Source organism: Pan troglodytes, chromosome 17 (genome assembly GCF_028858775.2).
Source record: "Pan troglodytes isolate AG18354 chromosome 17, NHGRI_mPanTro3-v2.0_pri, whole genome shotgun sequence".
NCBI lineage: Eukaryota > Metazoa > Chordata > Mammalia > Primates > Hominidae > Pan > Pan troglodytes.
The window spans coordinates 65,129,400-65,201,488 of NC_072415.2; the positions used below are offsets into that span (position 1 = coordinate 65,129,400).

General features: G+C 40.3%; 1 long non-coding RNA gene across 1 annotated transcript; it reads right to left on the reverse strand.

Annotated features, from left to right (window-relative positions):
• Nucleotides 1-34,492: 34,492 nt before the first annotated feature.
• On the reverse strand, nucleotides 34,493-52,896 carry LOC104003162 (uncharacterized). The gene is made up of 3 exons (XR_675707.4): nucleotides 52,710-52,896; nucleotides 45,552-45,681; nucleotides 34,493-37,249 (listed from the first exon to the last, which is right to left on the reverse strand). It is a non-coding gene; the product is annotated as an uncharacterized LOC104003162 (long non-coding RNA).
• Between the last annotated feature and the right edge of the window lie 19,193 nt (nucleotides 52,897-72,089).

Sequence of the window (72,089 nt, forward strand, 5' to 3'; positions counted from 1 at the left end):
GCAAAGCACAAACAACATTTATTATAGCACCAGTGGAATCTTTGCGTGGAATAAGACACCCAGCTTTATCCATTCACATTTGGTCTAGCACTTCTTTTCGAATATGACCAATATTATTTCTAGGTGCCTCACACTGACCTTTCAGTGAAGCACTTGTATGTGTATAAAATACCTATGAAGTGATAAAAAGAAATTGATGGTTACTTCCAGGGAAAGAAAGAAGGTGGCTTTGAAAAATGGGTGGGTGAGATGTCTTCCTGTATTCCCATTTGTAAGCACTGAGGTATGAACCTTTACCAAGAAAAAATAAATTTAAAGTAGAAATCGAATCGAAAATGATCCCATCTCTTAATTATCCTACTCAGAGACATTTGCCAGCTCTCATTCCTCCTGCATGGTTGTGAATGTTTTTGTTGGTAAATCAACCGTGCTTGTATGTCCCCGAGCTCTGGATGCAGAGCCATACATTTGTGTATCGATTAAAAGCTGCATTCTTGGAGGTGAAAAGAGAAGAAATTTGAGGGTGGAGAAAAAGGAAAGAAAAAAGAAATAGCATATACGACAACACAAAGATTTAACCTAGAAAAAACTAGAAGCTTAGGGGAAATTGGAAATTGTATGATAGGCTTCTCTACTTGTCCCCTTCTAGCTTTATTTATTTTGTTCCAAAAATCATGACATGCTGCTAACAGAAGCTGAAGTGTCTAGGGTCACCTGAAGCTCATCTTCCTTGAATGGCTTCCCAAATGTTGCCCCAAATCACTGTTATGCATCCTGGGATCCATGGAAATGACAATAAGACCTCCAGTTACCATTTTGCACAAATATTGAATGATGTGGGATATAGGACAGGAAAAGGGTAAAAATAAAGTTACTTTCTGGACCTTCTTGGAAGAAGTCCCAAGCTCATGACTTCATTTTGAAATGGCAGGAAAAACAAAACACATTGAAATAGGGTTTCAGTAGCAGCCCCAACTTAGACGAATGCACAGAGAACTGCTGAAGTGTTCAAAATACTGCCAACTGGCACTTACATATGCAAATGAGTTACAAATGTGAGGGTCCAAATTTTGGGTTATGTGTGCCAGGACTGAGGGGACAGAGAGAGCATGTGTCTATTTCCAGACTGCACCTTTTTTAGAAGCTTATTTCTACATTGTCAGCTTCCCTGAAACCTTTATCTCACATTTTGAATGATAAACATATTTTTAATTCTATAACCTGATAGACATTTCAAAGAGACTATTCTGTGTATCTGGAGGTGGTATCTTGGTTTAAAGAACCACAGTGTTGAACAACATGTCTCTCATCAATAGCATCACTTTTTTTTTTTTTTTAAGATCATCAAGGTCTGATCTGCTGGCAAAATGCTTTTGCTGAAAAATAAAAATGTCACTAGGACCCAGGGTTTAATGAAGATGCACTAAAAAAGATGCACTACATTTTTATTCTCCTCCAAGAAAATCTATTATAGTGTTTCAAAAGTGAGATGTCATCCTCAAAATGTCTTTTTCTTCTTGGCTTCATGTACAGGAGTTAAGCCAGAGCTAACTCACAAAGCGCTTCCTTGGTTTCCTCACTCCCAAATTGCTGCTGCTCGCATCCCTGATCTAGTCACACACTGGGCCTGGCTTTGCCCTGGGAAAGACAGCGCATCGACCCTCCTGCTGGGTGGATACTCACCCCAGTGACCAAGGTCCTTCCCAACTGCTGGGTCTCCTTGTGGTTCTCTGTTCATCTTGCTCTGTACCTGTCTTGCCCTTCCAGGTCTCCTGGCTCTCGCCTATTTACAAAGCACTGGGTTTTGCATCTAGTCTTATCGCCTGACATTTATATCCTGGTTTTTATCTGTACACCTGGCCTCTGACCTGCCCCTTGCTCTAAATATCATGCTTCACAGGTGCCTCGTCTGGCCTGCTGACTCCTTGGTGACTCAACGCCCTCTCAAAGCTCTATCATGCCAAGTTCTTGCATTAGAACAATTGTTTCTGATTCCCCTGGCTGCATCCAATTGGTGGGCATGCATAACCTCTGATTCAGTTTAATCCAGTCCAGAGTTATTAAAAAAGCAGATTTAACCAAAGCAGTACCTTTTTGCTAGTTACTGTACTGAAGTCACAAACACAACAGAGACAAATAAAGAGCAACAAAATCCTCAAATAAACATACATCTAATAAAAAATTACAAATAATTAATATGTGCCATCATACTTGAGCCATGAATAAAAAAGTATTTCATTTGGGGAAAAGGGAAGAGAGAAGCTGCAATGTCCACTTTCTGCAAGTCTCCACAACAGAGTGTACATGAGAGGGAAATGAATTCCAGGCTCTTCTTGCCAGAAATGCAACCTGTCTTCCCAAATTGAAGTCCCACGCTTCTCTTACCAAGAACTGTGCAGGGACTGGGATTTTACCCTACTTAAAATAAACTAGATTGTTATTGTTTCATGCATATCAGCAGAGGAAACAAGACTCCAGGGTCAGAGACAAAGGACTTTATTACTCACAGCAAAAGCTATAGCTAGTTGTTCATTTTCTTACAGGCTCCCCAGTCTCCTAGTCCCATGCAGGCAATGCAAGTGCCCATCATGGTTGCCTGCATATGCAGTAGGTTGCATCATAAGAGAAGCACACTGAGCTTAAGGGACTCACCATTAGCATGCAGAAGCAAACCTGCTTTCGGGGGAAAGACATTACCTCATCCTTCAAGGTTGCTCATTGCTAATACTCTGAGAAACATAAGTGTCAAGTATCTTGATCAGAAGTTATTGGGGCTTTGTACTCTTGGCATACTAAGCAAGAATGTGCAGGACTTTCAGGGCCCATGGTGGACTGCTTCTCTCACTGCTCTCAGCTCTACTCTACAGAGGCCCTGCATACACCTGTGCCCGGCCGTGGCTCATGGTCATGCTATTCCTCCTCTGTGAAATGCTGTCTGCTGAATCTCCACCCAAGGAGTGTGATCATTCTTCAAGGATCTCTGCAGAGATCTCTTTCCCCTATGAAGGCTTTCCTGAATCCTCTTCTTCCTCTGAGAAGATGCTTCTCCTGCATCCAAGAATGTGCATAGCATTTGCCACGTTCTTTCTTTTCTGAACATTAACTGTATACATGCCTGACTCTCCTCCAGAGTGGAAGGGCCCCATGCAGCCTTATGCCACGTACAAGGCCATGAACATATTAGACAAACAAAACTGACCATGAGAGAGACACATGGGAGGGAAAAATGTTAAAACCTAAAGAAAAAAATTATAGATATATGCCTTTCCAATTTTGCTTTCTAAATACTATTCCCTAACAAAAAGAACCAGGACTATAAAAATTTAATTTTAGAAAAAGAAAAACCAGGGCTCCTTGGAGAAGTGGTTGATTCTAAGTTCGAGGCAGGGAAAACACAAGATAAGCCTAGAACATCTTGTGGTGCCATAAAAAGAGGGTCTCAGAAAGAATGGGGGCATGCGGAAAGAACTCAGGAGGCAGCTTGCAGGATTTCCCAATGGCCAATGCTGGAACAATTTCAGCAACTAAATAAATAACAATAATATTGTATTACTAGCATGAGGATACCCAAAGAATAAAAGAAATATTCATGAGTCCATACTGATATAAATAAATGATAGAATAAATAAATAAAAGGAAAAAAAGGACAACTCTTTCCTACAAGATAATTCCAATTAATAAATGTAGAAGATATGATGAAAATAGAAAACCCCTATCAGAACACTATAGTTATCATCGCTGTAGGCAAGATTCACCCATGAACGCTTATACTAGCAGGCAAAAGTTTAAAGAGGAACAAATTTTGGCATAGTCTCAAAGTATCTTCCCAAAAACAAAAGGGAAAGTGATTATTTACAGTGGCGAGACCTAGCAGACATCACCTAACCCAAGCGATCAATGATAACATCACTGACGTTGTGAAAGGCACATCCTCCCTGTGGCTTTTGTTCCCGAAATATGTGACCTAAATCTACTCATGAGAAAAAAGTCAGACAAGCAAACTGAGGAATATTTTACCAAAAAAATCACCAGTTCTCCTGAGAAATGTCAAGGTTGTAAATGACAAAAAGGACTGAGGAACTGTCACAGATCAGTGAAGACTAAAAAGACACAACAGTTAAACAGCAATGAGATTTTGTGCACATCTTCCGTTCCAAGGGGGCTGCATTTACTGAGCTCTAGCCTGAAGTGGTCAAGCAGGAATGTGAGCCTGGTGTAGCCAAACCTTCCATTTTTTCAAAGAAGTTGGGAATCCATTTTTAGATGTTTTATTGAATACTGGCGGCTGGGGGGGGGAAAAGATGTGCATGAAAAAAACTGGTGAAATTCTAATGAAGTCTATAGTGAGTGTTGCACCAATATAAGTGTCTTAGTCTTGGTAATTGTGCCATGATTTTGTAAGATGTTAGCATTAAATGTGGCTGGGGGAAGTGTATATGGCAAGTCTCTGCAACATGTTTGCAACTGCTCTATATGTCTAAAATTATTTCAAAATTTTAAAAAAGTTTTAGAAAAACAATATAGTGAGAATTTACGGATAATATTGCTAAGCACTTTATATATATTGACTGTCTAATTTACACAATAACTCTATGATGAAGATTATCGGGTACCTCCATTGTACCCATTTTATAACGGATGAAACTGAGGCACAGGGAGGTTAAGTAACTTGTCTAAATTACCCAGTTAATAAGGAGGGAGGCCGAGATTGAATCCAGGTGTTCTGACTCCAGAACCTGTGCTCTTAGCCATGTTGCCTTATTGGACAAGGGCACTGTGGTTCTTAGGAATAGTGTTTTGTTTTTTCCTGAGTTTTCCAAGCTCCAGAGTAGAAGTCATTGATAACTGGGAAGCTACTATGTCCCAAGCACATATATAATCTCCACGATCATTTCAGGAGGTCTGTCATCTTATTCTGATTTTACAAATGAAGAAACTAAGGCCCAGAGAAGTATGCCAGATGCTATTTTTATTTTATTTATTTATTTATTTTAGAGTCAGGGTCTCACTCTGTCGCCCAGGCTGGAGTGCAGTGGCATGATTACAGCTCACTGCAACTTTGAGCTCCTGGGCTCAAGTAATCCTCATGCCTCAGCCTCCCAAGCAGCTAGGACTACAGGCACACACCACCACGCCCAGCTGATCTTTAAATTTTTTGTAGAGATGGAATATCACCATGTTGCCCAGGCTGGTCTCAAACTCCTGACCTCAAGAGATCCTCCAGCCTTAGCTTCCAAAGTACTGGGATTACAGGAGTCAGCCACCATGCCTGGCCCAGACATTGTTTTTGATAGTACAGTCTTTGTTTTTCTACTGTCTTCCCAAAAGCCAGGGTTACAAAGTCTGAAAACTTAATTTTCCAGAGTCCAGGGTCAGTGGGTCCGTGGTTGGATTCCACCCAGGAGAGCCCTTGTGTGGGATTGGCTGCCCTGTGGCTGCAGCCAAGCCGAAGCACAGACTGCAGGCTGCAGATGGAAGGTTCTGCCTGTGGTTTCCAGGAGGCTTCCAAAGAATGACCTCGTTGGCTGAGACCAACGGAGTCAGCTTCCCTACAATCCTTGTGTTTCCAGAAATCTTGATATTTACTTTCCCAGACTCTATTTCTGCTTCAAACCTGATAGGCATTTCCCAACTGAGGATGTTAAGTTCCCCTGGCCTGTGAGCATCACTATGACCGAAACTCACCTATCAGGTTGGACACCTTCAGTTACTCCAGCCTGAACTGAGCTGACTTTTATTACCGACCTCCCTGACAGTTTTACACATTGTGATTCTCCTGCTCCCCAGCAAGGACAGAATTAGAAGCATATAATTCCACGGATTCTCCCAATTCCCTTTTTCTACTGCTGTGGTTCCAATGCACATCATCCTCAAAGCCAAGTTGATGGCGACAGGCAGCCAACATCAAGTTCAATACTCACACGAAGGAACTTTGTAAACTTTACAAACTGCAAAGTGCTAGTAAAAATTAACCCTTCTCTTTGATTGCATGAACCACTGTCCAATTTTGTCCCTAGAAACCTGGCTCATAAAATGAAATTTAAAAGGATATATTTACTTAGTAATTAATGTTAGGAAAGTATCAAACACAAGCTCAATACATTAATAGGTGTGGATCTCTAGCGATTCTATTTAAACAATACTAATGTTGCAGATTTCGGTTTACTCTGCCAAATTTGATATAAGCAGCCATTTCTGGCAAACGTTGCTGATATTCAGTTAATATAAACACTAACCAGGTCTTCTCTTCAACAGGAAGAGTTTTAGATTGAGTTTGATGGGTACAATACTATGTGGAAAATAATAAGAAGACGAGGAGAAAGCAGAGTTGGAACAAAGAGCAACTTCAAAAGCAGGGAGTGATACCTACTGTCGCAGGTCATGGCAGAGCCATAATGTCCAGAGGGAAAGAGACAGATGGTACACAGAAAGATGGAAGGGTGCACATCTTCCATCTGAGGGGGCTGTGTTCATTGAGCTCCAGCCAGAAGTGGCCAAACAGGAATGCGGGCCTAGTGTAGCTGGACATTCCAATTTTCTCAGAGAAGTTATATACACACATATATATACATTTATATATTTGTATATCACATATATAAATTATATATCACATTTATATAAATATATATTTGAATATCACTTATATAAATGTGTTTATCTATATATACACACACATATAAATTTATATCACTCTTAAAATATTGGCAACTAAATAAATTATTTTATTAATAAATTTAATAAACAAACTTTATTAAATAAAATAGGGCCTACAATGCAAAATACATCTGCAATTTCTGACTTTATGAATATCTTAAGGTTTGAGATATATTTATTTAAAGAAGATATAATAAAAGGACCATTAGGAGACAGGAAACCGTGGATGAAAAGAATTATCCTTTCTTAAACAAATATTTGCTAAGCATTGTATTAGGCTCAAGGCATGCATTATTTCACTTAAAGGAAGAATGCTATTAAGAGTCGGGGTGGAAAGCAAATAAAAGAAGGAGGAAAGAAAAAAAGTGAAAGGTCCTGACAGAGCGTTCTGGAATGTCACATTCATCACTGCAAGGGTCAGCCTACAAGGGAAGCTCAGGCCTGACTGAGGAAGCGATTTCTAGGGCAGGAAAAGCAGCAGCCTTCTAATGAAAACTTGGCTAGTGTGTTTATTAATTTATTTCCTTCACATGTTTACTTTTATTTTTAGAATAACTGATATACTTGGAATCCTAATATATCATCCCTTAGGGAATTAAAGTCTGTAGCTTCCTGTCTTCAAGGCTCTGATTAAATTTAAACGGAGTTCATTGTCATGTCTTGTCTATGTGTCTGCGACCTGGAGTCCTGGCCCCTTAGTCTCTCTCCCCATTACTGCTGCCCTGAAGGGCTCCTTCAGCATGCAGCAGGGAAGCGGGGCTTGGTAAAAACAGTCCAGGGCCACTGGTGGGGTCAGGTCCATGGAGGGAGTAGGATGTATGCCAGCCACCCTAGCCTCTCCATGGCAACCCCACTGTGGAGAAGTGGATGGGACCCCCAGCCCACTCTTCACCCCTAGTGCCTCCTGTCTGATTTCATATTTAATGCTGGGGAGTGCATCCGTTTCCTAGGACCACTATAACAAAGTACCAAATACTAGTGGCTTCAACAATAAAATGTTTTATTGCAACAGAGGCTAGAGCCTGAGATCAAGGTTCGGCTGGGTTGGTTCCTCCTGAGGCCTGAGAAGGAATCGGTTCCATGTTTCTTCCCCTCGTTTCTGGTGCTTTGCTGCCAGTCACTGGCCTTCCTAGGCTTGGAGAATCATCACTCCAACCACTACCTTCTTCCTCACATAGCCTTCTCCCTCTGCGCATGTCTGTGTCCGGATTTCCCTGTTTTATAAAGACACCACTCATAACTGGATTGGGACCTACCCTCCCTAATGACCTTAACTTAACTAATTACACCTACAATGACCTTATTTCCATATTGGGCATCATTCAAAGGTACTGGAACTTCAACCTATGATTTTCGGGGGACTCATTCAACCCATAACAGGGAAGAAAGAAGTCACTTGTAGATGCTAGAGACAAAATAGAAGTTGCAACCCTGAGAAGAGTGACTAGGGTTGAGGTTCACCGCAGTTCTGAATTATTCCAGGAGAAAAATACCAATATCTGGGAGTGAGAAACAATTCAGAAGCTCCCCGGAGCTCCTGCACAGTCCAGGGGCATTGGGAGAGCCTTCCAGGACTGAGCACTGTCTCACCGCGCAGCCACAGGGCTGTCTCTGGTGCTGAAATGCCCTGGCCTCCCTTGCCTAGCCCACCTTCCCCTAAGAAGGCACGACAGCCACCATTCCTGCACCCAGAACAAACTCATGAAGGGGCTGAGTGCTGCTCTTCTGAGAGCTGATACGGCAATTCCTCCACCCCACGTGGTTGTCAGCTGGGAGGAGGCATCGCCAACAGCCTGCTTCATGTTTATTTTGGCCAGCTCTGTAACACATCTCTTACTTCTAGCTATTTGTCTTAAAGGAATGGATAGGCTCTTCCACATCAAGCCACAAAAAAATTCGTCTCTAGTCATTACGTATTTATTTTTAGGCCTTTTGAAGTGAACTCTCTTCTCCATCAGATGCCCCTAACTAGTCGGAAACTGGGTCCCTGCCTGCACTCTGTGAATTCCTTCCGCAGCACTCCTTTTGGTTGCTTCCAAGCAGAGCTGAGGGAGGCGCCTGGGCAGTAAGACAAACAGACCTGGGTGGGCTCCAAGCCCTCTGGCAGCGCTCTCCCAGCCTCCCTGCTTTCTGAGCTATCACAAACTCTTCCAAAATCATCCCAGCCTGCTGTCATAACACAGACCCAGCTCGCTACTCACTCAAAAGTACAGCATCTAGACATGCTTCGTGCAGCCCAGAGAATCCGTAGCAGCCAGGAGAACCACATGGGATATTCTTACATCTCACTCCTGACTTTGGGCCAGAACGTGCCTATATTAATATTTCAATTACTACATGCAGTTATCCTACTGCACATCTATAGCTATGCCCAGGGCAGAGAGTGTTTGACCTACAAACCTAGTTCATGGGTTCCCATTCACATTTCTAAGCCAGACTGTCTTAATTTTGAATTTGAGAGCGTTCAATAGGGAACAGGGCCAAAGTTTATCTTTCAGATCCTACCTAAAACTTTAGTAATACAAATTGATAATGCCAACAAGATGTAAACTGTTTGTATTCATTTCTTAAGATTTTCGAAACAAAGTACCATATACTGGGTGACTTAAAACAACAGAAATTTAGTCTGTCACAGATCTAGAGACTGAAAGTCCAAAATCAAGGTGATGGTAGGGCCGTGCTCCCTCTCATCTGGAGTGGGGAAGACTTCCTTGCCTCCCTCACTTCTGGTGGTGGCTGTAGAGCCTCAGTGTTCCTTGGCTGGAAGCTGCACTGCTCCAGTCTCTGCCTTTGCTGTCACATGGCATGCCCCACTCTCTGTTTCTGGGCCCAAATTTCCCTCTTCTTATAAGGACACCAGTTATATTGAATTAGGGCACACCCTAATGGCCTATCTTAACTCAATTACATTTACAAAGATCCTACTTCCAAATAAGATTATATTTATAGGTACTAGGGTTTAAGACTTAATACATCCATTGGGTGGACACAATTCAACCCATAACACTATTTGTCAGTAAGAAGATGATCACGTACTTCCAAAAACACACATTTAAATACTGACAATAGGCATGCAAACTAAAAACAACTGGGCTCAGATGACCCCAATGGCTTCCTGTTATCTACATAATATAGACATAGCAGTGTCTATGCACCTCATCATTCTCATCTTCTGGATCTAGCTGATGTGAAATCTTATCATTTTTGTGAGCACCTATTAGGCTTTTCTACCTCTGAGACCCATTCCTTGGAAGGTGTTTTTGTTTTTGTTTTTGTTTTTCTGTTTTGTTTTCACACACCAACATCTTTTGAGATCTCATTCAAATAATATTTCTCAGCTCACACCTGTAATCCTAGCACTTTGGGAGGTTGAGGCAGGTGGATTGCCTGAGTTCAGGAGTTCAAGACTGGCCTGGCCAACATGGTGAAACCCTGTCTCTACTTAAAATAGAAAAATAAACAAATAAATAAGTTAGCCAGGCAAGGTGGTGCACATCTGTAGTCCCAACTACTCAGGAGACTGAGGCACAAGAATCCCTTGAACCCAGGACACGGAGGTTGCAGTGAGCCAAGATCACATCACTGCACTGTAGCCTGAGTGACACAGCAAGACTCTGTCTCAAAAAAAAAAAAAGAAAGAAAAGAAATATTATTTCAGCTTAAGCAGTTAGAGTGTCTTTACGTATGCTGAACCTCAGTTATCCAGGTATTACTCTAGAGCACAACCCAAAATAAGAAGGGGAAAAGACCATTTAGTAAAAACCACTCTAGGTATTAAAAAAAAACCTCCATTTTTATGAGCTGTTCTAATAAGTTTGGGCAACTGGTTTTCTATATCTCAACAAAATGAAAGAATCAAATTTAAAAAGGCCATGGTGATGTTGGAACAAATGGATATCCATATGCGAAAAAAAAATGAATCTCAAACTACAACCTTTACATCTTATACAGAAATTAACTCAAAATAGATCATAGATCTAAATGTAAAACATGAAATTATAAACATTTTAGGAGAAAACATAAAAGAAAATTTTTGTGGTATTGACTTAAGCAAAAAGTTCTTAGCTACAACACCAAAATCACCATCTATAAAAGAGGAAATTGAGAAACTGGACTTCCACAAAATTAAAACCATTTGCTCTGCAAAGGATAATGTATAGAGAGTGAGAAGAGAGGCTTTAGACTGAGGGAAAATATTTGCAAATCATACATCCAACAAAGGACTTATATGCAGAATATATAAAGAACACTTAAAACTCAACAATAAATAAACAAGCCACCTATTTTTTTAAATGGGCAAATAATTTGAAGAGACACTTCACCAAAGAAGATACATGGTTGGCAAATAAGCACTTGAAAAGATACTCAACATCATTACTCATTGGGGAAAATGAAAATTCAAACCACAGTGAAATATTCCATCACACCCATCAGAATGGCTAAAATTTTAAAGTACTCCCAACACCAAGTGATGCTGAAGATGATCTCTCATATATTGCTGGTGAAAATGTGAAATGGGGGCCAGGCATGGTGGCTCACGCCTGTAATCCCAGCACTTTAGAAGGCCAAGGTGGGTGGATCACTTGAGGTTAGGAGTTCGAGACCAGCTTGGCCAACATGGTAAAACCCTGTCTCTACTAAAAATACAAAAATTAGCTGGGCATGGTGGTGCATGCCTGTAGTTCTAGCTACTGGGGAGGCTGAGGTGGGAGAATCACTTGAACCCGGGAGGCGGATGTTGCAGTGAACCGAGATCATGCCACTGTGCTCCAGTCTGGGCAACAGAGTGAGACGCTGTCTCAAAAAAAAAAAAAAAGAAAAAGAAAAAGAAAAAAGAAAATGTAAAATGGCATAGAAGCTCTAGAAAACAACAATTCCTTAAAAAGTTAAAGCATACATGCATTTACCATGTGACCCAGCAAGCATACTCCTGGGTATTATTCTACAGAAATGCAAAACTTCACATAAAAACCTACACAAATAGCAACTCTACGTATAATTACCCAAACTAGAAACAACCCAGATGTCCTTCAGTGGAGAATGATAAGCAAAGTGTTGTATATCCCTGTAATGGAATACTACTCAGTAGTAAAAAGGAATGACTTCTTTATATATACAACGATGTGTACAAATCTCCAAAGGTATTATGCTAAGTGACAGGAGTCAGTCTCAAAAAGTTACATACCGTGTGATTCCATTGATATGACATCCTCTAAAAGACAAAATTGTAGTGACCGAGAAGAGTTCTGAGAGTATCAGAGTTTAGGGGGAGGGGGAGGGTGTGACTTCAAAGGGATGGTACAAGGGATATTTTCGGCAGCAATGGAACTGCTCAGAGTCCTGACAGTGGCAGTGGTTGCCCAACTCTACACACATCTTAAAATTTATAGGCTTGTATACCCCAAAAAGTCAATTTTGTGTATGCTATTTTAACAAATAAAATTTTAGGAAACTGCACTGAGCAGCTAGAGATATGACTTTCCTGGTGGTTGTTGATAGCTGATAGGCTAAATGAGAAAGAGGATACTACAGCCATCCTGGACTGCAAAGTGAAAAATTAAGCAGCCCAACACATCTCCACAATCCTGTGGTCATCCTTGCATTCCCGCACAGTGAAGACATGCTGCATGCTAATTCAGTAGTAATGGTAGCTACATTGTTTCAGCATGGAATTTTTATTTTCTGAAAAATAAATGTATGTATGTGTGCATGTGTATGTTTCAGGATTTCATTGATTCACTTATGTGCCTTTAGAGCCAGAATTTCCATAGGACAATTTGTGACAATAGATCCTTAGGCCAAGATGTCAAGGTACTAACTCAGTGTGATTTATACCACCAATCTGGGAGAAAGGAAGCCATAAGCCAAAGAAAACTCTAGGTCACAGGCAGGATACTCTGGTCACCTGAATTGATTGCATGGACTCAAGGGTGAAGCACACAAAAGGCTGTAAGAAAAGTGTCCCAAATGGGAGCACATGAAACCAGAGGATGTGCAGCCATGGCCAGAGTCAGTCCTGGAGCAACTCTTTCCTCCTTCCCTGAGCCACCTGGTTTGCTCTCACTAGACTGACAATGGGATTGGTTTTTTTTTTTGTTTTTTGATTTTTTAATAAATGGCAGTCTCCTGCCAGACTGGCCTGGAGGAACACAGTAAATGTTTTTTTTTAGCCAATTTCTATGCCAAATGACTAATATTAATATTTTTAACTCATAATAGGATACACTTCATTTCTTGACAAAACTACTTATGAGGAATAGCTCAGTTACTGAGAAAGCCAGATAATTGATATGTTTCTGTCTCTGCCTTGTCATTTCTATAATGGCAGGATAATGAAGTATTATTTAGCTTAACACAATCACTTGAGCTTCTCTATGGTCTTGGAAGGAATAGACACAAGCTAGGAACCTTTTTAAAGTATAATCAGTTTCTTATACAAGATTATATAAATAAAAAGTGGAATTAATTTAAATGACAAGTGACCCATTATTTATCTTCATTATGTCCTAGGACTGGTGGTTCCATGGAAATAAGTCAACCAAGAACATTTTGTTATTATAGAGACTGAGAGAATTTAGAGTAGATCTATATAAAATAATCTTTTAAATAAGATTAGGGTTAAAGTGCATTATGAAGTTTTATATATTTCATAAGACAGTAAAACTCAGTTAAGTGGGAGAAAAAAATAAAAGTAAATAACATTTAATAGGACAAGAATAGTAAGTCAGAGTGGACTTTTCATTGACTCACATGAGGTCTCTGTTTCAACTCCACCATCTGGCATTTTGCATTTGTCTCTCTGCAACATACTTTCTAAAGGAGTGGACTGATTTTTAACCAAATTCAATACCCTCCCTAAGGAAGAGTAATGAGATACAACTCCAATCCCTTTTGCAGCTTAGTTCTTTTCTTGCAACAGCTGATAAAATCCTGTAAAACAATCTTATAAAGAAATTGTACCAATTTGTTTTGCAAATAACTGCTTAATATTAATATTAACAATATTAATATGTGTGAAATATTATGTGTATGACTGTGGCTTATTTGCAAATTAGGTTTACTACTGTATCTGTGAACTGGGAATCTCACTTGGAGTAAGTACATTCTGTATTTTAGCAGCCCTTTCCACATGATTAGGGACAAATCTGTTGAAACAAACAAAGAAATAACAACTTTAAAACTTGCCAGACAATTGGAGGAATGTAGATTTCAGCTATGAGACAGGATTCCCAAAGGGTTAGTGATTTCTCCATAACTAGATGATTCTTTATAACTAATGGTTGGGAGAACTAGTGAAAATTAAAGCAGAAAAAGTGAGTTGTACCTATTTGAAAATCAGAGTTTCAAGAAGATAAATAAATGAATGAAAGTACTGGTGATTAATCTATACCAACAACAATGAAGCAATTGATAATGAAACATTTCAGGCTCTTTAACCAAGTTATCAAATAAAATCCTTCTCCAAGAGGTCCATTAGTTAGGATGGAGCCTTCATGTGGTCCAGTGGGATTGTTGAGTGGGAGCATAACTTGTGTTCTCTACAGAGATAGAAATAGTTACGCTTTTCAGGTCCAGGGTCATGGCAAAGGAAAGAAATAGTCATCAAACATGTCTTCAAAATGAATGTAAATTCCAGGGAGTGTAAGCTACAAATTGTGAGGCATGAAATTGCAAAGGGAAAGTTACTGCAAGGGAAGAAAGGTGTTGATTGTTCGAGACTATAAACTGCGGTGCAGTCATGTTAATTAGGGGTTTCCACTAAATTTTCTGGGTTATTTTGAAAATGTGCGAATGTGGCACAGTATACCAGTTTGATCTTTTAAACTGAATCCTAGGATTAGAATAGTAAACCCAGTGAACATAATGCATCTGAATTTAATAAAACACCCAAAAGTAAAGTGTTTCCCTAAGATGTGATTCGAAGAATTGGATTGAATTGGGTGGGATGGAGGCCAGTCACAGAAGTGGAACTTTGGCCAGCGGTCCACATGCAGTGGGGAATGTAACCACCCACTGTGAGGAAGTGGGGAACAGCAGAATAGGGTGAAGGGCTGTTTACACCCAAATATTCAGGAGTGGTTTTGAAAGGTTCCAAAAGTATATATATGTAAAATAATTACCCATAGAATGCAAAATGGGAACAGAAAGCTGTTAGTTCCTTAGGGATGGCAACAAATTTACACATTCCTTCTGGACAGGGCTATGGAAAAGATGCAAATTCTATATTTTAACTTAATCTATCCTTAGCCACATCACCCCAGTTCTGTATTCTTTGAGTGCTTCCAACAGCCTATCTTATTGTTTATACTTTGAACCATGCCAGTTTACATTTAATATTATTATCTCATATGTATTGAGTGCTTACACATACAGGGCATTTTAAACTTATTTAATACTTACTATAGCACTATGAACTAGGGATTATTATACTTAACTGGTTGAGGAACAGGGGCTTCAAGACATGAACTGTCCACAATCACACAACAGGTACTACTCAAACCCCAGCAGTTAGCCTCCAGAGGCAAGACCCTTACCCAAAACTTCCCCTCATTCTATTATCTCATTATTCCATGTATCTAGTGTTTTTTTTTAACATTTAGATAGTAGTAAAATTGTTATCTATCTTGTCCCTGTCCTCTTTCATGTAGGACAAGCCACAGATATTTCAAAAGAACCCAGCATTGACAAGGAGCCCTCAGGCAGAATGTATTCTCTTATTAAATGAATGTGAGGGATCTGCCTGCTCTTGAAACCACAGTTCTGGGGTAAGGGGGAGGAAGCAGGCTTGAAGAAGCACCTAACGCTTTCTTAAGCACTGTTGGACTCATCTGTGAAGGGCAAATACCTTCCAGGGATATTGGAAATCCTGTGGGCTTGAAGGGCCGAAAGAGCCAAAGAGGGGATGTGGACTTAAAAGAGCCTTTGGAATAAAGCTCTTCTCTTCAATAAAACCAACATGACATAAATTGGTTCTTTGGATCAAACTTCAAAATGGAGCATTCAGCAATGTCTCTGATCTTTGTAACATGTTTGAGTTTTCAGCTGTCACTCCGTGTTCAGCTGCTGAGGTCTCCAAATGTGATTGGGTTTTTGCCAGAAAATAATTGTGCAGGTCCATTCATAGCTTCTTTCCAAGTGAGCTCTCTGTTCACAGGAGAGGCATGTTGTTTCTAAATAAAGTCTCCATCTTATTAAATTCTTTAGCCTATGGTTGTTGGTTTTGGGAGGGTTCTTTTTCCTAAGTGGAAAACAAAAAACAAAAAACAAAAAAACTCAAGATTTCTAATTCCTAGAAAAAAAATCCTTGCTCCTGACTATCCAGGATTCTGTGCCCATGTTTTCTAGTTGAGACCATGAGGGGAGTTGAAAACCCCCAGATGAGGCTGTTAGCTGTAATAGCATTGAATACCTTATTGGCTTTAAATTCCTTTTGGAACCAGCTCTAATCAACTTTCCGAGGATAGGCTTTCCTATATTCCTGAAGTTTAAGAACATGTTATTTTACCTAATTTAAGCAAGAATCCCATAAAAGCCAATATGGCAATATGCTCTCCAAATGGTTTGTTGACCTCAGCAACTTTGGGATTATCTACATGTTCCAAGAGCCAATAAAATACTGAATAGAGAATATTAAAGTAAACTGATTAGAGAGACAGTGAAATTTTCTTCTACACCCCAAATTATTTCTTTTACAAGTCAACTCCAGAATGTATGAACAGAGATTTATTTCTTCAAAGAAAAAGAATTTTCTAAGTGCAGCTCCCCCCAGGAGGGATTAAAAGGCTTTTAATTGTTATTAATAATAACTTAATGTGAACGAATTGTGGGCAATGGAGAAAGTTCGCGTAGGAAAGAAAAAGAGAAAAGATCCTAATGCATTTCCCTAGCAGTTATGGCAGAGTAGATTATAGGTCTCTTGGAAGATGTGTTTAAGTGGTGTTTAAGATGAAAGATAGTAAAAGGTACCACTAAAGGAAAAGCACCAGTAAAATAGGCAATTTGCCTATTGCACAATTTTAGGTCACTCTTCAAACAAGACCATTGGTGTCATTCACTTAACTACCAGGAAGCCTGTATACGTCTACAGTTTCAGTGATGACAACTGCAGAATTTGAAAGTGACCAAAGGAGTTAGGCTATACTTGCTGGTTAATTTGCAAATACTTGAGTGCCCTGCAACACCACAAATTCTAAAGGTGAGTCACAGAGGCTCTGAAGTCAAATCTTGAATAGCCTTGCAATTGCCCATGCAGTGCCAGGCTGGAGTTTCTCCACTAATCAAGGGAGTTGAATGGGAACAGAGCACACTAACGTTTGGCCAAGGTACAAGCATGTTTACTTTATGATCTTATCCACCTCATAGAAAACCTTCCTGAATTTATAAAGGACAGACAGAAGACTTACTGGTAATATCTTCCCTTCCTCATAAATCCATGGATAATCTCCAATTCTATTTTCTTTGGGATGGAGTTCCTGGGTCAAGGGTAATGAATGCAATTAAGGAAATATTCCAACTTCTGAAGCATCCGGAAGAAATAAAAAAGAGCTGAAGAGTCGTTTGTTGATTATGTATTTTCTATTTCAATCTTTCTCACATATCCGCCTCTTAGCTCACTCCCTGCCGCTTTAGTGTGGTTATCAAAAGCAGAGTTTGCAGGATTCAAGCCCAGCCAAAGCAAACAGACCAAAAATTTAGGAAATGATTTATCTTAATCCAAGGGTGGTAATCCAATTTATTTGACTCAAGTGCTTTAAATTTCATCAGCTAAACCAGCAGCATTAGAGTTTGTCAAAATGATATTTAGTGAAAGCAGTCCCTGCAGTGTTGGCCACTTGTGAACAGAATGATTTTCGTCTTTGAAATACACATGCTGTTCTACCTTTTCATGCTTGTGGCTAGCAAGCAAGGCTGGTGATAAAGAGGTTGAAGCCAACTGGGAGAGTTGTCTTTCACTGTAATGTTCTGCATCCCCAGCCCCAACCAGTCACCTCATAAATGTAGTCACTAATGAAAAGGGAGTGAGGAATGGTGGGTGAATTGATGCATGTCTATCTTCAGAAGTAGAAAACTCCCAGGCCCGGGTGCAATGCACTTTCCACAAAGATAGTATAATATTTAAATGGAAGGGGAGATTGCTTGGTCCTTGTCCCTGATATTAAGCAATACGGAATCTATTAAGTATCTTACTTCTCATCCACAATACAGAAAAAAAATTGAGATCGTGTCCCAGATCTTACAGATTGTTCATCTGTTTGTACTTATGGAAAACTACTTTCATGGCTTTGAAAAGTAACAACATAAATAAAGTAGCATCAAATAGGGCAAAACAGCTGTAATTTAGGAATCCATTGACCTGAGTTCTAATACAGCTCTGCCTCTAATTATAGATAGCTTCCATGATTAAGCCCCCTTACTTCTCAGAGTCCAGGTATCAAATAAAGAGATTCCTGAAGTCCTCATAATGACACTTCCAGCGTTAATTAAAGCAACTTCTTTATGTTCAATGCATACCACTAGATTTCTATTACTATCATGTTTAAGAAGTCAAATTAATTTCTATGGTGGTCAAAAATACAGAATTTAAGCATCCCCTAGCCCACAATGGCATGGCCAATGGTGCCAGAGCAGTGGTGAATTAATTTGGCTTTATTATTTACCCCCATTCTTCTACACCTTGGCCCATTGGCCAAACCGGTCCACTTCCTGTTTTACTCAATAAAGTTTTATTGGAACACAGCCATGCTCATTCTTTATGGATTGTCTATGGCTGCATTCCCATAACAACAGCAGAGTTAAGTAGTTGCGACAGAGACTGTATGGCCGCAAAGCCAAAAATATTTACCATCTGGTTCTTTGCAGAAAATGTTGGCTGGACCTGTTCTACACTTTTAAATCTATGTTCACTATCTTTCCATTGGAATATATGCTGCTCCTCTTATTTTTACTTAGACTTTTGGTTTCTTATCTAACCAAAATATTTGACCTCACCAATGTTTTCAACTCTTTCTAGCATTTTTATCCTAGTTCTCCTTGTTTTCATATTCATTATAGGGTCATCCTTTATTTGTTCATACAATCCTTTTTTTTCAGCCGAGACTCATTTGTCAATTTAATATCAAGCAATGTTCCTCTCTTTTAAACCTTTAAAACCCTCTTGGAAAGTTGGTCCTGATGAAGGATTTTAATGACAATGACTGCTAGTTTAATGCATCCTTAATCTGTGCTGCATTACTTCCTAGGGCATTTGTGATGATAGATTGAAAATTGTTCAGGGTCAGAGACTAGGTCCTTTGTTTGTTACATTACAATACAGAACAGCCTAGAATCCACAGTATTCACAATGATCTGTAAATTACTTTTGCTTTCTGTCGTGAACAATTCTCCATGAGTTCTCTTACTGGTCCCCAAACTTGGCCTATCCAAAAACATTTTCAGTTCTAAGCAAACACAGTCTTAACACAAGTTTGAATGTGTTGCCTCAAAAATTTGGTAGACTTCTTTTACAGAGCTTTACAGAATAATCATTGTACACAAGTCTATGAAAGAGTCTTGTTCTCAGTTGACAAATGAGGAAACTTTAAAAGTTTTGGTCTTCACTAGGACACTTGGTAACCTCTAGTTTATCAGATGTAATTTGGTCATAAAGCATGACTCATAGCAGCTTTCAATTTGATAAAAGAAGATAACCAAGATTGACTTGAAACATTGCAGAAGAATGCAAATGTAGTTGGAAACATAATCTACCATTGCATCATTCATCGCTGTTGTTAGTCTGACTGTCTTGATGCCAAAGATACACATAGTAGTTCCCCCTTATCTGCAGGGGATATGTTCCAAGACCCCCTAGTAAATGCCTGAAACTAAAGATAGTACCAAATCTTATATATACTATGTTTCTTCGATCTGGTAACTGAGACAGCTACTAAGTGGCTAATGAGCAGATAGGATACACAGCATGGATCTGCTAAACAAAGGGATGATTCACATCCCAGGCAGAATGGAGTGGGACAGCTCGGGATTTCATCATGCACAATTTAAAACCTATGAATTGCTTATTTCTGGAATTTTCTATTTCATATATGGAGATCGTGTTTGACTGTGGGTAATTGAAACAGTGGAAAGCAAAATCACAGATAAGGGGAGACCACTTGAAAAGAAACAACTTGCTTTTTCTCCAGCATGTTTGAATTTGGTCCTTATGAAATTAGCTTTGGAGCTGTAGACACACTTGAAGTTTTACAAATATTCATTAAAATAGATAGACATATACAAATACCACTGACTCTACAGCTGGAGTTGTATTTCAATCATGGAGATGTTCTTCACAGGTACCTACTTTTTCTCACCTAGTGACAGAAAGGCATGCTTGTTGATGGCGGGAGGTAGTAATTATCTTTGGGAGCAGCACTGATGTATAGGAGGATTGATTCTGTAACTTTGGCCACTGTGACCCAAGGAGCTCAACAGACGATGTGACCAGACTGACTCCAGGGTTTAATAATCAAAGAAAAGATATATTTGATATCTGATATTTTGGGCATTCTCTCACAAAAACAAAAGTTCCTTTTTTTTTTTTTTTTTTTTTTTTTTTGAGACAAAGTCTAGCTCTGTTGCCCAGGCTGAAGAATAGTGGCATGATCTCGGCTCACTGCAACCTCTCCACCTCCTGGGCTCAAGCAATTCTCCTGCCTCAGCCTCCTAAGTAGCTGGGACTACAGGTGTGTGCCACCACACTCAGCTAATTTTTGTATTTTTAGTAGAGACAGGGTTTCACCATTTTGGCCAGTCCGGTCTCAAACTCCCGAGCTCAGATGATCTGCCTGCCTTGGCCTTCCAAAGTGCTGAGATTACAGGCATGAGCCACCGTGCCCAACCACAAAAGTTCTTAAAAGTAGAAGTGTAATAGTCACTCCACAGTAGACATAACAAAATTCATTACAAACATCTGAGTGGGGAAAAAGGGGTAAGTAGAGATTAAAAAAAAGAATAGGGACTGCTGATATTGTAGAAATATCACAGAGTCTATTACTTGTGAGATATTTTTGCTGTATCTTATCCAACAAAGCAGTTACTGTATAAGTTTGAGAGATAAGAAATTCGAGAATATATTCAATCCCAATGCCAATCTCTCCTCTACGGAGTCAAAGTGGAGAGTGAGGTAACTCATCTTTATGTGAGCATCCAGAGGCAGCATTGGATATTTGTTTATTAGAAAGTTGTTAGATTTTTCTTTCTCCTTGGTCCAAGTTCCACCATTTATAACTATACACACACACACCCCCACACACACTCACACACACACACACACACAAACACACACACAAAACCCTCCCAATGTTTATGAGTCAGAGGTTTTAGTGAACCTCTGACTTCATGCAGAGGATGGTCATTCATGATACATTGTTTCCACTTCTACTCTGAGCCACGGACTGTGCCAGGTGCTGAGGATATGAAGAAGAATATAGCATAATGCTGATTTCCAAGAGTTCGACACTAATTGCAGAGAAAGCGAACACCTAATTGCAATCAATGGAAGTGCATGCAAAGTGCTATGGGTGTATAGAAAGCAGAAAAGATTTCCTGGAAGGTGTCTCAGATAAGCTGCACCTTGAAAGATAATTAGGAATGTACTCACTGGAGAATGCAGTGAAAAGCATTTCTGGACATAAGGAACAGTATGTGCAAGGGCATGGAGACCTAGGAGATGACAGCACAAGGTGGAAGGTCAGCAGATGGCTTGAGCTGAAGTATGTGATTAGGAAGACTAAAAGCTAGAACCAACCTCAAGTAAACTGGAATGAATCAGAAAAATAAAAGTCTTTGTGCTTCTCCAAAGAAGTTTTTAATTTTGTCCACCAGACAATAGAGGTCCTTAAGCAGGGATTTACCTTGAACAACTTTACATTTTAGAAAACATTTTTAGGATAAGTAAAGAATATAACTAGAATGTAGAAAACCTAGAGAATGAGTCCAATGAGAAGACAGACTAGTACAGATGAAGATTGATAGACTAGATTGGTGGTGGGCACCAAGCTAGTAAGGAAAGAAGAGAAAAGATTCAAGAGATATTTAGGTAATAGGATCTACTGCAGCTGGGGAAGCACTGGGTGCTGGGTGGTAAGGCAGACAGTGAAGCTGAGGATGACCATAGTTTCTATCTGGGGTTACTAAGTCATAGTATAATAAAAATGGGCAATAGAAGAAAGAGGAATGAGGAAAACATTAATTGGTTTGAGGTGTTTTGAGTGAGTTGCCACTTAAGGATGTCCAGTTACAGCTGTCTAGAGTGAGTTGGAAATATGGGTCTATAACCAGCAGAGAAAAGGGTGAATATATTTATTTGAGAATTGACATTGTTTAGTGGTAGTTGAAGTTATCAGAGCAAGTAAGATCCTCAAGGAGCATGTGCAGAGAAAGAATGAGAACAAGGACTGAAAATTACAAAAAAATCCCTGAGGACTATGAGCTATTGAGGAAGTGGAAAAAAAAAAAAAAAGAAAAAACAGAAAAAGAGAAGAGAAACATAGGGAACTTTGAAGTAACATATACTGAAGTTAGAGAGGAGAATTTTAGGATAATGTCATCCGTTGTCAAGCTGTAAATGATTATATAGTTTAAATGAGACAAATACTGTAAGAAGAAAATTAAGAAGCCATTGGTTTCCACCCACAAAAATTCAGAGCAGATGATAGTGGTGTTGAAATAGGATGGGGATTTGGCAGGTGGGGGGCAAGAGCCAGATTGCAGTGAATTGAAGAGGGCAGGAAATATGGGGAAATAGAGACAGGATCTGAATGCTCTTACATGATTTCCAGGAAGCATGTGTTTTGAGCCATGAATTCAAACACCAAACACACTACCACAAAAGGATGAAACAACAGGTACCAAGTGAAAAGAAAAAGGTCACATAGGAGTTGAGGGCTAGAGGGTAAGCTCTGTGCATCTAGAGGCCATGATTTATGTGGCCTTTGCAAGGCAAGCCTCATGGGTGTGCAACCTGTGCAGTCACACAGGACCATATGTTTAGAAGGGCTCCATGCTTGGTTTAATGTTCTGCTGTCAGTCACCATCTTGAAATTCTTAATGATTTTTGAACAAGACATTCCCATTTTTATTGTGCATGGGGACCTGCAAATTATGTAGCCAGTCCTGGGCCTCTGAATCTCCTGCTTGGTCCAAAGCAAAACTGATTGGTATATAACTTAGGTGATCTACTGATCCATGGATATGAATATGTTCAAAAATTGAGCTCATTGTCTCTTTTTTATTTGTTACGCTAAGAGTACCCAGACCCAATTTTTCCTTTAACAATGACATAATAATTCATAACATGTCTTGACCAATTACTACATGCAAGACATTGTTCTATGTACTTTATACCTGTTAATTTGTGTAATCATTGCAACAATCCCATGAGTAGGGATTATTGTCTCTATAATAGTAGTAGTGGTTTTTATTGTCATAAAACACCTACTCATTTAAAGATGAACAAATGGAGGCAGAGCATAGTTAAACAACTTATACAATTCAGAAGGGGTCAATCTGGAGTTCAAACCCACACATCTAACTTCCAAGTCTGTGCACTTCACCAAACACTTTCAGTCTTTATTCCCAACTTTTCATTCATAGTGTTAGATATGTTTTTGTCACCTTTGTCCCTATTTACTTAACATAGTCCACCACCTGAAACCTGCCCTGTAGAGAGCTGCTGCAATGCTGCAGGAAGAAGACACCCTTCTCCACATGAAGCGTCAAAGACATCCTGTGTGTGGGCTTAGGGATCCATAACCTATTTAAATGTCAGTGGTCAGTGCATACATCTCTCCCACAGGGGAAATAATAAGAGTGTTGTGACGTGGGCACGGAACAAACATGGTCCCATCCTATGGTCTTTTTCCTGTCCCCTTTCCCTTCCCACTACTCACATAGTTGAGTATCACCAGAACCTTTACTCCTCTTCCAGAAGGGTTGAGTTGAGGTTTGCATTTAGCCCATTCCTCATGCATCTGGTTGAACATTTGGTCACTGTTCAGAGAGAGTTGTACAGTGACTTCTCTCTCCCAGCCCTCCTGTTTCCTCAGATGGTTTAAGTAAGTGAGATCACCAGTAAGATTTGCAGCCTGAGTTCTGCTAAGAGGGTCTATCAGCGTGTGTCTTTGACACAAATCACTGCAGATATAAAAGAATAGAGATGGGAGAGTGGACTTTCAACTTTTCTTATCACTGGAAGTTTTTGAGGAAATGAATCTTTGGCAAAACCCAAATATGCAAAACAATAGAGCAGTATTATAGTAAAATAAATTTATTCCTTCAAAGCTTTGTCACTATTTACTCCCTATGAAGTCAGCCAAAGTGGCAATGGGAGAATGTCTAGAAACATAAACACTGTTAGTGTTTGAGTGAAGTTTGTAGATAGCAACGTAAGACTTATTCAGCATCCATGTGATGCTAATCAAGTATTTTTAAAAATTCTGGAGCAGCAATTCAAATTTTAAAATGTGGACTTTAGACTATAACAAAAGATCTCAAGTCCATGCGGAGGAGAAAAATGACAAAGTTCCATACTTACAGCTGTCTTTCCGGGAAAGGTAAAAGAACCAAAATGTATTGGACTTGACAAAGTGCTAGGTAAACAAAGCCATGAGGATTAAGGTTTAGGCTCCAGTGATTAGTAGGGAAGTACAGGATAATAAGCACAGCAGGGTGTCCCTCAAGGTGCTTCAGACTCCGGCTGTGTTTATTATCCCATATCAGTATGGAAATCTATGCCTGACTACATTTATGGTGTCATTTAGAACTTTAAAATAGGCACTTATTCTCAGAAAAGGGTTACTAAATTATTCACCCTGTAAGGTTTTCTTGATTAGCATAATTCCACCCATTATCTGCCTTATCAAGAATACCTTTCCACTGTAGGGCATGTGCTCCAGAGAGACGTTCAGGGGTACAATTTCATGGCGTCACGTCAATCCTGAGATACCCACCTTTCGCTAACTTGAAAATAAAATCCCCTTTTATAATTTGCAAAGTAAACTTCTCCAGGTTGACACTTTTCCTGTTGAGGAACACAGTGAGGGATAATCTGTATATTCTTCCCCTGGTTTTCTGCCAAATAGTTTACTTTTTTTATGACCTTTGATGTTAACTTTTTACTTTTCAAAAGGAGAATGCATGACTATCAATGGGCAGAGCCTTCATGTGGAATTTGGGATTTTTTTCATAAGTGCTAAGAAGGCTACGTAGAGAAGCAAGTGTGTGTTTAACTAGAAATGGGGTGATCAGAGGGAGAAAGGAGGCCATGGGGGTCTCATCACTTAACACTAATGGTGCCTCTTCCTGGGAGCTTTTGCGTACTCATGCCTTCATTTCTTTATGCTCATCCATGTCTCTTAAGCACGCCAAGAAGTTTCTGAGCCCACACTAGATGGCAGCATGGTATACTGGTCATGTGGGCAGAGCCAAGGCCCCAGCAGCCTGAGCCCACATGATGCTCATCCTTGCTTTCTCTCTCTCTCTGTCCCTCTGTCTGTCTCTCTGTCTCTCTCTCTCTCTCTCACATGCACACACGCACACACATGCACACACACACACATCTTCTAAAGGGTCCTAGCTTTTCCAATGTCATCTGCAACTCTATCTGGCAAAGTGGGTAAGAGTTGGAAAATCCCCCTGCAAATTGAAGCCATCCCTTCCACTGCACTGTTGGTTTGTCCAAACACTGAGAAAGGACTTTAACTTTGTGCAGCCCTGTTCCTAATCGCATCATCTGGATATCTGTGGTTTCACAAGGTGAATGAGGTCGCAGTTGCTTTATGTTTACTTTGTGAACACCAAAAAGGTCCTTTCGGTTCAGTCCACGCAATCTGCACACTGTGTGTGTTTGAATCCAAACGCTTCTCTTTCAGAATTGAATATTCCATTTTAAAATGCCTTCCAGTTGCACCCAGGTTCAGCGTTCCTGTCTCAAAAGGAATGTGGAACGGGACCTCTACTCAGAAAGGGAGTGCCCATTGCACTTTCAAGGGCTGAAGTAGGGGAATCTGACCACAGCATTTGAGAGCTGAATGGGAGCTTAGAGTACATCAAAGTCAGTCAATCTCATTTGACAGATAAGGAAACTGAGACCCAGAAATCTTGACTTGCCTAAGGCCACACAGCTCGTTAGAAACAAAGCCAGGACTGGAAAACTGGTTTCCTTATACTCTGTCCAAGGCCTTTCCCATTGCCCCAGTTGTGATTTATAGAAAGTCATAAATATAGAGCAGATGAAACCCCAGAGCCCTCAGAGCCCAGCTGGTTCACCCCCTGCCTACCCCACCCCCAACCAGCTCCATGAACCTCCATCCAGCCACGCTTGGACCCACCCATGTGCTCCATATCTCTGCCGCCAAAGTCCTCCTCCATGGCCAGGAAGGAGGAGGGATAAAGAGAAAGAGAGAATCGATATTCGTTGGGAAATTGGATTGCAGATACAGAAGTACTGAAATATTGCAGTACTTCCCTTGGCATTTCCTCTTGACCAGAGAAGGAAATACCAGAAATCTCATAAGCGAACCAATTTGGGCAATTTTTTAATACTCAGTATTCATACATTTCACATTTTTTTCCTCCAAACCTTTGAGTACTAATTCAAACCGTCCAGCCTCCAGGCCCCCTGGAGATTCACCTATCACTAAATATTGTTGATTTGCAAAACACACGGATTCTTTTTCTAGAACAGGCTCCGCTTTCATAGCTTTCTTCAGACGCTGAGCCTTTTCCCAATTAAGCGATGGCCCAGCTTCTCTCTGGTTAGGATTACAAACAAACACCACCACCCTTCTGCCTGGGCTCCAGCCACCCCTCCCTTCACTTTGACACATGGTTCTTTTGATCTCAACCCCAGACCGTAGCAACAGGCTCCTAATTACTCACCAGCCATAAATCATGGCAGTAATGTGCTCCTTGCTAAGGAAAAGTAGTATTGTTGAGCCATCGGAGCCTGGAAAACTGGGTGTGTTTAGTGTTTCCAAAAGCAAAGCAGTCAGGGAAGGAAGGCAGGAAGAGAAAAGATGCTTTAAATGTTTGTAGAAATAGTTGCTTTGATGTTGAGCCCTCTCCCAGAGGAAGTCAAGAGTCTGCAAACTAAGTCTATATTTTTTCATATTTGGAGAGGTAATAAAATCCACAAGCCCTGCTAGAGGCAGGTGTAAGCTGGGCCTCCTAGAGTGAATACAAAGGAGATGTCCAAGTACTCAGAGTAAGCAGCACAAACATGCTTCTTGCTGTCTATCTCTTAATTTTGTTAATTTAATTTTAGTCATTCACTTGCATGGAAAATCTTAGTTCCTTCTTGTCCTTATGGAATAGTGGTTAATCTGGTTAGGTTTGACATTTTCACTGAGAAACTCTCTGGGAATCCCAAATTATTATTATTTATTTTAAAAGACAAGGATCTCCCTAGGTCGTCGAGGCTCGTCTTGAACTCCTGGACTCAAGTGGCCCTCCCACTTCAGCCTCCCTAGTAGCTGGGACTGCAAGTGTGAGCCACTGCACTCCCAAATTATTTTTTAAATTTGACCTGGACCAGGATGTGCTACTGAGTCTACACAAAAACCAATAATTCTAGTAAAACTGGTCAATGTTGGTCTGATCTGGGGACAGGTCACATGAATTCATTATCATCTTGCTAATGAGGTTTCTGGGTTTAATTGAACTGGAAATCATTCTTTTTAAATTTCAGGATGAGAAATACTGTATAAAGGCTAAGAATAACATATGGACATCCTTCCATTGGTCAATTCTCAGAAACAAATACAAAATATTATGGATTTTTAAAAAATTTAATTGTGTTAACGTTAGACATTCTACTTGGCTGTAACATACAGACAACACTGTACTGGATAAAATTGTGAGATTTGTCTTTATTCAACAAATATTTATTGAAGATCTACTTTGGGCTAAATCCTGGGGTTATGACAGCTAAGAATTCAATAGCAGACAAGATTAATGTTATTTTTGCTTATATGGTACTTACGTCTAGAACAGGGTTGGCAAACATTTTCTGTAAAGGGGAAGATAGTAAATATTTTAGGCTTTGCAGGTCATACAGTCTTTATCACAACTTCTCAACTTTGCCTTTATAATAGGAAAGCAGCCATGGGTAATACATAAAGAATTAGGCATAGCTGTGATGCAATAATACTTTATTTAAAAACACAAGAAGTGGGCCAGATTTGGCCCATGGGCTATTCTTTGCCAACCCTTGCTCTATAAGGAGACACCTTTAAGTTTAGAGAAGAGGAATCACAGAAGGCTATGAAGGGCAACGTGCCTAAATTTGTGAGTTCTTGGAAGGCCTTCTAGGTCTAGTGATCACTACGTTAAGACCTCCTGTGTTGGTAAAAGTCAATCCAGGGAAGTGGACTGGGGAAGAATATTTTAAGGATTAGGAATGGCATGTGTCACTATTTGAAGATAAATCACAGTTGGGGAATAGAAAGAAATTCTGGATCACTGGCTTGGGGGTGGCAAAGGTAAGGTGAGGCTCGAGTCTGAAGCCAATTAAAAGGTTTGAGCAAAATAATCGGAGATCAGACACGTACTTCAAAGAGATCACTTTGGCGCTTATATAGCAAATCTGTTCAGGATCTTTCTAGGAACCTCATTCCCTCCATATCCAAATGGCAGCAGAAAATGCTTTACTGCTCTTTCCTTTTACTCCTTCCTCCCTGGGAGCAAAGGTGCCCCCAGAAGCAGCTAAACACAGTTCATGGGAATCTCTTCCCTCAAACAGCTATATTTTCATAGGAATTGAAGCCGTGGTTTAGTGGGTGAAGGTCTGATGGTGGTATTTTAGGCAGCAGTCCTTGCAAGATAAAGAATTTCGTTGAGGGAGGAGATGAGAGAATTAGAGCATCAGCCCCCATGAAATCATACCACCCAGTCATTTTTTCACCAAAGCATAAGAATCTGCATATGAGTTCCTTTTGGGTTAAGTTTTCTGATCAAATTATTCAGTTGGACAATTAGCAATAAAGAGATTTTACTTTAATGGTGGGACCAAGGTTAATATCACCAGTAATAGGGCAGACCGATACTGTGAGCTCCATGATAGGATGCACTGAGAAGCATACAACATCATTACTATGATATTCTTACCAAAGATGCATGACCTCATTCTAATCGTGAGAAAATATCAGACAAACCCGGATTGAGGAACATTCTACAAATTAAACAGCACGTCTCCAGAGTGTCAAGGTCATGACAGACAGAGAAAGGCCGAGGAACTGTCACTGATTAGAGAAGATCAAGCAGAACTGACAATTAAAAGCAATGTGGTATCCTGGACTGGATCCTGGGATAGAAAAAAAAGACATTAGTGTAAAAACTGGTGAAATCTAAGTCAAGTGTGGTGGCTGTCCCTGTAGTCCCCGCTACTCAAAAGGCTGGCATAGGAGGATGGCTTGAGGCCAGGGGTTTGAGACCAGCCTGGGCAACATAGTGACTTTTCTACAAACAAACAAACAAACAAATAAATAAATAAAACTGGTGAAATCTAAATAAAGTCTGTAGGTTAGTTAATAGTACTGTGCCAATGCAATTATCTTGGTTTTAATAATTATGTTATGGTTATGTAACATGTTAACATCAAGGGAAGCTGTGTGAGAGGTATGCAGGAATTCTGTGCTACTTTTGCAACTTTTTGTAGTCTCAAATTAGATTAAAATAAAGTTTTTTCATAAAAAGAAGTGAATAAACTTCTTATTCAAATAATCTTGTTATATTCTGCCATTCTAGACAGGAAAGACTGTTAATAAGTGTTTCCTTGTCAAGTTGTTAATTTCTCCACTAAAAATGAATGATGATTGCCAAGTTGCTTTTAGATTGTTTCAGGTCTCAAAGTACTAAAAGTCATCATATGAAAAAAACCAGAGAATCATATTACTTAATTAGTCACTCATATGGAATCTGCCCTTCCTTCTGACAACACTCTGCAGAAGCTTCCCCATGGAACACCACTTCTACCTTTCTCTTCCTCTGGCCTTGGGCCAGTGCTTAGTCGCTGCTATTAAAAAAAAAAAAAAAAAAAAAAAAAAAAAGTGGTTCCTTGCTATCTCGTAGGGTTTGTGGAGTATTAGAGAGGGTCTGGCACATTTTTTGGCAGTATTGTAAAGTAGAGAGCCCTGGATAGGGAGTCAGGAAATTGGAATTCTTGTCTTAACTCTTGAGCCTTGTAGTCTTGGGTAAATCATTGACCCTCAGTAAAATCAGATATTTTCAGGCAAGATCTAGATCAGTGAGTCTCATTCTTGGCTGGGTATTGGAATCATCCAGGAAGCATTTTTTTTTTATGCTGGTGCCTGGGACCCAGTTAAACCCTGATTTAACTGTTTTGAGGTACAGCCGAGGCATCTGGATTTTTTTTAAGTTTCCAGGATTGGTATTAACAGGTAGCCAGGATTGAGAACCACTTATCCAGATGATCTCTAAATTCTAACCTAGGGTTTACCAGTAATTATTGTTCAAGCAAGATGAGTCAACAGAACTAGGTCTTGAAAAGTATTATATCTAAAGGAATTCTGGCTGTGGGAAGATAAAACTACAGTTAAGAAGCACTTTTCCATCATTTTTCAAGACTGTTGTTTGTGCCTGTCTGATGCATTATCATCTTAACTAATGATTTACACCATGAGTTGCAGTATTTAGCTTGTGGCATATGCCGTAAGGAAGATTAAAACAACAACACCTTTATACGGATGCCTCAGAACAGGGGTGTGAATGTCCTACCCTCAACCCATCAGTTACCTTGTCCTCTTTCTGTAGTCTTCCAGGCTTCCTCCAGCTCTACGGTCCACAACACTATCTACACCTACCAGAAATCTACACTTACAATAAAGCAAAACAGCTGACACTGGTGACGTGTGTCTATTTAGGTGGGCTGAGGGAGAAAGAGGAAGAAAATTGCACTGTTTAAAGTAGCAGTCCCCAACTTTTTTGGCACCAGGGACTGGTTTTCTGGAAGCCAATTTTCTCCATGGACTGAGAAGTGGGGCTGGCGGGGGTGGTTTCAGGATGAAACTGTTCCACCAGAGATCATTAGGTATTAGATTCTTATAAGGAGCACACAACCTAGATCCCTCGCACTCACAGTTTACAACAGGGTTTGTGATCCTATTAGAATCCAATGCTGCCACTGATCTGATGGGAGGTGGAACTCAGGTGGTAATGCTTGCTCGACTGCCGCTCATCTTCCGCTGTGCGGCCCAGTTCCTAACAGGCCACAGACCAGTATTGGTTAGGGTTGGGGACCCATGGTTTAAAGGCTAGCAAGAACTGAAAGCCAGGGTAGCAAACCCAAATGCCTCTGGGAGGGCAGACCACAGGGGAGCTAGAGGGCCGTGGAACTAGAGAGCTCATGACTCTCCTAAGGACCACTTCTCCTCTGCTCCAGGCAGTTGTGGCCAGGGAGTATGTTGGCTCAGCAGTGCCAGAACTTTAGATCTTTAAGAAAATTGAGAAATCCATAATTGATTTGTAAATGCTGAAAGCCTTTATTGTTATTATTATTATTTTAGAGATTGAGTCTTGCTCTGTCACCCGGGTTGGAGTGCAGTGGAACGATCATAGCTCACTGTAACCTGAAACCTCTAGACTCAAGTGATCCTCCTGCCTCAGCTTCACAAGTAGCTGAGACTACAGGCTTGTGCCACCACACACGGCTAGTTTTTAAATTTTTTTGTAGAGATGAGGTCTTACTACATATCCCAGGCTGGTCTCAAATTCCTGGTCTCAAGTGATCCTCCCACATCAGCCTCCCAAAGCGCTGAGATTACAGGCATGAATGATGGAGCCCAGCCAAAAACCAAATTTTTAAATAAATACAAACACTGTGTAGGCTAAATGAAACAATTATGCAGGCCAGATCCTGCCAGTTTGCAATCTCTTTTTTAAAGGTTAAAAACTGTGATAGTAGAGTTGCTGGCAAAATTCTTACTGGTGAAGGAGGTATTTTGTTTTATTTGGGAGATGGTGATCTTATGGGAGATTCTCGGTTGTCCTAAGACACACTGGACCCTCCCAGTACAGTCTTACGGGAAGGGAGGATATTAGTGCCTGGTGGGATGGAGACTGTGTAAACTACTGAAGTTCCAGACGGTGATGTGGTGAGAGCAATTGGGAAAAACACAGTACAGTGTCCAAACTCAGGGGTGGCTTAGGCAATTATCAAAGGCCAGGGCAGCCCATTTGGCAAGTAGGAGCTTGAGAGTCAAAGAGCCCAGAGGGCAGGGGACAGACAGCCTTGAGTTAGGTGACTCTGAGATGTTGTCAGTGCTCTTAGAACAAGACGCCTTCCAGTGGATGGTGATATGGTGGAAAATTCTAGCAACTCAGGAAAGGAGGGAAGAAGAGAAGAGGAAAGGTGTTCTGACCCCAGCCAAATGGGCTAGGATTCAAGGAAGGGCTCAAGTCCCAGAAGAGGGGATCAGATAGGGTATAGGATGGATGGGAGCAATATGTCAACACTGACACCGAAGGAAGCACAATGCAGGCTTTGAGTTTGCCTGATGGCAACAAAGGCAGTTGGACTGCCCTGGCTCACCAGGAATCAAATCTGTCAGGAAAGATTCTTAATGACAATCCCTACCAGTTGGGAGACTAGGATGGTAAGTTATTTTGGCCCAGCATGAGGGGTGAATTTGGGTGTACAGCTGCAGCTCATTCACCCATTTAGCTGTGGGGAGCTGAGAATGAACAAGGCAGATAAAATGGAGCAAGTCCTAGTTCTCCTGAAATGACCTCAGATGGACAGGTGCCTACTGTGCTTGTGTTTGAAACACTGAGGGAAAAAAATCAGAACCTTCCTGTCATCCACGGTGCCAGCTCTATCCTAGGTCATTGTGCACCTTCAACTTTAAAAATCTATAGTCCTGCCATGGTGGCTTATGCCTATAATCCAAGCACTTTGGGAGGCCAAGGCAAGAGGATTACTTGAGACCAGGAGTTTGAGACCAGCTTGGGCAACATAGTGAGACCTGTCTCTACAAAAAAATTAAAAATTAGCTGGGTGTAGTAACTGTGGTCCCAGTTACGTGGAAAACTGAAGCACGAGATTCACCTGAGTCCGGGAGGTTGAGCTGCAGTGAACCATGGTTGTGTCATTGCACTCCAGCCTTGACAACAGAGTGAGACTCTGTCTCAAAATAAACAGTAAAAATTTACTTATAGATCTGGTCTTGGAATAACACAGAGATACACCTCATATAGACTATTTCAGAAGCACATCAGGGAAGTTCTTAGTCATTGTATTAGTTCATTCTCAGGTTGCTATAAAAAACTACCTGAGCCTGGATAATTTATAAAGAAAAGGGGTTTAATTGGCTCAAGGTTCCACTGGCTGTACAGGAAGCATGGCTGGGGAGGCCTCAGAAAACTTACAATCATGGTGGAAGGTGAAGGGGAAGCAGGCACATCTACATGGCAGGAGCAGGAGGAAGAGAGAAGGGAAAGGTGCTACTCACTTTTAAACAACCAGATCTCAGGAGAATTCACTGTATCATGAGAATAGCAAGGGGGAAATTCACCCCCATGATCCAATCCACCTTCCACCAGGCCCCTCTTCCAACACTGGGGATTACAATTCAACATGAGCTTTGGGTGGGTACACATATTGGTTTCGGTTTTTGTCCCTGCCCAAATCTCATGTTGTGGATTTTTCACACTTTCCAAGAGTGAGAGGAAGCAAATATGGACTATTGTTCTTCAAAAGAGACTAACATACTAGCATAATAAGAATTTACCCAGTTTTCTTAGTGACTGTCTTCTACAAATTCCCATCCACCAAATAAATGACAACTCCTTTTTTTTTTTTTTTTTTTTTGGGACAGAGTCTTGCTGTGTTGCCCAGGCTGGAGTGCAGTGGTGCTATCTTGGCTCGCTGCAAGCTCCACCTCCTGGGTTCACACCATTCTCCTGCCTCAGCCTCCCGAGTAGCTGGGACTACAGGTGCCCACCACTATGCCCCACTAATTTTTTGTATTTTTAGTAGAGACGGGGATTCACCGTGTTAGCCAGGATGGTCTCAATCTCCTGAACTCGTGATCCACCCCCCTTGGCCAACTTCACTTTTATGCTTGCTTTGATTGACCATGCAGTATGCTATAGTGGTAAGAACATAATGGAAGAACTTATCTATGAGTAACTTCTGGCTTCATTGCTTATTTATTGGAACGTTTGGGGAAAATAACTAACTTGTGAGCCTCAGTTTCCTTGTGTTCCCATGAATTTAACAACATCTGCTCCATTTACCAACTTCACAGGGTAGTTGAGAGAATTAATGTGATAACTTGGCTAAAGAAATTCACATGCCAGCAATTGTCAATGCAGAGGGGCTAATTCTCCCAGAAAGGATAGACCTAAATTTCTGGGCGGTTAGAAAAAGGATTGAAACTACATTTTTATTTGGAAGGCAAAGCTCAACTAAAACTTCGATGTTGATTCTCACCTGGTGGCAGTTCTTCAAGAGCAGATTCCTCATGGGAAAAATATTTAGGTTTTTCCAAAGGGGATAGGGTTTTGCACAATGCTAGCCTATGTAAATGTAAGATCTTAGTCCTTTGATTTCCATTATACTTAGCATTCTTATTTGTCTTATGTTAACAAAGGTGCATGTTATAAACAGGAGGGACTTCTGATGCTGCTTTAAATCTGGTGTTTTTGTTTGGTTGGTTGGTTGGTCAAAGTGACTTTCACAATTAAAACCTTGAGCCTGACTCTCTCTTAGTGACTCCATTCCTTTGAGAGACTTCAAAGGAAACTTAATAGAATCATGGCATTTGAGCAGGAAATTCAAAGGAATGGCAATCAAACAAGAGGCTTATTTTATTTTTTGAGAGAAAATTTTACAAATTTCATCCTCAGTGGTAGAAACAGTTTTGTTGGCTTGACTGCAGCTGTGATAAACAGAGCACTCCTTGCTGTTTTGCATGTAGATGTTTATGCATGACCAGGGAAGTGCTGAAGCATTCCTCGTTAACTCACACACCTACAGCTTTCATAAAATCTAAGTGAAAACAATCAGTGCAAAAGGTTTGAATTCTGAGTCATATATCAGCATTCTCAACCCAAGCTCCACATCATTTAGTGAAAATGCTGTTATTTCTTTGTAAAACATTACTGTTTTTTTTACCTGCCTCTATTTTTCCATAAGCATTGTTTCTCCCTGCATCTAAGGAAGAATTTGGTATGATGGAAAGCACTTTATTATTCTTTTCGCTAAACAAAATTGGGTTGACTCCACTGTTTACAGTTTGTATGGCTGGGGCAAGGTATCTTACCTGTTTTCTACTGTAAACTGGATACAACCTCAGAGCCTTTCTCTGAGGAATGAGAAGTCAACATGTGTAAAGCGCACGGGATATCATAGTGAATGCTCTATAAATGATTTCTCTCTGGCTTTTTTTTTTTTTTTTTTTTGGTCTCCTAACTTATCTATTCAAGCTTTTATTTCATTTTGATTCTCAGTTCTGTTTCTCAAATTTCAGATCAAGGATGCTTTAGAAGTAGAAGTAGCCTATTACAACATTCATCTTATGGGCTCCGGGAAAACACCGGGTGGGGCCACAAAGCTGAAATGATTTCCCCAAGATGAGACAGAGAGTCTCAGAGCCAACCCATGGTTCCTGATTCTAAGACTAGTGCTCTTGCCATTAAAAAAATTCAACTGTTTCTTTAACTGATTAGCAGAATTTATTTCAAGACTGCTTTGCCTAAAATTATCTATAAGACAGTTACATAAGCCTTTAACTCTAATTTCTTAATACCAATCCAGGATCTTTTCAGTTACTGGAGCTTCACTGTACTGCTATCTTTAGGGTACACGCCAATAAAAAATATTTGTCAGAGGTTATTTACAAGAAGTTCTTTTGCTACTTTGGTAATAAATTATTCTTAGATCCTTAGATCATACGCAGTATGGGCCAACCCTTAGAGCAATTATCACAACCACAAACTCTTCTAAAAACTGACATAGCACCTGCTGAACAAGACTGCCTTAGGAAATTCCTTATCCATTCTTTGGCTACAATTCCCTACTACATTTTGGCCTTGGCTAATTGGACCAGAGGGTGAACACCTGACCAAAGGCAAACAATCCATTGGCTGGTCAGCATCCTATTAGGAGGCCTGAAATGAAAGCTTTGACCAATAAAAATCAAGATAACAGGTCCAATTAGATTCCATCTCAGAGTGAAAAAGAGCCAAAGTCAACTCGTTTCTAACAAATGCTGTGATCCACACTTCAGATTGGAGTCTGTGAAATATGCACCAACTTCAAGACAATTCCGTGGTAAAACTGGAAAAAATTAGTCATTAAGACATTAGCCAGGATGTTAGTGGTATGAGAGGATATAAACATGCAGCCTTGAAATTAAAATACATGGCCTTTAGGCTTTGACCTAGATATCTCAACAAAGTGAACAAAGAATAGCATTAAAAGTAAATAAAAGATTGAGGCAGGAGGATAGCTTGAAGTCAGGAGTTTGAGATTGGTCTGTGCAGTACAGCAAGACCTCGTCTCTACATAAAAATGTTAAAATTAGATACAAATATAAGCCCGTAAATAATCTTTGATCTTAAAATTTCTAATTTGGAAAAGTGTCATTTGTATGGTGTTCTATATTATTAACGGTTTCAAACTTTAATCAGAGATATCTTTCCTTTTCAGGCAAAGCACACACCATGAAAGATACTGCTAAAAGTTTTTAATATTGCCAGTAATATTATCAAGGTAATTAAAGGGCTTATAATAATATTTTGTAATAATGTCTGAATATCTTAGTGATTAAATTTGGAAAAGTCAAACTAGATAGAGAATGACACTGAGAAGGGTAGATAGCACAGGGTCCAAGGTCAGGCGTGGTTCAACAATTGTCCATAGAAAGTCTTTGTTTTCATCAGGATATATGAGTTGGAAAATTTCGTGATCGTGGATGAAGTTTTCTTTGTACTTTCATGAAAAACTACCATTTAAAATTTGGCAGATGTTTAAAAATGATGATTTTTTTAAAACTACCATACCAGACAATGTCATTTGTAAATCGATGTGTAATTAAAACATTTTGAAAAGATGCCCATACCAGACCTCCAGATTTTCTCCACATTTGAGTAACTTGGAATTTGATTTTCTGCATAGCCTGTTAGCCATTTTGACTGAAAGAGGACCACACCAAAGGCAAAGGCTGGTTGTTTCAGTCCAGAGATGTGCCTCCATAGAAGAATTACTTTGAACAAATCTTAATAGATTTTAGGAAAATATTTTAAAAATCAACTGTTGGAGAATTTAACTATTTTCATATGAACAGTTTATTGCTTGATTGTTTTTCCCTTCTTATTCTTCTATGTGGTTTTATGCAGAAGTGATCTGGTTGTAAAATATGAAGAGATGGCAATAAACTCATTTGGCATTATTTGGATCAAGCAGCTGGTTGACTTAAATCAGTTATATCACTTCTCTCCACCTCCATGCGAAGCACTGGTCCGGACCACCATCTCCCTCACCTTGGTTACTACAGCAGCTCCCAGCTGGTCTCTCTGCTCCTCTTCTCACTTCTCCAATCTATTCTCAATGAAGAAGCACAAATGAAAAAATATTAATTGTATCATGTCACTCGCCTTCATTCATTTAATGAGCCCTAATCACAACTCTTTAGCTTCCTGCCACATTCAGAGTAAAACAATTTCCCATTCTGGCTTTTAGGGCCATCCTTGATCTTGCCCTTGACTCTTTCCAATCTTGACTCCTCTTTCCCTGGGTCACAATCCTCTAGCCCCACTGGGCTCCTCTCATTCCACCCCTGGAGCACACAAGCTTTTCCTCACCTCAAGGCTGTGCACATGTTCTTTGCTCTCTCTACTGATAGTCTCTCCCTCTCCTCTCCTTTTTTTCTCAAAAAGAAACCCCTCTTCTTTTCAGGATAATGTCAACTCTTCAAGTAAGCCTTTAACACCCAGCTAAAAGATCCCGTCCATCTCAGTCCCTTGCTGGTTATCTTCCCAGCGCATATCACAATTAAGAATGGCTCTATTGCTTTATTGTGTGTTATCCATGGGAGCTGACAAATGTCTGTCCTCTTAACTCGTATCTACCCAGCATCCAGCAGAGTGCCTTGCCCATGGTAGGTATCTAATAGGTATTTTTTGAATTAATAAGTGAATGAACAAATGATATTTCTTTCTGAAATCTTTGTCATCAATCTAATCTGAAGATTGGGGATATTCTAAATACAGTTTAAATAGCCTTATATTTCTTATTCTCAGAAAATGGCCAAGATATACTTCTGGGGCTGAATGGCTAGACCTGTTTTCCTATGGGAGGGTATGGGGATTCTAGCCATGTGAGATAGCCCATATTTTCCATCTTGTGTTATGCCAGCACTCAGCAGTTTTTATCCCAGTCTTAGTATAGCCCTGAAATCATGGGAGAATATGAATACAGTGAAGTTCAGATGGAGGGTGGCTCAGAGTAGGTTCCCTGGACTAGAGTCCAGCAACTAAAATCCAACTAGTCAGGCCAATGGCAAATGGGCAGCTCCTGGGCACCATGCAGGTTGCTGCAAAGAACTCAGATTGAGTTTAGGAGCTACTCAGAGGAACCTGGAACACAACACCGCATCAGCTTGGAGAACACTTTCAAATGCTGAGAGCTTTCCTTACTCCAAGGGCATGTTTGTGAGCTATACTATCCAACCCCCTAACCCCTCATACTTGGAGAGATGTAAATCTGAATGGCACTTAAGCTCTTTCTCTCTCGTGGATATAGACTGAGATCTTCTATGAGCAAATCATTTTCTAAAGAGGTATGTCATTTCATAGTTTCTTCCTAGATTTGAGGGGATGATGCTATCAATTGTCTCTTAGACTTTAGAAGAGAGTAGCCTAAGTTGAAGAGTTGCTTTTGTCATGCTAACCAACAGCCAAAGCAGCAGGACTTGTGTGATTGAGGGGAACTTCAGGCAGCCCAGGAGGTGCAGGAGTTTATATTCTCTCTCTGTGGCCTACTGAAAGGACTTTCTGATACATACACCTCCAGGGGAGTGGATAGAGTTTATCACATAAACGCCTCTAGGGAAGATTACTTAGGTAAGACTGGAAACTCAGAGGATCTGAGTAGGGCCAAAAGCCAGAAACTGGTACTCTGAATTATAATCCAGATGTCCAGTGGGAAATGCAGCTTGGGAGAGACCTACACAAAAGTCCTCCAGCAATTTTGTAGTTTTTGGATCGTTTACTTTAACAAGCTCTTCCCCCACTGCACTCCCACCTCTACCTTTGTTTGTTCAACCTTTCCTATATTGACTTTAAATTAAAAATAAATTTTACAAAACATAACACAATAGAGATTCGATGGCTAAGTGATCACACAGCACTTGCCCCAAAGAATGAAACAATTAAAATCCCGTCAGTCTTGATAACGTTTTGTACCGTGATGCTAGACTTCCTGTTGCTTTGACCTCTCTCCTTCCGGCATCCTGTCCGGGGACAGAAATGACACCACAAAGGTTTCCTGTGCCTGTCCTCTCCACTTCTGACCCCTCACTACATCCTCTCTCCATCTATTTGGAGAGCAATGATTTGGTTCCTTTGGAATTCCTCCCAGTTCATATATTTGATGACACTTGTTGCTAATTTGGGATGCCAACAATGCAGGCAAAAGCCCGGGCTGAGCTCATACCAGCCTTTAGCCTCCTACGCCACTAGCATACTGGCAAATTGGAAATGCAATATTCTTAGCTATTTTTGGTCATAATTTGTTGTGGGATCCCTTCTCACTGCAGTCTTCTTGAGTATCCTGGATATCTGAAATAAACTAATATCTTAAACTCTTTTAGATACTTTTTCTGTGCCCACTCATTTTGAAAACACCTCTTGAAGTATCATAAATCAGCGTCCTCCTGTGCAACTGTGGGAAGGGTCCTCTGGACAGAGGCTGAGGTCAAGGACTCCAAGTCTGGGACCAAGGAGCTACCATCTTGCTATTTGCCCTGGTGCCACAGGAGCCTTCCTTTTCTTCCCCAAGCATCTCATGTCTGTAGAATTAAGATGTCAGCCCATTGCATAACAGCCAATGGCCAGCCATGCTTAATGCTGTGGTCTGCAGAGCATTCAGTACATTGTTGCCAGCCAGAAGATATTAAATACAAGTCATGACCATACTACCATAGAATAATAATTAAAAGAAGATGAGTTCTGTTGCCTTCATGGTACTCTCCTCCCCATAATTTAGCAGCTGATGGGATTGGGAAGCCAGGCCAGGTACAGAAATGGGGCCCCAGGTGCTGTCTGCATACCTTCCCTGCACCATGAGGCCTTGGTTCTGAGCCCTGTGCTGTCTGCCTGCTGGCCAGCTGCCTGTGGACACCCACAGATGCCCCCCTGCTGCTCCAGACACACCACTGGAATTTATTCCCAAACAGCACATGTTGGGTTCACATTTTCATCCTCTTCCTTCTTAAGGTGAAATCTCCCATTTTTTCCTCTACTGAGAGACCCTACTAACTTACTTTATCTGAATCCACACCTGAACATGATCACTTACCTTTCAGAAGCCAAAAATTAATTACTGGCCTTGCCCAAATCTGCATATCCAGAGCCTAGAAATGCTAGAAGTATTTTGCAAAGTGTCTGGCACAGAGAAGGCATTGACTATGTGGCTTACTGAAGGGAGGGAAGAGACAGAGACAGGAGAGGGAGTAGGAAAGAGGGAGTGAGAAACATTCTAAAACCCAGAGACATTCTAATGTTAAGCCTTCCTTGGGTCATTGCAAGCCTTTCAAAGAGACCTACATCTAAGAGAAAACTATAATTTTACCACCTTATGTGGTTATGTGCTTTTATGACTATCAAAGATATGGAGATGCCAGGAAGAACAGATTGACAATAGCAGCAACAAAAGCAGTACCTAAGAGTTATGAGAACTTTTTGGGAGGCACTTTGAAATCTTTGACACGTGTGGACTCATTGAATTTCCAAAATAATGTCATGGATATAGTGAGTAATACTGTTATAGCTGTTTGATAGATGAGCAGATGGAATTTAGAGAGATTGAGTAACGTAAAAGTTAGGAAGTTGGAGGGGGTGGTGTTGAATTAGATGTCACATCTACTTAGGGGTTTCTTTAGGTCTTCTCTGAAGGTTCTATGACCCTTCTCCATGGTTCCAAGTTCTCAGAATGTGAAGAAGGCAGGCTCAGTGTCATCTTTTCCTGCTGTCTTAACTTGAATGCTTTATGATTTGATACCCTGAATCCTCTTTGCAACTCTACTTCGGTTGGGATCTCCTGGTGCCCAGCATACCTGTCTCCCTAATCCCGCAGCCTCCTGAAACAGCCACGTTCCTTCCCTGTATTGCCTCCTCGTCTTTCAGTGGGGGGTGATAACAATTCAGGCTCTTTCAGTTGGGTGCCATCAAGGCTTTTGTGAGTTGCTGCTATGGAGACAAAGCACAGGTACCGTTTCCATTTGCCACCAATTGCTATTAAAAGACAGGCACAGGATGGGAGCCCAAGATGTTCAGTGAATCAACCTGGAACTTACCCCTTTTTGAAAATTCTAATAGAGGGTAATTCATGCATGTTTGTTGGTGAGCCATCTGCCTCAGGGACCGAGCACAGGTTAGATAATTAAACTCAACCTGTTCCTGCATGGCTGTCTGACTTACCATTTACCTCATTTCAGACTACTCGCCTCCAAAAACCCACTCTCCAAACTGGTTAACTCATTGTTCCCCCAAAACACCTGTCCTGCCTTCTTATTTTTACTCATGCCATCCCATCCACCTGGAATGCCCTTACTTTACTCTCCCTTTCCAGATCCTTATCATTTGCTTCACAATATGTTCCCCAATCACCTTGCTCACAATGATCAGTCTCTCCCTTGGATTCCAATAGTAACGAATTCTATATAATTTGTCTGGTAATTAATCACGTGCTGCCTTACAACATTCTATTCTTACCTTAAACTGTTATTTAAATCTTTAATTTTAACATAACTGTTTCCATATGTTTGTCTTATTTCCTTAATTGGAATATAAGATCTTCAAAGGCAGGAGATATATTATATAATTGTATCCCCTTTAGTACTTGGTATGGGGCTGATTGTTCATCTTTCTTTTTTTTTTTTTCCTTTTTTTTTGGCAAGTGGACAGCCAAAATTATAAAATTTCAGCCAATTACTTTGGTAATAATAGATCAATAATAGTTAAACATGTATGAATGAGTAGAGAACGTGAGACACTTTCTAACCCAGAGAACTGAGGAATGAGCAGGAACAAGAGGACTTTTAGGAGTCCACTGGCCAGATCTCTTTCAGGAAGCTTTCAGTCTGCTTCCTTTCTTCCAAATGAAGACATATAATTCTAGAAAAATGCCTCCATAATTCTTCGCTTGTCTCTCTTTTTCTCTTCCCCATCCTTTCCACCTTGCAACATGCAACTTTATTTCTTCTCTTTTTCTTTCCTCTTGAGTACTCATAAAGACACGTCCTAATGCTTTTACTGTGGCTGTGACATCTTCCTTTGCTACTCAAGGCCAGGGACTTTGAACCCTCATTGCACAAATAAATAATTTAAAAGACCTTAATGAAATTAGTATATGTGGTAGACAGCCTCTGTGATGACCCTCAAGGACCCCAGACTCCTAATATACACACTTCTGTAGAGTCACATTCCTCAAGTGTGGGCTGGAACCAGTGACATGTTTTTAACAAGTGGAAAATAGCAAATGTGATAGTATGGCACTTTCCAGATAAGGTTCCAAAGAAACTTTGGTTTCTGTCTTGCCTGCCTTCCCCGCCTCCTTTCTCTGAGCCTTCCCTCTAGGGGAAGTTCCTCTAGGGAACAACAACTCATATGTTGTGAACAGCCCTGGGAAGAGACCCATGAGGCAAGGAACTGCCAGTCCAAGGGCCCCGAGGTCAGCTGTGGGAATGAGCTGGGAAGCAGATTCACCCCCAGTTGAGTCCTCATGGCCCTGGCCAACACTTCATGGTAGACCCTGAGCCAGAGAACTGAACTACACCACCGAGATTCCTGACCCACTCTAGCTGTGAGATTGAAAACATTAGATGTTTTAAGCCACCAAGTTTTCAGGTAATTTGGTATGCAGAAATAGATAACTAATACAGTATTTAATTATGGTTAACCATTCAGAAAACAGGCAGGATCATCTGAATGCCTCTAATGATGTTTATAACATTTTCCTTTTGTAAGCTTGAAAAACATAGATGGTTCATTTCAGACACAATAATTGAGTTGATACTAAGTGGTTGGTCCACTTGCTCCATGTTCTATTGTCTGTCTTTGATCAAAGTGAGTCTGGCTGATGATTAGCAATAGATCCAGAGCTGGGCCAAGATTTCACAGCTAGATAGATGTCTGATAAACTAAAGTGTGGAACAAGTCACTTAGCCTGCTGTAATTCTCAAGATGATCAGGGAAAAACTGGTATCCTCAGTGGCCTAGTCTCCAAAGTTCAGCAAAGTTCTAGTAATTACTCAGGAAAGAACTAAGCTTTTGCTTCACTATTTGAGATTGTACCTTCCCTAGTCAGGATAAATCTCACTTGTTTAATGGACAAACTGGGATCAGCAAACCATAGCTCATAGGCCAAATCTACACCACTGCCTGTTTTTGTAAATAAGGTTTTATTGGGACATGGCCACACCCATTTTTGGATATGCCTGTCGCTGCCTTTGTACAGCAAGGACAAAGTTGAGAAGCTGCAACAGAGTCAGTGAAAGCCACAGAGCCTAAATTTTTTATCATCTGACCCTTTGCAGAAAAAAAATGTGTTAGCCCCTGCTCTAAGACAGTGAATTGCACACTGTATTTGAAGGAGCACTGTTTCTACCAAATGGCATTAAATGTTACACGGGAAAACAATAGATAGGTTCCAAATGTTGGGAAATACCAGGTCATACAAAGTTAAACAAGTTGTTTGCTGCAGAATTTCTCTGAGCTCTTACTAAAGCTCCAAGAGGAGGACATGGAATGCTGCATGTTTTACAATTTTTTTGACCATAAAGCTCTTCATTTCAGAGAGCATCCCAAGAGACTAGTGTCCAATTTCCTGGGAAATGCTATTCTAGTGCTATGAGAGCAGCAGTTTTCAAAGCATTGACTTTGCAAAGTATGGAGTAGACATAAGCATCACCAATTTTTGACTTTTAAAAACATTCACAACAATTGGAAAATACACAAGGAAACGGCCTTACTAATCGTGAGCTCAGTATACAACGGACATTTGGAAAGTCAGATAAATATAAACATAAAGTTGCTTGCTAGTAGCAGGCTCTGTTTTTGCAGAGCCAGACACGCTCAAAAAAAAATCCTAAAGTTGAAAGGAGAACAACCTGATATTTTGCTTCAGTAGGTCTCAAATTTTCTACCACAGAGCCGCCATATTTCATGCCATGAGGTCTCTGCCTGGGAAGAAAGAGGGTCTAGGTTTTAACAGCCAATTTGGAAAAAAATATGGGTTTTACTACTAAAATTTACTAGTCCAACCTTTGTTCTAGAAATCAGGAACACACTTCTAGAGGGCCAAAAAGATAATGGTCACAGGTAGCCAGCCATGGACCAATGACCAAGGTTCAGACCCATGTTATAACTTTTTGCCCCACCATACTATCCTGCTTGTGGCCTGTGGGGCACATTTTCTGGATGACTGGCCAGGCTAGGGGCCTAGCCCATAAGCTTGGGAAACTGCTAGCTTACTCACAACCTTGTCTGAATCAGCACAGGATAGGGGAAAAAACACCAGAGTTTGGTAAGTTCAAATGAAGACAATAAATTACAAAGTAGGATGGAGAGTGAGATGTTTCCTATTGTCTCAGAACCATGGTCAAAGTCCAAAGGTGAGCTTGAGTTGTTGGTGATAAACATGTCTCCATAAGGTTTACTAGAGGCTCCATCTCTGAACTATCCCCAATGAAATTAAGAAAAGACTTGAGTTGGGGATGGGAGAGTGGTAACATAAAGTTGCTTGCTAATAGCAGGCTCTGTTTTTGCAGAGGCAGCCACATTCAAAAAAAATCTTAAAGTTGGAAGGAGGACAACCTGATATTTTACTTCAGTAGGTATTTGGTGAAGTGCATGCTAGTGAAGAAAGTTTTTTCTGTCATGTCTTTGTAGTTGTGGCTAGTGGTGGAGCCTCTCTCTCCTCAAAACCAAGTAAGGCAATCTCCAAGGGAATCCTGAATAGATGCTGAAGGTGACTCTAAGAGAGGTAGGCTGGCTGGATACATGCTAAACTGCAGATTTTGAGGTCTTCTCTGATGAGAGGAGTGGGGCATTGAGAGAGCATACTAGGAAATGAGGGGTAATGCACACTATCCTTTTTATTTCCTGATGCCTGCTGAGGTGAGAGGAGAGAAGGGTGTGTACTGGATATATGTCACCTGGAGTTTTGGGAAGGTGCATATTTGAGTATAGAAAATAGTGTTCACTTAGAGACCAGAGATTCCTGAAGGTAATTGCTCTAGGTCAGTAGCCCAAGACAGCAATGGCTCGTCATGCAATATACCTGGAAATGAGATATGGGCAGCCCCATCCCATTTCAAGGCTCTGTGGACCTGGGAAATACAAAAGAGGACTCCAGTGGCTCCCATAGCTCCATGGAAAGCAACATGGAAGCTGATGATAAGAGCCGTAGAACCATTCAGGATAACCACTGGACCAAGCAACAGGAGACCCAGCACAGACAAGGAGTTGGAGATGTTTATCACTGCTCAAGGCCAATATACAACTGCCCTCTCTGGTGGAGGTGGAAGTTCCCAGTGATGGAGGGGGCCAAGATGAAGCTGAATGCTGTCCCTTAAACACACCACTTCTATGGAGGCTGCCAATGAACTGAGAGCACCAACCTCAGAAAGGACTGGCCTGAAGCAGAGCTCGACCAGGACAGCTTCCTCCCACCACACACCAGTCCATCTGTTTCTCATCTGCTGACCATGCCACGATGGGCCAGAATAGGATCCAGGAGGCTTCTGAAGTCTAAAGAAAGGAGTTCAAAGAGAGAAGGAAAGATGTAAGTACACGAAGAACAAACCACCAACCTTCAAGCCACTGGAGTCACAGACTGGGGGAGTCAACACTTGTGGGGGAGAACACAAGCTCTGAATCTGATTTGAGACTGAAGTATCAAAATACAAAGGACTGAATCTTAAATAACAAAGTGAACTGTTCTAATAACCAAAAGTGACAGGAAAGTTAGAGGAGCAGGCCAAATTGCTGTTAAGGGAGTTACTTTCCAGCAGGAAAGGTGGGTCAACATATCCTCGTTGAAGGGGTTGTCATTGTATAAGTGTAAAACTGTTTCATTTTTATACCCATAACATGTTGAGACTCCCTAATAAATTTGTTAGGTAAGGTAAACACTTTGGACAGAACTTTAATGCTTTCATATTTCTACTGCTTTTCTTCCAAAGGATTCTGAAGGCAACATGCCAATATTCTCCCCATTCTGCAAATTAGCACACGGAGAGAGTGGTGTTGGTTATCAAAGGGACTCAATCTATCTACAGCCTTCTGTCTCATACTCATATCATGAGGCGGCTCACTCCCCCTCAGACCCAAATGTGATCCGTTTTTAATTGGGAACAGAACTTTTCAATACTTGAGCCCAAAACAAATTAAAAAGTAGAAGAAGGAGGAGGGGAAGGACAAAAAAAAGGTTTGCTTTTCCCCTAATTTGAGAATCTGTGATTTCTCACTGGTTTTATCAGTACCAAGATTTTTTTTGTTTTGTTTTGTTTTGTGGGTTTTTTTTTTTAATGATTCTTTTCTCTTTTTTTCACAGTTCTCTATTCAAGACTAAATTTATCTGCTTTAAAAAATCCATCTGGCTTTTGTGTTATGGAAGCCCACACAAGCCTGCACCAACCGTTCTAGAAGCAACAAAGAGTTATCAAATGGAGTAAGTTTCAAATGAAGGGACAGCAAGTTAATTAAGGCCTGAGTTTCTTAATAAGGAATGAAGCACAGTGGAGACTTGAATGATGCCAAAACACATGAAAGTTTCAAAGACTAAAACAGTTTGTGAGGAAGAAAAAAAGAAGTGACTTGGCCAATTTTTTAGGTTCTACCCCCAAAATAAATATATCTATTCCCATTTGTATCAACAGACAAATGTAAATATCACTCAAAGAATCTCAAACTAACATTAACATGAGAATGAAATATAAATAATTCTGAATGTAAAGCCTAAGTATAAAACATAGTATAAAAAATGTAAATATAATAAAACTAGGAATAACAACATTGCATTACATTGATTGTTAAGAGATTGTCACTGGTTTTCTTCAGAAACTTTAGGCAGATTTTCCACTTCTATACTATTCTTGACAAAGTTTAATTTCTTTCAACCAATGGATGAACAATGTCCAATAAAGTGAAACCTTTCTGCAAAAAAAATTATTTTATTCAAGTGATCCTGGTGCTAATGAGATGCATTGCTTTTAGGCTTTATTTTTAATATTTTTATATCAATGTTAATGGGCAAGAAAAATGGGGAAAATCTCTTAGGAAAGATCAATATATTTCTAAGTTATTGAAAAGCCTGTAGATTTAAAATGTGCGTAATATATTCCTGCTATACTGGCATGATCTAGGGAGAGGCCCTACTAAACTAAGAATTAAGGGATCTGAAAGCTCATTTCAATCCTGCCTCAGATGTTTTCAGGGAGATGCTTTAGCACATGGTACCTCAGTTCACTCCTCAGAACAAGGAAGCTGTTGATAGCCACACCAAATCCTGCATGCCTCTAGGAAATGAATCAAGAATTCATGTGTGAAATGTTTCTTTGAATTTTATAATGAAATGGCATCTTATAATTGTATGATATGGCAAAGTGAAATAAGGGTGTGGTTATGTTGAAACGTTTCTGTTTCTTTGGCTAAACCAAAGATAAACAAGCAACTTTTTCTGAAAGCAGACTTCCTTGGGGGAAAATCAAATTGTTGCAAATTATAGAAAGGGAGAGAAGACAGGGAGATGGATGGAGAATTTTGAGGAGGGCATAGACCAGACAGGCTCAAAAAGCTCAGTTACCATCCTGTTAAAATATAACCCACAAAATGTTACACCATAGCATTCTTCACAGCCATCTGCTTCTGCCATCAACTTTGATTCCCACAAACAGATTTCAGAAGTTGAATCTGGCCCTCAGTGAGTTTAGGAACATTCAGCAGGACTATCTGTATGTGATCAGAAAATTCACCAACTCTCTATTCCTGTCTCCAGAAACAATCTATCTCTCATCCTTTCCAATTAAGGCATAACATGGTCTTATAATTCCTTGTAGCTTTTCACATCCTTCACAGGGCCTAGCAGAAAATTTAAATATCGTTTGCACTCCCATCCTTTTCTCTCCATCTCCACTTCCACCCCTGCCCCCAGGCCTACCGTGTCAAGTCATCTTTCCTCAGCTGGATGACTGCAATAGCCTCCTACTGGTTTCCTGTCCTCCACTCTAATCTGTTTCCCACAGCCACAGTGAACTTTGTCCAAAGGAAATCAGATTGTGTACTCCCCTGCTTAAAACCTTCCAATGGTTTTGCATTGCACTCTAAAAAAAAAAAATCTAACTCCATGTAATAGCTGCCAAGACTTTATATGTCAGTTAGTCATTGCTGCATAACAAACCACCACAAAACTCCATGTCATAAAACCACAACAATTATTTATTTTTTATGTATCTGCTTAGCTGGTATAGGCTGGACGTGGGCTTATGCACGTATCTTTGGGTTGGTTGGGGTTCTATTTCACATAATTCTCCTTCTCTTACCCGCAGACCTTATGCTAATAAGCCAGTCTTTTAATGAGGATTTTTTTTTTTTTTTTTTTTTACAATATTGACAGGCAAGCATGATCTGGGAGTGGATTTACCCACTAGGCATAGAAAGCACAATGACTAGGGCCTGCAACACTTTTAGGAGTCCAGATAATTGCTTTAATTTTACATTATTTTAAAATCAGGAGGAAAACTTGAATACAATATTAATGCATATTTACAAATAAATTCACTAATATATTTGTCTTTATACCAATGCAGGTTTAAAATATATTTTTGAATTTTCTTTATGGAGGAAGTGGCCTGGAAGGTAAAAATGCTGAGGACCACAAAGCTCATAATGCAGCCTTGCACAATCCTAGTTAATCAAACTTGAAGCATAGAAAACTCATTGTTGGTTCTCTGTTCTCTTACTTAAGTAAGTCATGGAACATCATGAAATGTCAATTTCCTCCCTAAAATAACACGGCGGTAACTGGCAAGAGATTCGCCTATCCTCTATAAAAGTAGAGTACCCCAAACACTGGGTGATTCCTCCTTATAGTCATTAATTTGCTCTACCCTGGAACTCTTGGCTGGTTTTGCTTTTATGAGAGACACAATTTTAAAACAGTATTGTTCTAGGTCTGTCATTGCCACCATGGGTCATAATATAAAGGAACAATATGGAGAGTTACTTTAGTCCTGTGCAAAGAACAGAGGAAGACTTTATTCTCCAAAGTTTTATACCACTTTCCAGGAGTCTCCTTTACATTTTAATTCTATAAAAGTCCCATTCATATTATCAATTCTATTAGGTTTATAGAAATCTAATGCTGGCCAAACATCATGAGACTCAGAGGGGACGCAAAAATAGAAGTTACTGTTTGAAGAAGAGAAGCAAAACGACTCTTCCTCTGTAAAGATAGTTCAAAAGTAAGAACTTTCTTTGTCTTGCATAGTCTTGTCATTCTCACAAGAATAAATGTTCTTAGTGACCATCTATATATATAGTTATTCCATCCATTTTAAAAGAAGCTGTGTAATTTTTTTAGATCACTGTACATAATACATTCCAATGTTAACTGTGTCCTTGTGAAACTCTAAATTAGGTTTATAATCTTGAAAGTATTTTGACATAATTCTTTGCTTTTTTAATGGATAGTTAATTTCCTGTTTCCATGTAACCCTTGATGACTCTGTGAAAGCTTGGATTACTTTTCCTCTCTAGTTCCCAAACCACAAATGGGAAAAACTGAAATCCTGCAGTGGCCACATCAGCTACCTAAATATTTTCACAGATTCTGAAATTTGTTTCCTTGCTGAACTGGGAGAGAAACTTTCATAGCATTTTACCCTCTGGAATATAAAATTAATTTAATCTTATCTTTGTTTACACATACTTCTTGGTACCCAGCAGTCCTAAAATACCTCCACGGACTCCATAACAATATGACTTTTCATGGGCTCCACTTTTGGGGTGTCCATGTGTCTTGTGGCCCATGAATTGTAGAAAGCATTTCTTCTTCCCTAACTCTGAATCTCATTCCTAAAATTTCGTAAACTTAGGCCAGTCATCTATTCATCCCTTCATCATACTTCTGAGCATAACACTGAGATACATCTTCAAATAATACAGAGGGAGATTTTGGAACGCCCAAGCATGTCCTCTGTGGCATCGACTCCTGGGCAGGAAGCGTGGGTGGCCCGCTTAGGGTCACCTGTCAGGGTGTCTGGTCTAAAAGAAAAAAGGAAGAACAGGCTTGAATCTCAGCAAGGCGGCCTCTTCCTCTCAGCTGTCTCTTTCATTCTAAGGAAGGGGTCTCTGATTTACCTGGTGGAACTAAGGTAGTGGTTGTCAAAGACAGGCCCTGAGCCAACAGCGATAACATCACCCAGGAAGTCATTAGAAATACATATTATTGGGCTTCACTCCAGACTTCCCAAACTGGAAACTCTGAGATGGGGCCCACTGACCTGTGTTTTAACACTCCCTTCAAGTGATTCAAGTTTGAGAATCACGGGACTAAGATGTTTTTATTAAAACTGAAAGTTGAACCCACAAATTTTTCACTTGGCCCCACCAAGGCCTTATTCAAATCTGTGCTTCCTGGTCCCTATTAGATAGCTCTGTTGCAGGTGCTCGCTGCAACCTCTGCCTTCCTGGGGCACAGGTAGTGTCAGAAAAGGATCCTTGTAAGATGCATGCAAAGTCGGCTTCAGTAGCCTCCTGTATTTCCATTCAGGACTTCTATCCTTCAAATTCCCTTCATGAGTTTATGTTGTGCTCACAACCCCCAAATCTCAGTGGTTTAAAACCACAGGGATTATTATCAATCATACCACATGTCCAGTGTGAACCAGTGGGAGGAGGGAACCTCTGTCCATTACGGTGATTCCCACTGTGGGACCCAGGCTGGTACCAACTCATATCTTGCCTGTGAATGTGGCAAAGGAAAACAGTATGGCAAGGTACAGAGTGGCTCATCAAACTTCTGTTCAGAAGTGACACACAACACTTCCTCTCCCATGCCATTGGCCAAAGCAGATAACATAGTTATGCCTGGTCTCAATGGGGCACTAAAGTTTAATCCTACCCCAAGGAGAAGAAGTGTCTATTACCAAAAAATACTGCAATCTTACTCCATCCTCCAAAGGGCTATACCGTCAATGTAGAATTTCAGACTCCATGCTGGACAATGGAAAACCGTGTTTGTGTGTGTGTGTGTGTGTGCACACGCACTCACACACATGCACACACATGTGTGTGATGTTGAATGGATCCAGGATGAAGAGGGATTCTCTGGGAAACCTACTTCCTGTTGGCTCTTAAGCATAGTCATTGGGCCAATTTCATAAAGGACAAAAAACAGTCACATTGATGGAATGCCATCTAAGTGCTGGCTACTATGCCAGACCTTATCTATTCATATTCTCTCTCAAGCTTCACAGAAACCTTATGCAGGAGAGAAAGGAACTAACCTTGTTCAAAGAAGCCAAGGCCCAAAGCAATTTAGTAACTTTGCTGTAGTGATAGAGGATATGGTAGCACTAGGATACTAAGTTCTTGAGGACCCACGAAGCTCGATCTACTCCCAGGAAAATACAGAGCTGAAGGGGAGACGTCTCTCTCCCATGTAACAAAGAGAATCATTGATTCTTCTGCTGACCTGCATGTTTCTGGTGATCCCCACTGGTGCAGAATTGGCCTCTAGTCATGGTGTACAGATCAGTCTTAGTCCAATGTGATTGTTACAGGTTGAACATCCCAAATTCAAATCCAAAATCTGAAGTTAACCAAAATGTGAAACCTTTTTTTCTTCTTCAGAGACAGGTTCTCACTCTGTTGCCCAGGCTGGAGTGCAATGTGATATGATCAAAGCTCATTGCAGCCTTATACTCCTGGGCTCAAGTGATCCTCCTGCCTCAGCTTCCCAAGTAGCTGGGACTACACATGCACGTAACCACATCCAACTAATTTTTAAATTCTTTGTAGAGATGGGGTCTTGTTATGTTGCCCAGGCTGATCTTGAACTCCTAACCTCAAGCAATCCTTCCACCTTGACCTCTCAAAGTGCTGGGATTATGGGTGTGAGCCACAGTGCCTGGCTAAAATTCAAAACTTTTCGAGCATCAATATGATGCACAAATGAAATACTCACTGGAGCATTTCAGATTTCAGATCTTCAGATTTGGGATGCTCAACCAGTATAATGTAAATATTACAAAGTTTAAAAAAATTCAAAGTATTTCTCATCCCAAGTATTTCAGATAAGGGATACTTAACTTGTACTATCAAAGTGAAGCTGTTTATCCCCTATGAGTACAAATTTTCAGGGTTTTAATTGAGAAAGCAGTTCTTCAAATAAAAGTAGAGAAAATTTTGTTATTTTTACTAATGAATATCAAGAAGTCTACTCAAATCTAGAGTGTCCCTAGATGAATAAAACCAACAAACCCTAGCTGAATGAAACCATGAACTCTGCCATTTTAGAAAAATAAAATAAAATAAACCACACTTTATAGCTTTATTTGAGGGAAGCCCTTTGATTTACATTATTAGTGGTATATCAAAAGAAAACTTCTTTAGCTGTATTTCACCTTCAAAAGCACTGCACAACAAGCAGCAATAATGCACATTAGAGTGTATCACTGGTGGAGAAACTAAAAGGCAAGGATATCCAAGAAACAGAACCCTGCAAATCAGGTAACAAGCAGCTAACTTTGTCAACTCAATCCAAAAGTGCTTACCTCACTCAGAAATGGCACCAAAGCCCTTCATGCAAACGCATCATGAAATTATGTCGATGTGATGCTGAACTCAGCAGCTCCATCAGCAGGACACCAGCTGACTTCAAATGTCTCCCAAGAACACCATGAGCTAATGACCGTGAATGCTATCCAGGGTCAACCCCACAGCATCCCAGGAGACAAACACCGAAAGCCCAAGAAGGATGTAATCTTTCAAAGAGTGAGTCACACTCACTGAAGTGGCTATATGGCATAGAGACAACTAAATATTTATTGTTCTGTAATATTCAAACTGTCACCATTAGAAAACAATTTCCAAGAAATTTGTTGGTTTTTATTACCAAGCCCATTATAAGTACACTTGGAAGAGAAAAAGTCTTACTAACTGAGGAGAAATGCCACAATAACACAGCATTGTAGTACAATCATGCATTTTTCATTCAAGCCCTAGGAGTGACTTGTGTTAACATAATATGAGCTTGGAAGATCTCAGATGTAAGTTATGGAGCTAGCATAATCTCCAAGTCAACTGCCTATAACATATTCATTTCTTTACAAATTCTCTAAGAATGATAAATCCAGCCTGACTTTAATTACTATGGTATCTTTCTATATTTTCAATAACATACATATATAAATCCTAAAATCCAACAAATAATAAAGCAAAAATCACTGAATACACATACAGTGTACAGTTTTAGGGAATACTCTGAACTGGCTGATAGTCCTATCATTAGCTTGTTACGATCTACAAGCTCAGCCTATAATTTTTCCTTTACTGCACTTTAAACTCCCTCTCCATCTCAACAATGATGCTGAACGTGTTCATATATCACATACAGTATATCTCTTCATGTTTTCCAGATGGTATTGGATAAAATGGAAACAAAAGAAAGATGTCGCAAAGAAAAATAGATGTTTTTCTACTTTCATTCTTAACACAGCTTCTCATCTGGTAGAGAAAAATACAAACCCACACAGAGCTGATGGAGAATCTCAAGAGATACAGTTCATTTTGAGGAGATACACATTGGATCCATAGGTTCAGGCTTTTCTTTTGTCCTCAGCCAATCTCAGCAAACTAAGGGTATGGATTTCCTGAACTCGGATGTACAGTATCGTTGGCTTGTGCTTTCAGCAGCGATTTAGTGGAGTGGTTTGGATATAATTAGACTCATTCCAGTATTTGTCCCTACAATGATCCCCATGCTCCAAAGAAAATATCCACAGTTACAGCAAGTCAGTTTTTTTAAGGTTAGCATTTATAGACCCCGAGACATTTAAAACATAAAATTATCAATTTTGAACAAATCAGAAAAACATTTGAATAAGTTATTTGAGAAATAAAAATACTGAGTTAGAACATGACTTTTCAAAAATTACCTGGAGATTTGACTTTTCTCCAAGCAGGTGACCCTGAGATGATTTTTTTTTTTCAAAAAATTTGGATATAAACACTTACGACTTACAGGTCATTCGTGAGGCAAACACACAAAATTTAATAGTCTTTGAATGAAATACATTGCAAGGATGGTAAAGAAAATTAACTTATTTAAAGAGGTGATAAATATTATGCACAATCAGTCCCTCTCGTTTCCAAGTAGTGTTTGCCATTTTGTTTAACTCACATCCCTGGAAATAAGTTGGGACTATTTACCAGCCATGATGGACTACAAATATGTGCACACACCCACTCTGCATTTCCTATCAGGGCTTGTTCTGATGGTCGGGGGTTGGGGGGTGACTCTCATGATCCATCAGCAACACTCACTCTAAGAGCCATCTGTCCTTTTGGCCAATGTCTCCCCATGTCACTTATAATCTATCTTGGTTAGTTCTTGCTGCTATAACTAAGTACCATAGACTGGTTGGCTTATAAACAACAGACGTTTATTTCTCACAGTCCTGGAGTCTGAAAGTTCAATATCAAGGTGCCAGCATTAAGGTCCTCTTCCAGGTTGCAGATTGCTCTCTACTCACTGTGTCCTCACATGGTTAAAAAGAGGGCAATAGTGCTTTCTAGGGTCTCTTTTATAAGGGCACTAATCCCATTCATGAGGGCACCACCCTCATTACTTTATCACTTCCCAAAGGCCCCACCTCTGACTACCATCCCAATTAGAGGTTAGAATTTCAACATATGAATACAGGGGGGACACAAGCACTCACTCTATAACATCATCCCAAACAAACGCCCGAGGTGGGTTACAGGTGATCCTTTTCTGGAGGCTCTCTGAAGCCATCTGCTAATGCACTCAGGTGAAGAAAGGAATGACTGGGACTCTCAAGGCTTCCCTGAGTCCATTTATAAAAACCTTCACTGTGAACCTTACCTGCAAGTTGCTTGGCCCACGCATTGCAAGGCCCAGCCTTCATAGAGAGACATCATGGAAAGTAAAAGTTGTATTCACATTTCTCTCCATTACAAGTTGTTATTGTAGCTTGTTATAAGCTACCATAACAAGTTGAGCTTCATTTTATCATCTGAAAAATGGGATAATAACTCATATATTAAAGAGTTCTTCTGAAGACTAAGTGGGATAATATTTATGAAAGCACAAAATAGGAAGTATCTGGCATATGATAGATGTGTAAGAAATTCAACATTCTTTCTTTTAGTCAATGGTAGATAGTTTTCCAACAATCCCCAACTTTCTTTCAGTGACTTAATTTTTTTCAGGCTCCTCTAAAAAGTGCTCACAATCAACACTACTAAAATCATGCAGTATCAGAGCTAGAAGAGCCATCAGACACAGTGTAATCTTGCCCCACCCTATGCATTTGCTCCTATCCACACATCTTGCTCAGGGAGTGTGAAGGAAACTAATCTGGAGGCTGATACAACATTTGCCCCTCTTTATAATTTTTTTAATGATTTGAATAAACTCAAGCATTAATCAAGATAGAGGAGCATAGCTCATCAGTATAAGCTTCATGTATGGTTTCTTATAAGGGAGCTAGTATTTATTGAATACCTACACATCCAAATGGTTGTTTGGTTGTTTACCCATCCAAATCTCGTATTTAATTGTATTATAGCTCCCATAATCCCCCTGTGTCATGGGAGGGACCCAGTGGGAGGTAACTGAATCATGGGGGTAAGTTTTTCCCATGCTGTTCCTGTGATAGTGACTAAGTCTCATGACTTATTTGGTTTTATAAAGGTCAATTGGTTTTATAAAGGGCAGTTGCCCTGTTCACACTCTTGTCTGCCACCATGTAAGACATACCTTTGCTCCTCCTTCTGCCATGATTGTGAGGCCTCCCCAGCCATGTGGAACTGTGAGTCCATTAAACTTCTTTTTCTTTATAAATTACCCAATCTTGAGTATTTCTTCATAGCAGTAAGAAAATGGACTAATACACCTACTATGTACCAAGTACTAAATCTTTGTCATCCTTTATAAGCATCAGGACGCCCTTTTTACAAATGTTACATATCTTCTGTTGTTTTGTTTTGTTTTGTTTTGTTTCGTACCTATAAGAACACAGTGGTCATGTGGTCAGTAAGTGACAGAGCCAGGTTCAAACCCACATATGTATGACCCAAAACCTGTATTCTTTTCACATCCCTCATGGCAGAGCAATGGCAGAGCAATAACTCTCAGGGATAGATAGATGAGCATAGAAACAAAAATGGAAGTAGAAGGTTCGAAAGTAATAAAGGTAACAACTACCAATGATAGGCATGTGGATAATAGCTTTAGGGTGTGTTGTTTCAGGAACTATGAGGATAATTTGGAGAAGATAGAGTTCTTATCAGAAACCAAACCATCCATGAGTGGAAAACAAATCCTGAACTTTGCTAACCCTGAACAGAATACAAAGGTACAGAGAAATAAACATAAACACATAAGAAAGGAGACAGAGCATTTACGGAATTAAAACCAGATTGGTAAATAAATAAATAAAACCAGATTGGTTTGCAAGAAGGATGTACGCTGTATGCAGAGCTACTCTTAATGGAAGCAAATCAATTCTCTTATTACAACGTTGTTGGGAGGAAAAGATGAAATGTTCTCTGAGAACCCTTTGAAGGGGAAAGCTCTATAAAATGTACTGATTCATTAGTTTATTGAAGAGCGCTCTGGATTGAGAATCAGGGAGATGGAGATCTAAGCCCTCCTGTCCGCTTGGCCTCAAACTTGATGTGTGACCTCGGGTCACGCACTTAAATTTTGTAGTCCTTAATTTCATCAATAGCACAATTCAGAGTTTGAACAAAGTGGTCCCCTACAGCTGTAAAATTTTGTCCCAGTTACTTATATTATTATCCCAGTTACTGCTGCCTGAAAGACACATACATCTAAGGAATCCCTGTGCCCCTGGATTCCAGGGTGATTGAGAGCCAGTGCCGAGGTTTGTTCCCTCAGCATTGTTCCAAGCAAGTTCTAAATTTGCACATTGTACAGAATCATAAGCGAGCACACACACACACAGAGAGAAAGACAGATGGCAACAAACAAACTTGCTAACCTTTAAAAAGACTCCAGTCTGGCTACCCCAGCAGTCGAGTGGCAAGGATCTGTGCCCAGAGGAGCAGAGACAGGTGAAGAACTCCCAGGCTGCAGGGCTCAGGTGCTGAACATGCAGCAAGCTTTGCCCCCTGCCTGGAAAAGAGCAGCCTTGTTCCTCCATAGCAACTGCCTCAGCTCACTGGGGTCTGTGAGCAACAGGAGCCTGAAGGAAGACCCCGTTTTCTCTTGTTCCAGGATTATTAGGGGCCAAGGAGCTTCTGTGAAAATTTGGAAGAGAAAGGAATCCCAAATAAGAATTTGAAACAGACTTATTTTATTTGCTTTGTGAAGTCCCAGTCTGTTGATGGGTTTTCGTGGTGTCTATATAGTCGGGTGATTGCTAAGTAAAGAGGTCAGGAATCATGCCCCTAAATAAAGCATCTTCCTCTGCAGGATCGGGTCCTTGAGGGTCTGTTCATTTCTGTTGAGCAAAATCTTCTAGGAATTTGCCTCAAGGAAAGAATTATTAAACATTGGATTCTGGCTGGCACAGCGGCTCATGCCTGTAATCCCAGTGCTTTTGAAGGCCAAGGCAGGAGGATTACTTGAGCCCAGGAGTTCGAGACCAGTTTGGGCAACATAGTGAAACCCTGTTTCCGCAAAAAAATAAAAATAAAAATTAGCTGAGTGTGGTGGTGCACACCTGTAGTCCCAGCTGCTCGGAAGGCTGATGCAGGAGGACCCCTTGAACCCAGGAGTTTGAGGCTTCAGTGAGCTATGATCATGTCACTGCACTCCAGCCTGGGTGACAAAGTGAGACCCTGTCTCTAAAACAAATGAACAAAAAAAGGATTCTACAACAAGATGGACTGGGTATGTGCTATGGGTTGAATTGCTTTCCCCCTGGGAAAAGAAAATGTTGCTGTCCTACCCCCTAGCACCTATGAATGTGACAGTGTCTTATTTGGAAAAAGAGTTGTTGCAGATTTAATCAAGTTAAGATGAGGTTATGGCCAGGTGTGGTGGCTCACGCCTGTAATCCCAGCACTTTGGGAGGTCAAGGTGGGTGGATCACCTGAGGTCAGGAGTTCAAGACCAGCCTGGCCAACATGGCAAAATCCCATCTCTACTAAAAATACAAATTAGCCGGGCATGGTGGCACGCACCTGTTGTCCCAGCTACTCGGGAGGCTGAGGCAGGAGAATCGCTTGAACCTGGGAGACGGAGGTTGCAGTGAGCTAAGATCGTGCCATTGTACTCCAGCCTAGGGGACAAGAGTGAAACTCCACCTCAAAAAAAAAATGAGGTTATTAGGGTAGGCCTTAATAATCTGAGATGACTGGCATCCTTATAAGAAGAAGGAAATTTGGATACAGACACAGGGAAAACGCTATGTGAAGACACAGACACATGGAGACACAGAGAAGTCAGCCCTGTGAAGATGGAGGTGGAGGTTGGAGGGATGTGGCCACAACCCAAAGAATGCCTGGGGCTGCCAAAAACTGGAAGAAGCAAGGAAGCCTCCTTCCCTAGAGATTTCAGAAGGAGTACGGCCCTGTAACACCTCGGTTTCAGACTTCTAGCACCCAGAGCAATGAAGAAATAATTTTCTGTGGTTTTAAGCCACCCAGTTTTTGATACTTTGTTATGGCAGCCCCAGGAAATTAACACTATTTATTTTTCAGTTTACCAAATTCTAGCTGTGTGACCTCTGGACAAGTTCCCTAACTTTTCTAAGGGGTCAGAGCCTCATCTGTAAAATGGAAACAATGATAGTACCTGCCTTATAAAGTTGTTATGGAAATGAAATAATAAATTTAGCTAACTGATTTAATAATTAAGTTCACTAAACATGGTATTGCCACATCATAACAGCTTACGTACATGTTTGTAATGGTGACAGTGGTAATGATGAGTTTACATTGTTTCCTTTCAAAAATCGTCAATAATGATAAATCTTCACTTTTTAAACCAAGAAGGCATTTGAAGTATATTGAATTCAGGCTGAATTACATTGTTTTAAAACAAAACCATGAACCGACTTTTATATAGTAAGATTGGGTATGAAAGTGTGAAGGCATTTGAAAAGCCCACAGTGCCAATAAATACAGATCAAAATGGCCTATAACCAAATATACAATTTTTAAAAGAGGCAGTTATACTAGGGAAATTTGTTCTCATGAGTGGTTTTCCCATGTGCTACTCCTGCTTCTGAATTTACAAAAAGGCAGGGCTGCATCTCCTAGGCCAACAGTTAGAGAGAGCAAAGCCTGACCTCGGGAGAAGTTTTGCCCACTGTCCACCCCCACCTTCCATATGGATGTCGCTCACCCTCTATACCTGGTGTCCCTAAAGTCCCTAGAGAAATGTAGAAGCCCAGCAGGTTTAGTTACGGGTGTTAGTGAGAGTGGAAACTGTTTTACTTTAAGTAGCAATGTTTCTTTCTGGTGAAACAGTATTATTTTAATTTTGGTAAGTTCTTTTCTGATTGTTTCAATAATTGAAAAACCTAGTTATGTGTACATTCATTACCTGGTTTGTACAGGTGCTTTGAAAGGGTAAAAGGTTATATCTTCCTTAAGAAGAAATCGTTACTCTAACGCTGCAAGAAGTACATCCTTTTAGGCTGCTCAGCAGGGAAAATTATCTTCAATAAATTACCTCTTGAAAACCACCTTTTCTAAACTCCTCTGTTGAGTGTGAGAGGGACTTAACAGGGATGAGAAGAGTGCCACCCTATTTACAGTCCCCAGGCTGACGCTGGACAGAAAGCAAAACTCTCATCGATTTTCGACTAAGGACACAAAGTGAGAAATTTGAAGTGCTTCCCAAGCTCAACAATTAAACTATGACCAAACGATCACTATTTATTGAGCACTTACTCCATGTTTAGCTCTAAGCTGTGGGCAATATGACTCATGTCTTTTGTGCTTTAAAGAGAAAAATAAATAAGTATTGAGCACATAATATGTTGTGGTTTAATGTCAATCTTTCCACACATATTGTTGTGTGTAATTCTCTCAACATGACATGAAGTATGTATTATAATTCCCATTTTATAGGTACAAATAGAATGCATAATTGTTAGCTCTCCTAAGGCATATTGAGTAACAGATTCAGGATTTGTCTACGAGTCATCACTGTTCCAAGCCCTAGATCTTTGCATGACTTTATACTGCCCAGTCTTGTAAAGTACCCAAGACTTATGCTTTAAGATAGAAAATATAAAATAAGATGCAATGAAGGGTCAGGCTGTGAAATTCCTCCTGTTGAATGCAACAGGGTTTGGAGAAAGGAGAGAACTAGATTAGGTACAGGAGGTGGAAAGGTGCATAACATTGATAGAATTGTGTTTTTCTGTCTAATATCAGGATCAGTCACTTGCTTCCCAAGTCAGCAGGAGGAAAAATAAAGTCTTCTTTTAAAATGCTCGGGATTTTAAGGTAAATCATGGAATAATTTGGAGATCAGAGCATGCTTGTTTACATAAATGTTTATCATCTGTATTTTTAAAAATGTCTAGGCCAAAGGGCTTTGATCTGGTTATGTTGAGAGATAAAGGACAATCTCTATGTTAAAAATTATAACAAAAGTAAGAACACAAGACATGTAGGGAGTCACAGATGAATTTATGTATGTATTTGTTTAATTGATCACTCATTCATTCATGTATTGAAACACATATTTCAGAAACCTCTATTATAAATTTTTGTCATTATTTCCTTTGTTTGGGAATATTTTGAAATCTGTGTTTCAGATTCGGAGTATTTTGAAATTGCAAGGCCTATTTCATATTGTTTATTTTTATTTTTTGTTATATTGTTTAAAATGTTCGTTCAACATAAACCATCAGCAAGATGTCTACATGACTCTGATCTGCTCTGCCAGATATGGAACCCAGGCTTACAGAGGTATTTTCTTAGTAAGGCTTATTTTGAAGAGAAGCCTCAGTCCTCTCTTTTCTTTTTCTCTGTCAATCCTTCAGGCCCCGTGACCCTCAGAAAAAGCTTCATTTAAATTCCCTAGAATGGTACCATATAACATCTATAACAATTTCACAGTTGAAAGATTTAGTAAAGAAATACTCCACACACAAGAATAAAGGAATTCAAAGGTTTTGAAAAGTTACTTTTTAAGGCCTGTTTGTTATTATTAATATTACTAGTTTAATGACAAAGATCATGGGAAAATTTTCACTCTCTGGAACCAAGCCTAGCAACTAAAATGAGCAATGAGACAGATACAGCTACAGCTCAGTACTGCACAGAGGTTGAAGAGCAGAGGTGAGGCAGCTGTTGCTAAAGCTATACCTACTTATGCCTCAATCTTATGTAATAATTAACAGATTCCCATACATCACAAGGCAGGGCTCTCTCCTATTTTTAGATGAGCTTATTAAAATATAGTTTATTGAGGCTTCACTTCAATGTAGAAAATAAAAGCAACTATGTGCTTCTTAGATCTGGCAAGACCAAGACTTTATCCACTTTATCCATGACTTTATCTACTCTGTTGGTTCATTCATTCATTCTTTCAGCCAACAGATATGCATGGAGCACCTCTGCTGAGCTAGGGAGTTGTAAGGCATGGAAGACATATTAGCAGATAAACTCCTCTAGAGGTGGCCAAAGAGTGGATGGAAATAGACACCATCAACAAGATACATTAATATAAGTAATATAAGCCCTTCAGATAACGGTTACTGCTGCAGAGAAAAATAAAATGAAGGAGATTAGAATGGGACATGATTGGTGGAGAGAGGGTTCTCAAGGAAAGCTGCGTGGGAAAGATGACATTTCCTCAAGGACCTCTTTGAAGGCAGTGTCCAGGAGGTGTGAGGAGAACGCCAAGCAGGAGCCTGAGATGGGCGCATGCTTGAAAAGGTTCAGGGGACAGGAAGAAGACCCGTGTGGCTAGAATGGAGTGAGCAAGGGGTCATATCATGGGGCCCTCTAGCTCAGTAGAGGGGAGTAGGCTTTTCCTCTGAGTGAAATGTAAATGGGCTAGGGTTGCCAGGCTTAGCAAACAAAATCCCAGGACACCAGTGAAATTTGAATATCAGATAAGCAATATGGTAGGCAGATGAATGGCCCACCAAAATGCGCATGTTCTAATCTCCAGAACCTATTCCTTTATATGGCATGTGTTCCCTTATATGGCAAGTGGGACTTTGCAGATGTGATTATATTAAGGGGCTAGAAATGAGAATATTATCCTGGATCATCTGGGTGGGCCCAAGGGCATGATACGGGTTCTTAAAATGTGTGTGTGAGAGAGAGAGGCAGAAGAGTGAAGGAGGAGATGTGTTGGTCCAAGCAGAGGTCAGAGTGACTGGATCACTGCCCTTGAAGATGGAGGAAGGTGTCACAAGCTAAGAAATTCATGCTGTCTTTATAAACTGGAAAGGGCAAGGAAAACAATTTTGTCAACACCTTGATTTTAGTGCAATGAGACACATTTTGGACTTCTTGTCTCCAGAGATATAAGACAATACATTTGTAGGGTTTTAAGACACTAAGTTTGTGGAAATCTGTTACAGCAGCAATAGTAAAACAATATAAAAAACAAATAAATTTTAGTGTAAACATGTCCCATGCAACTTTTGAGACATACTCATGCTAAAAAAAATTGCTGATTATTTATGTGAAATTCAAATAACTAGGCATCTCCTATTTTACCTGGCAACTCTATCACAGAGGTTCAGAAGCTTGACACACTCTGAGTTTCATGGCAAAAGGATCACTTTGGCTGCTCGTTTGAAAACAAGGAAGGAGGGCAGGGGACGAAGCAGAGAGATCTATCAGGGGGATACTGCAATCATCCAATCATCCAGATGAAACACAGGGGTGGCTTGGATTAGGGTGGCAGTCATGGAGGTGGTGAGAAGCTGTGGATGCATCTGCATATCTTCTAATGGGCTCTCTGTGGAAAATTGCACTGAGGGAAGTGTTTTCACATTGTTACTCCCTTTTGCCCTGCAGCCTTCTATTTCCTAGTATGTGAAATTCAGTCTTGCACCTAAAACATGTATCTCCAGTTACTGAAGCCCAAAAAGAGGAGGAGAGCATCCTGGACACAGAAAACAGAACTAACCCATGGTACTTTCATATGTGCAAGGGGTGGACCATTATTTTCATTCTTTTTCTCTTGTCTCCCGACCCCAACCCCAAGCTTGTGAACCATTAGGGAATGAACACCTGGAGCCCTTATTAATCTGTGAATGTTATTCATCTGTCTAATAAGCAAAACTTTTTTTAAATTCCAAAAGACAGTATTTCTGTTTATAAGGGGTTTCCTTGGTAGAACTACCTCCCCGTTACATGTTAGTCTAATCTACAGCAAAACTTGCTGGCTTTGTCAGATTGTCTGAAGAGCATCCTTCTCTCCTCTGTTCTCTCCTTGAGGATCTTTTTTTCTGACTTTTCCGAAGGCTTAGGAGCCTGAGTGGCCAAAGAGCTAGAATAAGAATTATTTCATGTTGCCTGCAATTGTTCTCCTGGTGCATTTCACTGGGAGAGTACACTGCATTTTTATTTGCCTCTGCTTTTCATTTCACTCATGCAACTGGACTGTTGGTGACCTCTGTCACCAAGATCCTACTATCCAGGGAAGAGGTGAAGAATCATACGAATGAATTCACTGAGTGGGCTGGGTGAGCACACACAGGTTTCCAGACATCAGCTTTATCAAGGTCTATAGATCTTCCCATTTGAAGAGGACAACGGGCTCAGAAGCAGCTTTTGAAATAGACAAGTGAAGGTTGAGTCTAATCTTGGTCTATTTTGTGGACAGAGAAAATGAATGAGACAGCGGCTGCAATAGGCATTGAAGTGATTCACATATTTTCCCAATTCTATTCCACAAATATTTACAAACGGCCTACTTTGTATAAAGCATTATACCAGTTGTTTAAGAGGTGACTGAGTCATGATCCCATCAGTTTTATACAGAAAGCTTGCAAATTACTAGAATAATCCCTCTATACATACGTGTCTTCATCCTAATCCCTGTTCTCATCTTTAATACTTTTCTCTTATTTATTTTTCTGGAAGATCTGTCAGCAGACCTACAAGTCATGACCCCACTCAGGGCATCCATACAAGAGTACTCCTGTGATACATTCTGAAAGGTGTGCCTAAATCAAACAGATTCTCCAATCCAACAAGATTTTATTACCAGTCAAGTCAGCAACTATAGGACATTTTAAGGTACCCAAAGCTTGGGTACAAATAAAAGGAGGATAGGCAATTTTTTCCCCTTTAGGGACTTGTATTATACCAGAGAGAACAGAATGATCAATAGAATGCAATCACTGGAAATGCACACAGGCAAACACGTTAATTCCAGTCGCTGGAAATGGAAAATGAACGGAAGAGAGGTCAGTGCTACGTGGGGAAACAGGAGAGAGGTTGGAAATGGAGATAAGATGCCTTGTTTTCTGGGGCCAAGCAGTACCCTTCAGATGTTCAGCCAAAGAACTTACTTGGACATCTCCCTGACTGTGAGTTGTTGAGTTGGTTGAACCTTCATTTGCATTGCTGCCTAGGAGAGGTTATGTCTGAAATAAACTAGTGGTCTCTGGGAAGTCTCATTGTGTGTGCTGATCTTCCCTGGGAGTGCTCTTGACAGTATCCGTTCACAAGTAACACCCCCACAGGTCACATAACAAACCCAGTCACAAGTCATGAATTTTGGCTTTCTGATACAACCCTGGTGCTAACATTTCATTTCTAGCCATTTACTTAAAACCCTGAAAAGGGATCAAATCATCACAGCACTTAACCATGTATTTTTTGAAAAAGGGTTCCCTCCCCAGGTCTGTGCAGTGTCACACATTAGCACTCTTTGCTTTCTTGATTGCCTTTCTTTCTCAAAATATGGGTAAAGAATGTACCAGAGGCTGCAACACTGGGGAGTTTCACATCCTCTGTAAAATGATCGAGAATAAGCAAGTGGAGAGCTTGAATTGGGGCTCCCAAGCTATCCAGGCAGGCTTGCCTCTTGTGCTCCCTTCTCACCCCTTCTGTAGGGCACCCCACTCCCTCTATCATCCCGTGAAGCCATCAAATGTGGACCAGATGCAGAAAAGCATCCTTACCGACCTCCTAGCTTTACCTAAAAAATTACACCCACATATGATTCTCCTTCGCTCCAGCCCCTGCTTCAGTCATCTTGCAAGTCATGAAGTGATGGTTTAGGCCAGAGCCTGATGTCTTCCATCGCTTCATTTCCTGACTCCTTCAAAGCCTTGCACCTGTGTTCTGTCCACACAGGAGGTTTAAATTAATAGCAGCCTCACAGAGGATGGGTTGGCCTCCCGGGTTTTTTAATGAATTTTTAAATTGTAAGGCTTTAAATCGTAACATACTTTCTTCGAAATGGTCTGTTCTCCAGCACATCTGAAAATGCTAAGTGGAAAGCCACAGTTTTTATCTGTGTTCCATTTTTAAAGAAAACAGAGGATGTGACTTAAAGGCTTGAGTATTTGGAGTTGGACATTTGAGAAAAAGGTAAGAGGTTTCTTTCCTAGGAATTCTTAGAGAGTGGCTCATTTCTAAATGACTCAAACCTAGACAGATTTCGTGGCTGTATCAGAGAAACAAAACACCCAAGTATGTAATGAACATTTATAATAATATGGCTCTGTAACAACAGATTTACTTTTATAAAAATCACCGTTACACATAAAAGTCTGGAAATGAAAAAACCATGAGAAAGGTTGTGTTTTGTGGACCACCCAGTTCAATATGCTACACTCTCATGGGCTTTTTTTTTTCTTCCTTCTTCAGTAGACATTTATTGGGCATCTTTATGTGCTAGGTGTGGGGATTCAAAGATCAATAAGAAGCAGCCTCTGCTTTTATGGTATGTATAGCAAGGGTTACATTTGCCTCTTATAACAGGAAAGCTGTAAAAGCCTCAGGAATCTCCTCTGAACTCTGCATGTTACAGATGGGGAGATCAAGACTGAGAAAACGTAAGACACAGATAAGCACACAAAGGTCCAAATTTTCAGCCTCCTATATTCTGATTTGGATATTTCTAGAAAGCCCAATTGTGCTCACCAAAGACATGAGTGGGTAAAGTGGAAAAAGCACAGAGAGGAATGAGGAGCCCCAGTGTTCACCCACTTTGGCCACGAAGCTGGTGCATGCAAGGAACCCAGTCAGTCTTTCCTCCCCAGTGATAAAGATTCCCTACAGGGTTTTTGGAGATGGTCAGCTAGGCCTTTCCCCCGGAAATGCTGACTTAGTAGTTCTGGATTGAAGCCTAGACCTCCAGTGAGGCTTATCTTTAAGGAGCTTGCAGAAACATTGAAGCAGATAAGCTCTAACCTTCTCGCTATAAGAATATTTTAAAATAAAGCAAAATCAAAGAAGATGTGGCAAGACAAATATTTGTGTACAGCAAGGTTCTTGCTTCTAAAGCATGAAAGCTTTTACCAAGCTCTGTTTCTATGATCAATATACTTTGCCTGCTGATGTGCTCAGCTTCCTCTGGTCTTCTGAGGTAAACCATTCACAATCACCTACATGAAGGACTCCTAAAATGCAGAGAAACTTCCAGCTACCGGCAGACCACAGCTTATTATAGAATGATGTTACTCCATGTAAACATGTGTCCATATGGGCATGTGGAAGAAACATATTTATATCTCTACATCTCAGTAGAGAGACAGATATATTCCACCAAATTCTGGAAATTTCACCTGGCATACTAAATAAGCTTTTAGGAATTTTGTTGTCATTGTCATTGAACCTAAAAAAGTAAAAATTGTACTCACATCTTCTACTTACTTTCTAAGGTGAATAGTTAGTGTTTGCATACATTATTTTAATACATCTAATGTGCCTAACAAAAATGGGTAGAAACCGTCAGTTAAAAGACGTTGGATTGAAATTAGAAATGTCAACATAGGGACAAATTTGTGAACACATCTAGTTCACAGGCTTTGGACTAACTGATTCTTTTGCATTTTGCCAATGTAGAAATCACAGATTGAGGGTTTTGCTCTGTGCTCCGGTCTCAGCACTCCCTCCATGAGAAAGTCAGAGACATGCACACACCAGATGGGGTACATTTGATCATCATGCTAGAACAATTTGTAAGCAATTAAAAGAATTTTGTTCTGTTTTGTATTCTCTTCCATTTCTTTGAGTTGCAGAATTAAAGACATCGATTTCAGATATGAAAGAAGAACTGACTGATGATGTTATTCTGGAAGTGTTTAGGCCTGAAATATCTGACAAAGCCAGGTGATGGCTAGACAGGACAACCAGAGAGACAAGAGACTCGAATAATTCAAGCAAAATCAAATTCTTAATGCCTAAGAATGTGTGTGTGTGTGTGTGTGTGTGTGTATGTGTATGTGTGTATACTTAGTTCTTCTGAATTTCTCATCTAGTTTATATGGATCTAATTGTTTATTCTCCCAACAGATAATCATTGACCTCATCCTCTATGCTAAGGCACAATGCCAGACGGTGTTGGGATCCTGAGAAGATGGAATAAAGAGGTAGTGACTGCTCGTAAAGAGGTAGCACTCTATTCATTACTTACATTTTCTCATCTGCAAAATGGGCATGGGAGTGAAAGAGAGGTGGAATGAACAAGAATCAGGAAACAGCTCTACTCCAAGTGTGGCCACTCTAATTGTGTAAACTGGCCTTCAGTTTTCATCTTTAAGATAGATAAAGTTTCCCTTTCGACATCAAGAGTCAATGATCCCATGCAATGCAGAGGATTTTGTGAAGAACAGTTTAAGGATCTCAAAGATACAGGAAAATATGGTCAATGTCATTACTTTCTTGGGACAACTTTACACTGTCATTTTGCCTGGGCAGAATGGGATATTTTGGGTTGTTAGAGATGGGCTTTTTTTTTTTTCTTTGCTTTGCCTCTCCTTCCTTCCTCTCTTCCTCCCTTCCTTCCTTCCTTCTTTCCCTCCCTCCTTCCTTCCTTCCCTCTTTCCTTCCTTCTTCCTTTCTTTCTCCTTCTCCTTCTTTCTATTTTTTCTTCCCTTCCTTTTTCCTTTCACTCTTTTTTTTTTGAAAGGAAATGGAAGAAAATTTATCCTTGTCTTATCTCTTTAATTGTTTCTGAAGAAGTTCTCTGGCTCCTTGTTCTGGTGATTACGGTTGTTACACTGCAAGTTCCCTATTAATCTCCGGACAGGTAACAGTGCTGAGGGAAGACTAGCCTCCAGAAGCCAATTTTACAATTTAAACCCCAAGCAGAAGTGGTAGATTTAAAATTCTGAGCCCAGCACAAACCTCTTCATTTTCAAGTTCATTTACCCTTGGCAACATACAACCTCCTGTTACTAAGAGGGGAAAAAAAGCTTTAAAAGGCTCATTTAAAAGGCTGAGGAGCCTTTTGGGATCTCCACAAGCTCTTTAAAAACATATTTTGATGATACAAGTGTAAACAAATCAAAAGCATATGGATTGAATTTCCCTTAAATTACACAGGATTTTAAAAATGATGGGAGGGTGGAAATGTGTTTGGAAAAATATGTTTTTGGTTTTACTGACTCAGAAACATGCGAATGAGCTGAAGCTTTGACAGACCCGAAATGACGGCAGGTTTGTCCATCATCTGTCTTTGGGGTTCTTTAGTTTTTCACAAGGCTTCTCTGGTTTTGTACCCAGGGAATAGATATTTCTGTTAGTGCAGCCACACACACACACACACACACACACACACACACAAACACACACACGGGTGGGGGGAAGAGAGAGAAGGAGAGAGGAGAGAGGAGAGGGGAGAGGAGAGAGGGGAGAGGGGAGAGAGGAGAGGGAGACCAAAACCACACATGGTGAATTCTACTTTTCCCTTGAGCTAAAGAGCCCTATCTCATGGTATTTGGCAATGTGGGCTCTTCTTGTACCAGTCAAAAGGATTAGTGTTCATTTTATAAAACATAAGTCTCTATAGGGCTGCACAACCTGGACCCAGGTGCTAATGTCAGCATCTAGGCTGACTTTCTGCAGCCTGCAAGCTGGTGTCACCCCAAAGCCTTTGCCTGAGGTTCCTCAAAGTCCTCTGGAGAGTCATGTTGTCATCATTACACTCCCTTTATCTTCCAACCACAACCCATGTCTAGCCGGAATGATGAGGGTCAATAACCCAGGCCACTGCCTCTGAAGAGTTGCTAATGTCGGGATTTCAGAATGAGGGGACAAGGGCCAAGAATAAGCAGACAGAGAGAAGGGTGGTGGTGTCTTTATGAACGCCAAAGCTTCATCCACAAAGCAAAATGTTGGGACCTGTGATTTAGATGCATCTATCCAGTCCTGAAGGAAAATGTGTTAAAATTCTAGACACTTGCTCTTCTCTTTTTTGCATATATATAATCCAAGAGTTGCAACAATCCCAGAGAACTCCCGGATGATTCCTGGAGACGCAAGGTGGGCTTGGAGGACCAGGGTCCTCTGAAGATGCTTTCAGCCATCCAGTTCAAGGTCAAGTGAGCCACCAGAATTACTTAGAGACAAAAAGAGCTCTGTGTTTCCATCTTTGCAGAACTAGCTAAGAAAAATAGATCAGGCTGCTCTGAAGAACCTTCAGTTTGGAAAGTTTAGTTGAAAATGTGTGATCCCATGAGAGCTCAACTTACCTAAGGTAAAAAGAAACTTCACGTCATTTTTCTTTTTGAGAAAAAAAATCTACAAATGTGCCTCTCTTTTGATACACATTCACCTAGAGGAGTTCACATTAACCACACTCCTCCTTTACTTTTTGCTTCAGAGGAGTGATGTGAGAATTTACTTTGGAAAAATAAAAGGCTCTTCAGTAAAAATAGCTGCTACCCCATTTGTGCCTCTAGTCCTACAGACTCTGCTCCCTTGCTACAATGGTGAATGTCTAACCGGAGCATAATTTTAACAGCACAATTTGCATTGCCTCGGCAGCTGTCTGCCACACCAACTCTATGAAATCCACCCACGGCATTTGACTCAATTACCTCCTGCAGCTGCGAATTCCACAGGTTGACCACACTCTGCATGGAAAAGTATTTCTTTGTATTCGTTCCAAATTTATTAGCCATTTGAACCATTCCTTTGAGTGACTTGTATATTTTTAAGTGTTCATGTATCACCATTTTAGGCCCCAGTCCCATTGGCCTGTATTTCATATTCAGCTCAGAATATTAGAGTATGGTCTTCAAAGGATCCATGTAAAAGCAGACCTGGTGTGCTGACCCCTGCTTTATTTAAAGGTCTCATGCCATAGACTTCCTCCCAGCCTCCCAGCCCCACAAATGCATGATCACAAGCATACAACAGAAAAGTATTTGAAGGACCTAGAATGGAGCAGTTCAAAACTTCTTCCATGTTAGAAACGTGAGTTGGGGGTCATACCTGACACAAAGGGACATCTCTACAGGAGGGAAAAATATTCTTTTACAGATAAAGAAACTGAGTAGAAGAGAAGTGCGGTCACATCCCATAAGTCACAGAGATACAACAAGCACCCAATCTGCAAACTAGGTATCCTGAGGACAAGTCCAAGGTTCTTGCCTCGTACAGAAAGTTCTATGTAAGAAGGTAAGAGCAAGATTCATGGATAAAGAAGTTGATGTTCCCATGGGCCAGTTGGAATGGATACTCAGATCTCCCTGCAGTTAGGCCCCCTGGTCACCATGTGCCTTCCTTCTCTCCCTGACAGGTGCCTGTGAATGCGCTATAGAGAATCCTAGGAGTTCCCCTCTACTAGACTAGGAACAGGCTTCAAAACAAATCCACAAATATGGAGTTCCAGCATTTTCACTTGATTTGAAAAGCTATGTTTCTCGGCCACTTCAAAGTTTTTTGCCTTCCTATCATCAGCCTCCAGGTGAGACCACATGGATGTCTCACCCTCACCCTCGACCTTAGGTAATCTCATGTTGTGTAGTTCCTTAACTTCCCTCACTAAAGTTTCTCCTGTAAACTGAGCGGGTGCATAGGATAGGCTGCAAGCTTTCACATGTAGTGGAGAGTGCTCCAGCTTTGTAGTCACAGCTTTGCAATTCCAGCTGTCCCACTTCCCAACTATGACTACAGGCAAGTTCCTGAACCTCTCAGAGCTGCACTTCCTCTATTTCAGCACGGCGGAAAGATGCCTAACTTGCATTGCTCTTCCATCAGTGATAGTGTAGCCAGGCATGCTTAGCCTTGTGGTCTACCCATGACAGATAGATAAACAGATGATGATAGATAGATAGATAGATAGATAGATAGATAGATAGATAGATACTGACCTTTTGCAACTTTATGCTATGGTTTAATAAGTGGTGCTAGATGATGCTAAAGGTACAACAGACTTTCACATCCTACAGCTTCAAAGGAGTGGTCCAGCTTATTTAACAGGCTCATCTTAAAACTACGTGTAGCAGAGATAACACCCTAAACTTAGGTCTATAGCTTAAACCTTTATTCACAATTAATGTATGACCCAAGTTTAACTGTTCATAGCATATACAAAAACAGGGTTGTTTGGTTAACAGAAAGCAAAGCTTTATGCCAAGACACCTCCTTCCCACAAAAAGAGAAGAAAATGCCACTTGGAAGCGAATTTAATAAAGATATGTTAAGTTGGGCACATCTGCTTCCATTCCATGTCAAGAAATTACAGTCTGCACTTGCATTCGGCAATTTATTCTTTTTCTAAAAGTTTCTTTGCTGTCATGTACAGACTATGTTTAGGGTTTAGTGTTTCAAGATGGTTCTGCTGTATAGGAAATGAAAACAACTATGGGATATAGAGAATCTATTAATCTTTTGCATTTCTAGGACTGGAATTTCCTTTGCTCTTTTTGAATAATACAATTGTTTTAACCACTTTTTTCACAAATTCTGAATCAGGGTATTGTTTCCTGGTGCTAAGTTAAAAGCCTGTCGTCAGCAGTTCAGAAAATCTTTGAAACATCCCCGAGTAA